The following is a 72,089-nucleotide window of genomic DNA, read 5'->3' on the forward strand; positions in this document are numbered from 1 at the left end:
CAGGCAGCCTGACCACAAGATGATTTTGTCCCTTCTGCTTCTCAGGATAAGGTCCCATGGCCCTCTTATCAAGAAGACCAGGCACAGTTCCCATTTGTCACCAAGGAGAGGCTTTTGGAAGGCAGTAGCATGCAAAATCATTGAAGCAGGCTAAGCTCTCTCACTTGCCAGGCTGGGTACACCACTCTTGGTCTGAGCTGATCTTACCTGCCTTGGAAACTAGGGATAGCAAGCACTCTTGGTGTGACAAAGCCTGCCTCTGCAGCCTGTGAAGCGTGCTGTGGAGTATGCAATCCTCCCAGTACCTTGCATACCAGGTATGCATTTTTCATTAAATCAAATGGAAGGAAAGAATAATGAAATGTCATATGCATTTCAATAATGAAAAGCCAATAGAGGAAACAATGTAGCTTGCATCTATCCACTGTTGGCTTTTAAGTGTCTATCCATGGGGCTCCTCTCCTACTAATAGGCCGAGAACAGGTTCTTAGAACTTCACATGGGGGATAGAAAGAGGTCTGAGTGCTTAAGAACACTTGTTGCTCTTTCAGAGTACCTGATTTCTGTTCCCACTGCACAGGGTGTGGTTCACAACCATCTGTATCTTCAATTCCAGATCTGATGACTCCCTCTGCCCTCTGCAGGTGTCAGATGTTCATATGGCATACAGGCAGACAAGGCATTCATACACAACAAATAAAAACATTGAAAATGGGGCTGGAGAGATGGCTTAGAGGTTGACAGCACTGACTGTGCTTCCAAAGGTCCTGAGTTCAATTCCTAGCAACCACATGGCACCTCACAACCATCTGTAATGGGATCGGATGTCCTTTTCTGGTATGTCTGAAAAAAGTGACACTGTACTCATGTAAAAAAATAAATAAAATCTTTTTTTAAAACATTAAGAACATACAAAATAAATAAATAACACTTTAGGTGGGAAATTTTATTTCTCAGCATGAAATCAGTCTGCTAAGTTTTCTGATCTTAGTGACTCACATTTAGGTATCTCTATGCTGGCACATGTTGTTGCCTTGTATGATGGTTCTCATTATTGGTCAACATAGAATCACCTGAAAAAGGAGTGTAAATGAGAAACTGTCTACAAATGGTTTGACTTACAGATATGTCGAAGTTGAAAGGGATGCCCAGACCACTGTGATGGAACCACACTCTGGGCAGGGGAGAAATCAAGGTGAGCACAGAAAGAAAGCAATGCATGTAGTCACTGTCTCTGCTCCGCAGCTATGCCTTCCATCCAGTGATGGACAGGACCTGGACTGTAAGCCAATAAACCCTTTCTCTCCTACCTTCCTTTCTGTCAGGGTATTTATTGCCACAACTGAAACCTGAAACTGACCTGAAACCAGAACATCTTTTCTCTACCCTTTGGGAGACTCATTTATACAAAGTGAGTTCCTGCGGGCTGGGCATACCTGACTGGTAACTTCAGTTCCATTCTTTTCATCAGACTTTGGGGACTGTGACAGTCAACTTAATAAATCCCCTTATTCTTTCTTCCCTTCCCTATACTCCTTCCCATCCCTTCTCCTCTCCTCCTGTCCCCTTCCCTTTCCTTCCCCTCTCCTCCCTTTCCCTTTCCTTCCCTTCCACTTCTCTCCCTTTCCCTCCCCTCCCTTCCCTTCCCTTCCCCTCCCTTCTGCTCCCTTCCTTCCCCCTCCCTTCCCTACCTTTGCCTTAGACTGTGCTTGAACTGGCAAGCCTTCTGCATGCATTACTTCACATGGCCAATAGTGTCTTCCAGATGGTGACATCCCTTGCTTTCCCTGACACTACAACTCAGGATAACAAGGCTTGTAAGGTTACATGTTACTTTCTTGTCAGCTTTTGCTAACATGGGTATGTTTCAGTCTATGTTGTTTGCTATGAGTAGAGTCATCTGATTTTGTGCGTTCGTTTGATTTCTGTTTAGAATTTCCCTCCTACTTTTCAAAGCTTTTTTAAAAATTCCCCTATGTTTTCACTTCTCTGCCTGCTGCAATCATGTGCATGTGTGTAATAGGTATGTAAAGTATATATGTTTAATGCATGTTCTGTGTGTATGTGTATGTACATACGTGTGCGATATATGAATAGGTATGTGTGGTGGTATGTGAATGTAAGGGGTTTGTGGAGAGGGATGTGGGCATATATGTGATGTGTGGGGGCTGTGTGTGCTTGTGTATGAGTGTCAATATGTGTGATGTACGCACATTTCTGCATGTATGTGATATTTATATGTGTTTTATATGTGATGTGGGTATGAGGTATGTGTGTTTCAATACATATGAGGTGTGTGCTGTATATGCATGTTTGGTTTTATGTGTATATTTTTAGGGTGTGTGTTTGTGTGTGTGTGTGTGTGTATGTATGAGAGAGATGTGGGGAGTATGGAAGGGGAGGGCTATGAATAAGGCTATGTGTGTATGTCATGTTGTGAACATGTAGACAAGAAGTCAACCTTGGCATGAGTCCCTACCAACCAAACACCCTGTTGAGACAAGACCTTTGCTTTGTGTTCCCACTGCATATGCCAGGCTGAATGGCCTATGAGCTTCTGGGAATTTTTTCAACTCACCACAAAGCACTGGAATTACAAACATGTACTATCATTTCATGTTCTGGAGATGTGGACTCAAGTCCTCACACTTGCAAACAGTGGTCTGCCATAGCAGGCTTAATGCTTATCACTACTTATGTTCCTAGCTTGTGTATTCTCCAGTATTTGCTAACTGTTCCAGCTAGGAAGCTGTAAAGCAGAGACACCAGAGGCCAGCATGCTGTGCTGCCTCAGGCTGAGCTGTCACTCTGTTTTCTTGACCCATTTCAATCTTATTGTGTGTGTTTTATAGGTAAGATCTGAAAATTTGAGAAGTAATTGGAAGGTGGAACATGTTACTTTAACATTTCTAGAAGAAATCACTAATGTTATAATTTTATCACAGAGGTAAATTTTCTTTTCTTTTTTTTCATTTTCAAGAAACAAAATCCTAGGCTTGCCAGTGGTAGTGCATGCCTTTAATCCCAGCACTTGGGAGGCAGAAACAGGCAGATTTCTGAGTTCAAGGTTAGCCTGGTCTACAGAGAGAAATCCTGTCTCAAAATAAATAAATAAATATACAAAAATTTTAAAAAGTCCTCTTCTTTCTAAGACCATCAAAATCAATAAATCTTAAAGACTTTGAAATTAACTCTTTCAGTCTGCTGTTCTATTTACATGACAAAGAATTAGAAATAGTTTTAGAGACTATCTGTTTAGATGTTGTACTAAGTGTATGTAGTTAACATTGTCTAGTTTCTTGGCTTCTACAAGTATTCAAACAAACAAATCCAGTTGTATAGGAAGCCCATTATGAATTGATTACAAAGGCCACAGAGACCCTCAAAACAACACAGGTTCTAATTTATTTATTTACTTATTTATTTATTTATTTATTTATTTATTTATTCGATTGGGGGGTAGGCTGCATGTAAGTCTGTGCACCACAAGCATATCATGCCCAAAGAGGCCATAAGAGGACATCAGGCTTCCCCTAGAACTGGAGCTGCAGATAGTTGTGAGTCTCCCGGTGAGTGCTGGAAATTAAACCCTGATCCTCTGGAACAGTAGCCAGTGTTCTTAGCTGCTGAGGCTCCAGCCTTCGGTGCAGGTTCTTTATTGCCCACCAGAACTAGATTGGCTTCTATTTCTAAAGACATGGCCTATGTTATTTGCAGGACATAGAGAAACCAAACTGAAACCTAACTAAGAATTTATTCCCTTCTATCTAGCTTTCAGAATGCTGGAAGGTGCTATTCAGGCTACAGAGGAAGAAGTCATTAACAGCTTTGATCAACTGTGATCCATGTGAACTCCAAAACCAACCAAGATGATTCAATAGTAGCGTGGCTCTTATGGAGAAACCAGTGGATTTCTAATGGGATTTTGGAGCCATTCCTCAGAAGTGAATCAAATAGTTAGAAACAGGCCAGAACAGTGTTAAGGCGGTCTTCTAAATATTTATAATTATAGTAATAGATTAGTGATACTGTCAGTCTTGGTCAGAAAAACTTCTGTTGGCAGTGGGTGATAGCTAATACAAACACTCATAATTAGGCAATTAGTACACCACCCTCGCTCAGGTAAATGACTCCAATCTATACTCACACCAGCAACCCTAAGAAAACATAGTGGATCTCTCTCTCTCTCTCTCTCTCTCTCTCTCTCTCTCTCTCTCTCTCTCTCTCTCTCATGCACACACATGCACATGTGCACATACACACACATGTGAATAATATATGAAACAGGGTCAGGGAGAAGGAAAAGGGCAGGAGGGAACTGTGGGAGATTTAGTGAAAGAACATCATATATGGAAATGAAATTGTGAAAAAATAAGTAAATTTTTAAAATTAGATTAAAATCAGAAAGCATATGAAAAAGAAACTGAGGGTATTTTAATGGGTTTTAATATTTTCAACTAATGAAAAATTGTAGAAAGCAGAGAACTCTGGAATCTGCCATGATTCTTTACAACTTATAGAGGAAGAGTAGAATAAATTTTATTTAAAGTGTTTTATTTAAGAAACATACAGGGGAAATCTGGTTGGAGTCTGTCACGACTTCCAAGCAGTACTCCTGGATAAGCACCATCTGCTCGTTTAGATCAACAGTCCAGTTCCCTTTGTGGATCTGAGTGGATACAGCTTGGCCCATTCCTAGCTGCCATATGGTAACATGAATGAAGGAACACAGTTATAACTTCTGCTGAGAAGATGATACCGGGAAACACGTGAGATGCTTAGGATGATTGTCCTCTGGGGCCTCAGAATCTCTATCCTAATAAAGAAAGGGACAGATGGTGTTTGCAGTGGCTGTGGAAATATCAGCTCTTACCGTTTTGTATAGGACATAAAAAGCCACCAGATCAAAGAAATAAAACATGATTAGACTAACAGCAAACTTACAAAATATAAAAACCATACTATTCCATAAATGTGAATAGAAATCAGCAGATTGAAATCAATAGAAATCAGTTGGTATTTTTGGTGTGAGAATAAAAGCTATAAATGAAGAAATGAAAAGCAACTGAGAAGGTAAATTAAGGCAATTTGAGTTACTTTCTCCAATTTTCTCTAAAATTTAAATATTTATTGAAGATGTCTATTAAATAGTTGTTTAATTTATTTTTGTGTAGTAAATCTCCTCATGCCTTTACTGTGTAACTCCCTTTATCTATATGAAATTTTAATGGGCTTTAATATTTTCGACTAATGAAAAATTGTAGAAAGCAGAGAACTCTGGAATCTGCCATGATTCTTTACAATCTATAGAGGAAGAGTAGAATAATTTTTTCTTCAAAGTGTTTTAAACTATTTTAAGACAATGAATTCCACAAAGGGCAGGAAATTTGCTGAACCCTGTTAACTTGCTGGGTTTTATTTCTTATAAAATATCAAAATGGATAAGTTGGTAGGATGGTATAACAACATAAATATCAGAGCAGGAAATGGGGTATAGCAGAACTTTGGGGTCCCAATAATGGGGTTATTTGGGGTATATAAACATTTGTTTTCTTTTCTTGATTGTATACAAAATAAGAGTCTTCATATCCCTCAGCCCAGTCCACCTTTCTTTCCCATTCTCATTGCTACCTGGCTGTTGGTACCTTTTCTTCTCCCAAATAGTTTCTCCTTTCTGCTTCTCTCTCTCTCTCTCTCTCTCTCTCTCTCTCTCTCTCTCTCTCTCTCTCTCTCTCTCTCTCTCTCTCTCTCTCTCTCCTCCTCTCCCTCTCTCTCTCTCCCTCCCTCCCTCTCCTTCCCTCTCCCTCTTCTCTCTGTCTCTCTCTTTCTCTTTCCCTATCTCCTCTCTGCCTCCTTCCTCTTTTCCATGTCCCCTTCTCCTTACCTTCCTTCTCTCTTTCCTCTCCCTTCCCTTTTCCCTCTATTCCTCCCTATCCCTCCTTCCCTCTCTGCTTCCTTCTCCGTTTGCCCCTTGCTTCTATCCTATCCTCCTTCCCTCCCTCCTTTTCTCCCTTTTTCTCTTTACCTCCCTCTCTATCCCTCCCTCATTTGGATTTCTTTTTTATGGTATCCCCAAGAAATAATATAATGAATTTTCTTCAGCCCAGGAGGTTTATTTTTCTTAATTTTTTAATGCCTACTAATAAGTCTCAGAAAGTAGAACTTGAGGTTAGGCCTTTGATGGTTTCTGTAGTATTTAATGAATAAGGACTGATCCGTACACCAGCAAGGCACACTCAGGAGAGTGACCAAACATCAGGGCTTAGCGGATCAATAATTACATGCTAGACCTTTAGTCTATTGATCACAAAGTCATTTGTAAGCCTAAATGAAGACAAGCACAAATGTCATATGGGTCAATATCTCAGAAGAGTCTAAATGTTCACTGCTCATTACCACCCAATCTGATTACCATTTGTTAGCTAGTTGGTATCTTGTATAGATCCAGAGAAGGAGCTCTTTGCCACCAACACTCATTCACTGTGGCTAGGATCAGGTGGTCTTCTTAAATCACAGGAGCAAACAAATACAGAAAATGGAAGAAAACAGCAGGATGATACTCTGCGTTTCAAACATTTGGAAGTGTCTGTTCATCTGTTTCTGCAGATTCTTGGATCATGACATTAAATTGTGCTTTAACTAGAAATGCTTTCCTAGAGGTATTCTGAGTTACTGCCCTTCTACTAACTCAGTCTGCTTCTTCCTGTCCTAAGCAAGGTTCCTATCAAGTCTGATTATTATGACTGAAAACCAAGTTCATAGGGTAAACTTTTGCTGTTTGGGAGATCTTTTGCTTCTAGGGTCCACACTGGAAACAGTTTCTGGATTATTCTGTTTTGAAGTCCATGTCAGAGCCAGACCTGCTAGTTCTTGCATTTGATTGAAATCACACCCCCATCTTACACTTTTAAGGTAGTCAACAATGCCAACATATAAATCAATGGCAAAAATGGAGGCTGGAAAAATGTACTCAGACAGGTATTTGGTAAATGAGAGAAAATTATGCTTTCTTTCAAATGCTAGTGTCCAGTGCCCATATAAGAATAATAACAAGTAGGCAGCAGATTTCCAGTTTACCATTCTTAAACACACACACACACACACATATATATATATGTATAGATATCTATACATATATCTATATATATATATATTCTATGATCAACATCATAACAAACCACACATAAAGTGATACTGGATCTCATCTTCCTTTAGAATTTTAGTACCTAAGAGGAAGTCCCTCCAATGGAGTTGGAGTATCATATATGATTGAATGAATTAATGTGTGAGTGAGAAAGACTGTGACAATGTCAGTTTGTTTAGTATCTGTTAGGGTTTTCTCCCATATCCCTAACACCTAAGTTCTTTTGGAGACTTGTGGAAAAATGAATTCATATTTTATAAAGTGTGTCTCCTAGAAAACAACCTTAGAAAATATTTTCTGTTACCTACAACTCACCTGCTCTTGGTTTATAGCAACAGTGTAGCATTAACTATGATCCTATTTAAATGACTACCTTGTTTCTTCTTTGATTTCTCAATGGCAAAGTCCTGATTATACACTGTCATTCACATATCAGAGCTAAAAAGCACTGACAAACTGATAATAATATAAGTATATTATTATGTATAACTATATGTTATTATATATTATATAAATACCACTATTTGTGTCACTGATAAAAAACTTTTTAAGATCAAAACTTTAAATTAATTTTTGTATGGCTTTATGGTTTCAATTTTTAGACTTCTTGTTTTTAATTATTACTGACATTAACTTTAAGTAATAATCCAACCAAGACATATTTTTAAAATATATTCTTCCAGTGGTTTAGGAAGGACCACAACAGTCCTAATTGTGTGTGTGTCTGTGTGTGTGTGTGTATATGTGAGAGTGTGTGTGTGTGTGTGTGTACATGCAAGTGCGTATGCGCATTGAACAATGTGGCTTTCTGGGTGTGGCACAATGGGAAGAAAATCGTGACAAAAATCTTTTTTTGATTTCCTCATGCAGTAGAACAAAACACTAAACGCTAAAGAAATTCCACTCTGCACTGCCAATGGGAAGTTTCCTTCTAAGGGCGGAGACAGATGAGCACAGCTGGGAAAGGGAAAGTTGCTTCATGGTCTCTCCTGGCTTTTCCTGCTGATAATTGTCCATGTTTCCTCCTTTCCCCTCAGCTTCTCGGAGGTCCTTCACCACATCTATTGATCCATCCTAGGAGGGTCACAGATCGCAGAGCAACCACAGAAACAGGAAAACGAACTTCCTGAGTACACTGCAAACACAGAAACCTGTTTCCTCTGTACACATCAAATTGTCACAAACCAATTTTAAACCATTCAGTAAGAGAGTGGCCATCAGAAAGGCAGATAGAACTTCGTCTCTCGATTGCACATGAATTTTTATGCCTAAATTTACTGCCATGCAGGGACTGAAGTTTCTTGTCCTGCTTTCTGTTCTATGGGGCAGGGTCTTTGGCCTTACCAACACTCAGCATTCATGGACTGTACCTGAGGAAGAAGACTCCTCACTGACTCCGATCTCTGCTTCAGCTTCTGTAAGTGAAATATTGAGCCTCCAAGAACTCTCGGCCACTCAGAACCCCTCCACTAAGGACTCTGTCATTCCTGAGAGACCTTCTGAAGATACTCTCCTACAATCAACACCGCAGTCCGCTGAGACAAGCACCCTTTCTGAGGGGAGGAGAAGCCAAAGCCTCACACCCCTAGAGAAGACGGGTACAGCAGTGGTATCCCTGCCTCTCTCTCTCCAGGATAAACACAGCATCAAGCCCAGCCCAGGAGCAGGGACGCTCATGCTTGCTAATGCCACGTTGAAATTCCTTCAGAGTTTTTCCAGAAAGTCCAATCAACAAGCAGTCTCCCCTAAGTTGGCTGGAGACACGGGAAATAGGTCTGCAAGGGAAACACACCTCAGGAGAAGTGACAACAGTGGAAATCAAAGACCCAGCTATCAAAAACCCAGTTTTGAAACAACTAGAGGGAAGTAAGAAACATTCTGTTCATGTTCTGTCTCTGACTATGCTGTCTAAGTGAGTGAATGCTGCATGTCTCTCAAGCTCATAGAGTTGTTCAAGGTTCATAGATACAGCAGGTCTTAAAATCGCAGTCAGAACCTTAGGGAAGAGATGGGAAAAGGACAAAGGGGTGAAATCTCTTCACTTTTCCATTTGTTGTTGCTCAGGATGAGGAGCAAAGGGGCGCCAGCAAGGCACTGCGAACCACACCCACATGCCACTATGAAAGGCTGGCATGAAATTCTAAGAGAACTTAGATGCCCGTGGCTCATAGAACAGGTGATGAGGAAATCATATTGCAGTTATCCCAGAGAGTCACACTTGTCAGGAGCATGATGAATCATAAAACCTGCTTTTCAGCTTGATTTAAGGTGATAGCAGTTTGCATAGTTGTTTAAGTGAGATTTGTAAGAAAAGTCTCAAATGGATGTAAAAACAAAATGCAAAAAAAAATGCATACCTAAGCAAAGGAAGGTTTTACTGCCAAATGATTTACTCATCTGTGTATTTAGAGGTATAAGCCAACCTGTACATAATTTTACCAGTGGTGAAATAGCTTCAAGTTAGACATTATACCAATAATACAATAAAATTTAACTTACAAATTGTAGTTCACACCTAGCATGAGGAGCAGGAGGTGAGGAAGTTAGTCATCACAGCTGAGGGTCTGAGTTTCATTAAGTCACATCTGTTTATTGATAGAATTTCAAGTTCATAAGACATTAGTTATACAGATAAGTATGATTTTAGCTAGAGATTCACTTAGAATCTGGAATAATCCAGTTTAACTGAAACAAATGCTCCCTACCAGTCATGCTTGTCTTGGGTGAGTAGATGTTCTATATAGCAGCTAAATATAAGCATCCTACTTAGTAAGAAGTTCCCAATTAAATAAAAATGACAAATTGTATCTATTGAAAATCTTTCTAAATTGCTTTCATGCATCATTTCTACCCACCATGTTTTATTGGCGTCTGTAATTCAATTTACTTTAATTGCAAAAGAACTCCTGAGCATTTATAGGAAATGATCATGAGCTTTTCATATGCCTGCAATTAGGAGAGTTTTTTTAATAGGATAGGAAGCAAATAAAGCAAATAAAAAGACAATTTAACTAAAGAACCACTTAAATAAGTGAGTCTCATTGTATCATAATTAAAATTACTATTTAACCATTCTATGAATAAATATTGGACTTGACATTTAATTGGCATTAGACTTTGAACTAACACTTGTTATTTTGTCTAAGACTCTTGCACTCAACACTTGGGAATTTTTGTTATTTGAATGTTATTTATGAGTGACCAATCACATGCTTGGCACTCTGCCAAGACACACAAAGAATTTATTGTCCTACCTGTATGTATTTGCATTTAATATAAAAAGCAAGTGTCAATATACCTATTGAATTTCCCAAAATTCAGTATTTGTTTCAAGGAAACCATATATGAAATATAAACAGTTGAACAGCAGTTTACCCTCTGGATTCCCCAATGAGAATAATTAAAATGTTTCTATAGTAAAGTAACAATTGATTTAGAGATCCTCTTGTTTGCTGTCCTAGAGAGCCTGTATTTCTCTTTTAGTAATCGTCTCTACTAAGTGTAAGTGACTCTACTCACTTGGTCATCCAAATGACAGTTCTCTCTCTCTCTCTCTCTCTCTCTCTCTCTCTCTCTCTCTCTCTCTCTCTCTCTCTCTCTCTCTGTAAGAAAATCCAAAAAAGACTTGGGTTGAAAAAACCTTTTTTTTCATTTGATTAATAGTGATAACAGCAAACACTTATATGACACGTGTGTGTGTGTGTGTGTGTGTGTGTGTGTGTGCTTGACCCAGTTAGTCATCACATGTAATAGTACATAACAAGGGAACATTCTTTCATGGTATCTTTTTGGAGAAGTTAAATAATCAACAATTTAGTTACTATATCTCAGAGCATGAGCTGGCTTCAGAGGCTTGGCAGCCACTGTACTAGGGCTCTCCCTGAGCAGGAGAAAAGCCACCATCTTAACTGGGAGCACAGAGCAAGTGTATCATTCTTTGTGAATCTCCAAGGGCTCTTGGCTGCCTCCAGGATGTATTTCAGATTCCTTACCCAGTTACTCACTCAACCTTGCAGTGTCCCCATACTCATCTTCTACTACTTTCAGCCTGTCCAAATGTTGGTTCTTTGCTGTATCTTCCTTTCCTCTCTTTGTTCAAATATCTTTGTCTTTTCTGGATATCTATTTTTTCTACACCCAGTGGTAGCCTTCTGGGCTATTAGGCAGCCCCTCTAATGGCCACTGTGGTTCTCAGTCTTCTATCACTGTACTTACAACAGAGAATTTATTTATTTATTTATTTATTTATTTATTTATGTTTGTTTGTTTGTTTGTTTGCTGGTTTGAGTCAGGGTCTCTCTGTGTAGTCCTAGCTGTCCTCGAAGTCAATATGTAGATCAGGCTGGCCTTGAACTCACAGAAATCCATCTACCTCTGACTCTGAGTGCTAGGATTAAAGGCATGCATCACTACTATCCAGCTCAAAGAAAGATTCTCACAAAGAACTCATGATCTCTTTGCATGTGGGAGCCACTTTGAGTGTTATTTAAATCTGTTATGTGATATCCATGATAAAAACCACACTGTGCTTTGCTCTGGGTGATCTGGGCTATGTAGGAAAGTGGAAAAGAGAACACAAAATATGAAGGCTCATGTGTGAGTAGAACGATTTCCAAAAGTATTTCTCAGTGAGAATGAACACTGAGAACACGATACCTTTATCACTCTGTCGTGTTTGCAATTGAATCGTAATTCTTAGTGAAAAGGAATACTTGCATCTATGATAGGTTCATTTCTCCAAGGTGGATTATTTGCATCTTACTTGGTTCTCTGTTAGCACTCTGGGGGCTGTCAGCTACATCAGATCTGTGGTTTCCTGTCTGGCAGAAGGGGTGTTTGCAAATGACCGAGCACATTAAAATAGGCACCACAAGATGAAATTAGAACTGGGGCATTTCTATGTAGGACACACATTTGCTGGACACCAACATGTCCTCAACATTGTGATTGTGCTAAAACTTAATGACCAAAAATTCCTCCATGTTGCACCCAGGGCACATGGTGACAGGCGGGAGGAGGAGATCTATTCCATTGAGATGCCCCTTGTCTAATGGAACATATGTGTTGTTAACATGTGAAGCAAAAGAGAGGAAATTGGAGTAAATGAGCTAACCATCCTGAATGGGGTCAGGAATCCTTGACTGTTGATAAGAGATGGAATGAGATGTACAGGCAGTTTAACTTCACCTCCACTCCCACCCACTGCACGCTAGAATCCCAATTGCAGCCATCTTAGTAAATGCATTTCACTCCCTCAAGTTTATTTAACTTTGATAATGGACTTTTTTCCTTCAATCTTATCAAATTAAATCCTTGTAAAATACTGTATAAGATGTAAAGAATACTTGTCTTCCTAATTTCTCATGACTGTAAAGATATTTTGAATATTAGCCTTGTCCTGAGAGCTACCCTCTGTCATTTGAATGAAGCCCAAGTGGCGGTGGCAGCCTTCTGTATTTGTTTTCTAGAAATTATTGATTCAGAACACAGAATCAATTATAGGTTCATGATCAATTCAGACATGCAAAGGAGATTATTCCGCTTTGCAAAATTCCAGAGACATCATTACACTAAAGAAAGTGTTCATCTTGTACACATACAGATGTTCCCATTATGTTACTGTCAGTGAAAACAAAGACTGGAGTGTTTTCTGCATTTTAATATCTCCATTAGTTATGGACTTTTATTACTTTTCTATTTCTTTCCACGGTTAGTATAAATGTACACATTTAAAGTTCTAGAATTAGACAAGGGCACCCTCAGACTGGATAATTAAATAGGAACCTTCTGTATCCCACACCTTTTGCTTTTCTAATTATAAAGCTATAAGTTAAAAAATATGTTATTTAGGAAGACATACTGAAAGAGCCAGGAAGGACTAGTCAGTTAAGCAGAAAACCAGACCTCACATGTCAGCCCTGCACTGTCTGCTGCCTTGGAAAGCCTGACCCCTGCTGGACCAGAAAATATCTGCGCCATTCTGTTGAGGTGGCAATCTAAAGAAACAGAATAAAAGAAAATTAAAGTTTGGTAAATTTTAAAATGTCACATCACAGTATGACCACAAGTGTGTGTGTGTGTGTGTGTGTGTGTGTCCCTTGTATTATTAACTGTAAACCCATGCTTTTCCCATGCCTTTTGTTCATACTATGTGAATTTCTTTGAATCTTCTCATTAATGAGTAGTAAACAAAATGGCATTTCACTCCCTCAAGTTTATTTAACTTTGATAATGGACTTTTTTCCTTCAATCTTATCAAATTAAATCCTTCTAAAATACTGTATAAGATGTAAAGAATACTTGTCTTCCTAATTTCTCATGACTGTAAAGATATTTTGAATATTAGCCTTGTCCTGAGAGCTACCCTCTGTCATTTGAATGAAGCCCAAGTGGTGGTGGCAGCCTTCTGTATTTGTTTTCTAGAAATTATTGATTCAGAACACAGAATCGATTATAGCTAAGAAGGATTTATCAGGTCATTATAAGGGAGTCATGGCTATTTACATATAATATATGCAGTATATATATATATATATAAAACCACAAAGCCATTTCCTTATAGTCCTCAGCAATGTGTCCCAAATATGTTAGTGTCATAATCCTGTGACACACATCACAATGTTAAGCTTTCTGTGCAGAAAGCAGCTACATCAAACAGATACATTAGTACACAACAGGCTTTAGAATTAAACATTTTTAAAAAATATTCTTCTGTGTTTGTTAAGACTTCTTTTATGGAATAAAATATGATATATTTTAGAGTGAGTTTTCTGGGTGCTGGGAACATGTGCAACCTATAGCCTTGGGTGCCACTAATATCCATTTGGTCTATTTTCTCACTCTCACTTTGAATTTTCTTTTCTGGTTTTCAGTCAGGATGACTTACCTAAGAATGAAAAATGTCTTGCCCTATATTATAGAAATTTCCCAATATGGTTATGTTCTTTTCTTGAGGATTCCCAGTTTCAGTCTCTTGGAAGTTTTCTAGAACTCTTGGTTTATTTCATTGGTTCACTCACTCTTTGCTGACATGTAAACAGCATTTTCTCCATGTTGTCTCCTGCCTGTGATGCACCATCTTCTTCATCTCATTGACTGTGATGCTTTCTGTGGTGTTTAGGTCTTTTTTATCTTGTTTTCCTCCTTTGTTCTCTTTTTTATTGCAAAAGAAAGTAAAAGCATTTATGATAAAATTAAAGATTTACATGGAAAATATTTCAGATAAACACGTTAAAATTGACAATTTTCATGGAAAAATAAAGAGTAAAGTAGTTGACATGTAAAACATTGCTAAATTAATTGAAATATGGAATAGAAACATTTTATGATAGAAATGAATATTTACGTAGAAAATATTTCTGATAAAATTGTAGAAAAATGTGTTAGAATTGAAGATTATCATGGAAAATTTTATAGAGATATAATAATGGTAGGCATAAAAGTATTTCTGCATTGATTGAAAGTAGAATTATAAACACTTTCAGGTAAAATTGAAGATTTACAAGGAAAATATTTCTGACAAAATTCAAGAAATTTGTAGAAAAACACATTAAATTGACTATATCATGGAAAATATACAGATAAAATGGTAGGCATAGAGATAATTCTAAGCTGATTGAAGGTGGAATTATAAACATTTTCAGATAAAATTGAAGATTTACATGGAAAATATTTCTGATATAATTCAAGAAATATATAGAAAAACACATCAAAACTGACTATTTTGTGGAAAACTTTACGTATAAAATGGTAGCTATTGAAGGTGGAATTAGAACCGTTTGTGATAAAATCAAACATTTACATTGAAGACATTTCCAATAAAAATAGAGGAAATATAAAGACATTAAAATTGAAGATTATCATGAAAAATAATGCAGATAAAATGGTAGACATAAAAAACATTACTAAATTAATTAAAGAGGGAATTACAAACATTTTCTGATAAAATTGAAGATTTACATGAGAAATATTTCATTAGTCTATGTCTTTTTATTGGGGAGTTAAGTCCATTTTTGTTAAGAGATATTAAGGAATAGTGATTGTTGCTTCCTGTTATTTTTGATGTTATTTTTATGTTTGTGTGGGTATCTTCTTTTGGGTTTGTTGGAAGATTACTTTCTTGCTTTTTCTAGGGTTTAGTTTTCCACCTTGTGTTGGTATTTTCCATCAATTATCCTTTGTAGGGCTGGATTTGTGGACAGACACTATGTAAATTTGGTTTTATCATGGAATATCTTGCTTTCTCCATCTATGATGCTTGAGAGTTTTGCTGGGTATAGTAGCTGGGCTGGCATTTGTGTTCTCTTAGGGTCTGTATGAGGTCTGCCCAGGATCTTCTAGCTTTCATTGTCTCTAGTGAGAAGTCTGGTATAATTCTCACAGGTCTGCCTTTCTAAATTACTTGCTCTTTTTCCCTTACTGCTTTTAATATTCTTTCTTTGTTTAGTGAATTTGGTGTTTTGATTATTATATACTGGGAGGACTTTCTGTTCTGGTCCAGTCTGTTTGGAGTTCTGAAGGCTTCTTGTATGTTCATGGGCATCTCTTTCTCTAGGTTAGGGAAGTTTTCTTCTACAATTTTGTTGAAGATATTTACTGGGCCTTTAAGACATAAATCCTCACTCTTGTCTATAACTATAATCCTTAGGTTTGGTCTTCTCATTGTGTCCTGGGGTTCCTGGATATTTTGGTTTACTAGCTTTATGCATTTTGCACAAAGCCCTCATTTTCTTTGACTGTAGAGTCAATGTTTTCTATGGTATCTTCAGCACCTGAAGTTCTTTCTTCTATCTCTTGTATTCTGTTGTTTATGCTTGCATCTATAAGTCCTGAATTCTTTCCAAGGTTTTCTATCTCCAGAGATGTCTCACTTTGTGATTTCTTGATTGTTTCTACTTCCTCATTTAGATCCTGGATGGTTTTGTTCAGTTCCTTCACTTGATTGTTTGCGTTTTCCTTTATTTCTTTAAGGGATTTTTGTGCTTCCTCTTTAATGGCTTTTACCTCTTGACTGATGTTCTCCTGTATTTGCTTTTCTTTTTCTTTTTTCTTTTCTTTATTTTTGGATTTGGTTTTTTCAAGACAGGGTTTCTCTCTATAGCCCTGGCTGTCCTAGAACTCACTCTGTAGACCAGGCTGGCCTTGAACTCAGAAATCTGTCTACCTCTGCCTCACAGAGTGCTGGGATTACAGGTGTGCACCACCACTGACTGGCATCCTGTATTTCTTTAAGGGAGTTATTTAAGTCTTTCTTGAAGCCCTCTATCAGCATCACAAGATACGATTTTAAATCCAACTCTTGCTTTTCCAGGTGTGTTGTAGTATCTGGGACTTGCTGTGGTGGGAGAACTGGGGTCTGATGTTGTCATGTGGCCTTGGTTTCTGTTGGTTCTTGTGCTTGCCTTTCACCATCTGGTTATCTCTGGTGCTAGTTGGTATTATTGTCTCTGGCTGGAGTTTGTTTCTCCTGTGGGCCTATAAGCCTGTGTCATTACTCTTCTGATCTCAAAAGTGAAAGCACTGCTGGGAGCTCTCTCTCTCCTGGTGTTATGCCCTGTGTGCTCCTAGTTGGTCCCCTCCAGAGAGAAGGTGGAGATCTCACCTCTATGCTCAGAAGTAAAAGCACTGCTGGGAGATCACTCTCTTCTGGTGTGCTGTGCACAGAAGGCTGTGGAGTCTCCTGACTCCCTCTTGCAAATGGTGGCAGGAAGACTTCCATCCCAGCTGCTTCACTGATCTTATACCCTGTGCGCTCCTAGCTGGTCCCCTCCAGAGAGAAGGTGGAGATCTCATGTCTATGCTCAAAAGTGAAAGCGCTGCTAGGAGATCACTCTTTCCTGGCCGGCTGTGCACAGAAGGCTCTGGAGTCTCCCAACTCTCTGGTGCCAATGGCAGCAGGAAGACTTCCATCCCAGCTGATCCATTGATCTTATGCCCTGTGTGCTGTGTTTAGGTCTTATAAGTTTATTTTATTTTTATAATTAAAATGTAACTATTATATTATTCTCTTTTCATTTCTTCCTCCAACATCTCCCATATTATATCCTACAATTTGCTCTCAAATTATTGGGCTTTTTTTTTCTTTATTTTTGTTGCATATATATGTATATGTATATATATTTATGTTTCTAAATGTACACTGTAAGTTCATTTAGTGTTTCTTATATGTATACATTTTTAGAGCTGACTACTTGGCATTTAAACAATTAAGATCCTCCCTAGAGAAGAAAATTCCTCCGTCCCAGAAGTTGTTAATTGCCCATAACTCTTCATCCCCATGATATTCCCCATTCATGTTGCCATGTCAACTGGTCTTGTCATGTTTGTGTCTTTAGATTTTTTTCAACATAGCTTCCAAGTCATAGCTAGAAGACACATGGATTTCCAAATGCATCTCAATATGGAATGTCAGGAAAGAAAGGTTATTCAATCAATGAAGTCCCCTGATCCTGAGTACCATTGTCAGGGAGAGCATTGTCTTGATTTACTGTAGGGGTTCTCTGGTTTACATGACTACAAGTAGTCATCTCTAGGGCTAGGAGCTTCCCTACCACACTTTCAATTCAAGCCAAATGACTGAACAAGGAAGCTGGGGATGTAAAAACAGCATAATCAGCATGACATTCATCTAAATTCCAAGATCTTGCATACCTGAACTTGGTACTTCTGAGACTGTTGTCCTTATTTCTTATAGACATGTTACTGTGTGGTCATAATCAGGGGTACCCTAACTGCTCTGTCCATTCTGACACACAAGATGAATGGGCATGGCTTGGACATGATGTCATTACTTAGTGGAAAGTTTTCTAAAGGTAGCCTTTTTGCTTCCTCCTTGAATGACTGAGTTTTCAAAATATATTGTAGAAAGCATTGTAGACTATTTTGACTATATTTTATTACACACTAGGTGGTTAGTTTTTAAGTTGAAGTAGAATCCCTGTCTCACTCCATTTTCTTGGATTCAGAAAACTAACATTTTTCTCATGACCAAATATGTCTGCTTTTCCCTTGAGGAAATCTTTTACCTACTCACTTGTAAAGTATAAAGAATCAACACTAGCCTTTCTCATGACCCATTGCTGGCCAGCAGCAGTGTCACTGCTCTTAGAAAGAAATCAGGTGCTGTGCCAGAGTGAAAGATTCTGCATGAAAACTTCAAAGTGATCACTCTCCAAAACTACAGTCAGTCGTCAGTCAGGGAAGGCCCAAAGGGAGTCTAGTTCATCTAATGAGCTCTTGCTCACCATTTAGCCATACTTAGTTTTGCATTTTAAGCCTCTATTTTTGAATAATTTGGTTTAAAATTTATTCTTAATGTGAAATGAAATTTAAAGAGTTTATTTCTCCAGTAGCAAAAACCTGATTGTAAGTCAGGTAAGGAGAACTTTTTCGGTGAATCTTTCTGGATCTCCATTGCATCAGAGATGTCTGCTGCTAACTGTCTATTTCTCATCCTTCACCGTTTTGGGCATGCGACTGTCTCCCTGTTTAGAATTTTAAAAGCACTGTGAAAGCCATGCTTTGGTTTCAAATCAAAGAAACTCTCAAGCATGTAGAGGTGGTGGCACTATTTTGATGAGACCAGTCTATTACTCTGTCATACAAACACTCACATAAAAATTGTATTGCTTTTCTTTCAAATTGGCCATCTGAAGTTTTCAGATCATCATGGGATTTTTCAAAAGTATAGTTATTTCTTTTTAAAATCCCTTTACTGTGTTCTTCTTAACTTTAACTAAATCCTTACTTTTTTGTTGTTTGCTTTTTATTGTCCTTTTTAAATCTAAGTATCTTATGGAACTTCACATATTAGCTTCTATATTTATATTTTTTCTACTTTTATGGGAACTTTACATGGACCACTGCTGAAATGAAGAGTAAGTGAACTAATGTTATTACTTTTCTTTCTATCCGTCAATTTCTGGAATTTGATGAGAAGTACTTAAGTCAGGCTTGACTGTGGATTTACCCTCTAGGAATTCACTCAGCATCTTAGACATTCTTTGAAAAAAATTAAATTTCGAAACTATCTTTCTTTTCATTAAATGTTTATTCTATCCTCATCTTTCTCCCTCTCAACTTCTTCAGGAACTCAGGTTATGTAATCATATAAAGTGTTCACATCTGCATTCCTGGTCTTTAAATCTGCTCTGTGCCGAAGTTCTTATGGCTCATCCAGTTCATTGGACTTATGTTGTTAATGTCCAGCATGCTGGTATGCACTCTGTTTGGGGTTGACTGCACAGGCTGTGTTGATATTTAATTAAATATTAATCGATTTTAATTACTGCTTCTAATTCCAGCCATGGAATATCTGATTTAACTTTTTCAACTTACTGGAGTTTTGCCTCATGTATCATCCCTGATTTTTAAGTGTTATTCTGGTTTTACTGACTTGACGTTGTGTTCAATACTCAATACTGTTATTCTCTCATCCAGGCTCTGTTGTCAGACTCTGGAGAGCCTTCTGTTGACTTTCATTTTTCCATTTCTGCCATGTCTCTCATCGTATGAATTATCCACACATAAACTATTTCTATCAAGAATGTAATTTTTATTCATTCTGAAGGTGGTCTCCCTTTGCAGACATACCTCCTGAGCTGCAATTTGAAAACTCCCCCCAGAAAAATATTAGGCCTTACACTGGGTTCATGTCACATACAAAGAAGGACAGCTGTATAGTCCACTATACAATATCCAGAAACACATTTTTATAGATACACATATACCATATAATACATATTTTATAAATACAAATATATCATCTGAGACTCTGTTGTCTCAGAGACAAAATTATGCAATTACCTTATAGAAAAATCTGGTTTAAGACTTCATAGAAAGCTTATGTTTTACTTTTTAAGTGTCTGCTACTATACAGAATTATGACGTGCTTACATTGGGCTTTGTCATGGATTCGTACGACCAATTGATTTTCCTTTGCATAGAATCTTAGACTTCTTCTGTTTGTTTATTTTGAGGCACAATTTTCTTATTGTTTGCTACTTCAAATAGGATCAATTTAAATTTGCTGATGGTACATAGAAGTGTAAGTGTTTTCTACTTAGTGGAATATTAAACCTTTGCCACATATTGTGAAAATATATAATGAGCTTAATTATATTGCTCAATTCTTAATTTTTATCTAGAATAGTTTTCATATTTGTAACCATTATTTTCTATCATTAGAAAATAATATACTTTTATCTTATCTATGTATATTTCCATCATTTGTTACATATTTCTGTCTTCCTATGCATGATTCAATTTTTGACTTATATTTTATTACATATTACCCAAGGTAATAGACATAGAAACTGAGTCTTTGTTCTCAGTATGAACACTTAAATTGGATATAAGAGCAGTCTTTGATTTTTGTCTTAAAATATTAAAATGCAGGCTCTAATTTAGTTCTGATTATTTTCATCATGTATTTCTTAAAGTCTTTTTGGGTAAGTCAATGAATGTGCATTTTCTTTTCTGCATGGATAGCAAATATTTATGTATCAGTCAAAGTAGTAAAAGTCTAAGAAAATAATTTTTTAGAAAAATAGTACTAACAATGAGTTTTTTCTACCACTAATGATTGCTCCCTCAGGAACTGGTGTGCTCATGTACATACCAGGTTATCTCCAACAGTGATTCTGGACACGCATGGCTCTTATGTACCAAATGGGAGAGGATCCTGTGGCTGGTCCAGTGGACTCTGTTCCCGAAGGTATACAATGTTTGCTGAAAATATACACTGTGCATTTAAACTGGAAATACATAGGTATAGTAATCCCAGACACTGCATAGATTAGATACATGACCTTTTGTAAATTAAGGTGTGGCTATTACTAATAATAAGATTTATGTTGTTTGTATTTGCTTTAAGACTCATATGAGGTAACACATTCATATTCTTACCTGGCTGCCTAGTACTCCAGTATTTAGGGCATGTTGACTCTCTGCTATGAACCTTCCATTCTATAGTCACTCTATCAACAGTTGTGTAACCTATTCAACAACCCTGAGCTTAGATTCTCATGAAATACATAAATAATTTAAAATATTTAGTAATGATTTTTTGTTCAAGATAAGAAATCCATATAGAACTTGGATTGTATTTTAAATATAGAAGGCCCTTACCTGTGATTGTGCATGAAAAAGCAGCTTAGTGAGCATGTTGATCATCACATATATGAACACACTATATATTATTTTATATTTACATTATATATACATTTACAATTTTCATAAATTGTATGGCTGAGCTCGTGATAAATTCTCTGAATCCATATAGTGATTGTAGCCTGACGAGAGATGTTCATAAAGAGCATGCAATAAAAACTAGCACTGCTATTCAAGCCCTGAGACTGATGATGCACAAATTATCATACAAATAACTCAGGAAATGAGTCTGATGCAGCAGCAATCCGGAACAATGCACAGTAAGGATACATAAAATCCAGGTGTTTCTGAGTCTCTTGAGGACTGGGATTCATGGTCCAGAGAACTAAATAGCATCTTAGGGATTTGTGAGAGCTAAGCTGTGGCCCTGCTTTCAGCTGTTTTTCCCTTTGTGACAATATTCCTGACAAAGAAGTCACAAAGAACATATTGTTAAATCTTTGGTAAATGAAAATATTACCACAGTAACTGTTGCAGTATTGTTCTCCAAGAGAGGTGAGTTCCTCTCTTGCTCATTACTCTTTTCTAAATCCAACCACTTTATCTTTGTTCCTTTCTGGTCTCTGACCATCTCAGTGGGTCTTTCCATTCATTCATGATTTCAGTATTTATGTAATAGTTGTCTGTTTTTCCTTTGTTATATAAACATTACATGCAACAGACATTCAATTTGGCAGAGTGGGAGCACTGACCTTCAAGCATGATTCAGCCAAGTTATAAGTACTAGAGTCAACCCCACAAACTAAATAAACTCTATCGCCCTTTCTTACTCAGCTTTAGCAGTTGGGCTAGAGATGATGTTTCTTCCAACAGAATTATTTATTTGCTATGACTTATTGAAGTAGATGAAAGTGACTGATTTAGCATGTATTTAGGGCTGGAAAGAATCTTGTAACTTATTCTGCTATTGAAGAACAATCTCCAACATGTTGACATATGTGTCATGCTACAGAAAAAAGTGAAGACTAAGTGAAGTAGTTCCTTTCCGCACAACTCTTGACCAGGTCACAAGAGTTGGCTGTGACAAATTTCAGGAGTATATCCCTCACATATATAAGCCAGCTTAAAAGTCTAGTTCCAGCAATTTTAGATATGGACATTTGAACAAGTTATTTTATCTGTTATTTGTGTTCCTCAATAGACCACAATAATACTAGCTTTATTGTAGAACTAATGTGGTGATTAAGCAGGATTATGTCTATCTGTATCATACACCTATTTAGCAAATACCACCTGTACAGTGGAGTGTTGTGGTTAAGAATAATATGTTATACTTATATCTTAGATTCACATACATACAATGCCTGTAATTGAGTGCCATTCATGAATTATATCCATTGTTTTATTCAAATGTTGTAATTTATTCATTTTTATTTTGTGATTTCATTTTACAAATAATATTTTCTTACATTCAAGGCCTCCATTCTCTTTCTCTCCCTCTTTTCTTCTCTCTCTTTCTCTCTCTCTCTCTCTCTCTCTCTCTCTCTCTCTCTCTCTCAAATATTAAATGAGAGGAAAAGTAGATTAATATAATTTTGAATCTTGGAAAACTAAAAAGTAAAACTCAAAAATATTAGCAGTTATTCTAATTTCAATTTACACCAGTATAATTTATTTTATATGACTTGATTTATCTTCTGGAACTAAAGATGTAACTATAATCATTTTGGAAGTAATAGGAATGAAAATAGATTAAAATATTCTACTATTGTGCTTTAAAGCTTGAATTAAAGTAAGTTCTAACATTGATCTAGCTAGAAAACATTATGCATGAAAAACTATCATATCTTTAGAAATATAATGACAAATCTTAACTTAAAATGCCAGCAGTGAAACCACTCATGCTTTCAATGTATATTCAAAAAATTCTTTTAACTATACTGAATATAATACTGATGATAGATTATGGGTTTATATTAGTACCAAGATTAAATGGTTACTACATTTTGGAAATTATTCTAAGTACCTTATATTTATAAGTCCTAGTTCTGTTTAATATGAAGCAAATAATATTTTACCAATTGCTTTCTTCTCTAGATCTCAGACGTCCTCCAATGCTGTCTATAGAATGCAGCATAAGATTGTCACCTCATTAGAATGGAGATGCTGTCCTGGATACATAGGGCCAAACTGTCAGCTCAAAGGTATATGCCAATAATAACATCATAATAACAGATTCTGAGAAATTAAATATTTTGAACTGAGGAAAATTAGTGAGAAGCCAGACTTTTTAGGCCTATTGCTGTTCTAGAGCTTCCTGAGTATCAATCACCCACAGGCTCATAAGGTGCTCATCCTTGTTCTTCGGGTTGGTCTTAGGAAATGAGTAGGAAAATCTCTCTTTGTTATTTATTCTTAACAAAGGCGTGCTTTCTAGACACTATTGCAAATTCTAATTTCATATTTTAAATAAATATGACTAGAAGTAACCCATATAAAATAATTATACAAGCCTCTGATTCTATTCCAGTTCAACGGCTTGAGGTAATGGACTGTGAATGGAAAGGAGCCATTTTTTAAACCTGAGTCTTTTAGAGTTTTCTGGTGGAAGGCTGATCAAACACACAGTAACCTGCTGTGACCTAACATCTATGTGACTATTATTTTGCTTTGGCTTTAAACAGGTTTTCTTTGAAAAATAAGATGTGGCATCTGCATTCATATTTTAAGTGAATGAATATTACACGAAAGGGCATTAGCAGTGCTGGGAAATTCAATCAGTAGTGTAGGAGGTTGTGATTAAAAATTAATGTAACTGTGGAGAAACCATTATGAGTCACATTAAGAAACAGAAAATCCTATAAGGGAGCTCGAAGAATCATGCAGTTCAGTCTGGGGTATTATTCATGGCTGGCCAACCCGTGCAGTGAGGATCCGTGGGCAAATCTGCCACACTACTGTCTTCTCAGGGTTTGGTTTAATTTTCACAGATAATGTAAAATCCAATGCATTTTCCGATGGTACCATGAGTGCTTTACCTTTTACAGAAGACATAACCCATACTAAAAATACTTGGAAATGAGGTGACACAAAATACTAGAAAAGGTCCAAATATGGTATTGCTTTCAAAGATTTCATTTTTACAAATGTGAAAATATATTCAAGTGTTACAGTGCATTTGGTCCTCACCTACTTTTTTTTTTAAATGCCATTTAAAAATCTTGACAATAGTAGTAAGAATTATGTTTAAGGTCTTTTTTTCTTCTTACATGAAAGATACTTTGATACTATTTATCTTATGATTATTTCTTAAAGATTAAAATATTGGTTTGCAAAGTGTCTTTTCATAAATGTAGGCAAGCCATGACACAGGCCACTGCACAGAATGGCTGAGTGCAGGTGGCAGAGAGTAAAGCAATTTATCAAAGCACATCGTAGGCTCAACTGCTGAGAGCTCTGCATGCCCCACATTCAGCCTCACATAGCTGCTAATCGATTCTTAATCATTATGGCAGGCTGCATACATGTAGATGGAAAAGAAGTCACAGAATTCCAGGACAGTAAATATTAAAACAAACAAACAAAAAGAAAAAAGAAAAACCCAAGAAGGGAAACAAAGTGATAATTTAAATATATGCTGTATTCTGCCATTCCCTTCTTATGGGGATAACCAAGTGCTTAAATGTAAATTATTTATATTCTCTACCTCAAATTCTTCCTAGAAGCCACCTATGGATGGCTTTAATATTAGATTTGCAGTTTGCAATTCCAATACATTTTAGAAAACAAAGTCTCAAAAGAGCTTCAAGGAGGACCTCCTGTTGTAGTTACCTAATTAAAGCTACTGAGAAGGCCAGTGTCTGCTGATTATGCTGTTTTGAGAAGCACTTTTCCTATAGAAATATATGTGAAAAGAAGGCCAGGATGGCAGGTTTGGCCAATTATTTCAAATTGACATACAGTGAATTCTAATATAGATTTGATTCCAAAAGAATGTCATGTTGCTCAGACAAAACCCTGGCCATTTGTCTCTTACTTTTATTGTGGTCCACCAAGAACCTGAATATTTTATCGATGTAATTGATACTGGTAGCATTAAGAGCCACAGCCGCATGCTGGACATGGACCATGGTTCACTAATTATTTCCTGGTTTACTTTTCCTATGTCATAACACTTGGAGCTGTCTCCCTGCCCATTGCACTTAATAAATGTTCCACCAGCCTTTCATTTGCATACTGTGTGTTGGCCATAAGAATAGAGGTTTTTTTGGGTTTTTTGTTTTGTTGTTGTTGTTGTTGTTGTTGTTGTTTTTATTAAGGTTGTGTGCCATTGCACCTTTTTTTGTTGTTTTTGTTTTTATTCGATATATTTTTTATTTACATTTCAAATGATTTCCCCGTTTCTAGTCCCCCACTCCCCGAAAGTCCCGTAAGCCCCCTTCTCTCCCCCTGTCCTCCCACCCACCCCTTCCCACTTCCCCGTTCTGGTTTTGCCGAATACTGCTTCACTGAGTCTTTCCAGAACAAGGGGCCACTCCTCCTTTCTTCTTGTATCTCATTTGATGTGTGGATTATGTTTTGGGTATTCCAGTTTTCTAGGTTAATATCCACTTATTAGTGAGTGCATACCATGATTCACCTTTTGAGTCTGGGTTACCTCACTTAGTATGATGTTCTCTAGCTCCATCCATTTGCCTAAGAATTTCATGAATTCATTGTTTCTAATGGCTGAATAGTACTCCATTGTGTAGATATACCACATTTTTTGCATCCACTCTTCAGTTGAGGGATACCTGGGTTCTTTCCAGCATCTGGCAATTATAAATAGGGCTGCTATGAACATAGTAGAGCATGTATCCTTATTACATGGTGGGGAATCCTCTGGGTATATGCCCAGGAGTGGTATAGCAGGATCTTCTGGAAGTGAGGTGCCCAGTTTTCGGAGGAACCACCAGACTGATTTCCAGAGTCGTTCCAGAGAAGTTAGATTCCAGAAAACCAAACAACTCTATTAAAAAATGGGGTACAGAGTTAAACAAAGAATTCTCACCTGAAGAACTTCGGATGGCGGAGAAGCATCTTAAAAAATGCTCAACTACATTAGTTATTAGGGAAATGCAAATCAAAACAACCCTGAGATTTCACCTTACACCAGTCAGAATGGCTAAGATTAAAAATTCAGGAGACAGCAGGTGTTGGAGAGGGTGTGGAGAAAGAGGAACACTCCTCCACTGCTGGTGGGGTTGCAAATTGGTACAAGAATAGAGTTTTTGACAGTGCTGCCTTTGCTATGTCATGTGGCAGGCTGCCTCAAACAGGACATGAGCAAACAATCTAACTGATCCATTCCTTAAACCTCTGCTAGGTCATCTAGAGTTTGGTTACATAGATACCTAATTGTGTAGGTACAGTAGAAATCATTCCAGAGCTTGTCCCTCACAGTATCACAACATAATTTGTTCATAGAAAAGTACCACGCACACTTAATCTCTGCTACCTGAATTAGTTTCAACTTCAGAAACAAGCTTAATTTCATAATGTAATCATGATAATTACCTTGCAACTTGATTGCAGTAAAAATGTTAAGGAAAACATATTATGAATATCAATAGTTTGTTGTCAGCTAGACTGTCCTCCTTTTCCTTCTCCAAATGCATCTACCTCTTTCCAGCTCTTCCTCCTCTGCTTTCTGAAATCCATCCTCTGAGTGTTAGCAAGAGATGCTGTTCATCAGTCTTCTGGGGGATTTGTTTCTGACTCCTGTTCTCATGTGATCATCCGCTATGCATGTGTTGAGCACAAATAATCAGCACACTTGGGTTCTAGTCACAGCTTACCTACTAAATAATATAATATCAAGAGGAATTCTTTGGTGATGGTGCTGGTGTTTTGTGGGTTTGGGAGTTTGTTTGTTGGTGGCTTGGTTGTTGTTGGGGTTATTTTTAGGTATGTGATTGGAAGTTTTGGAGAAATAAAAACAACACAAAGACAGAGAAAGAGAGAAACAGAAAGACAGAGAGGCGGGGACAGAAAGAATAGATCACACATCAAAGCATTAGTTTTCACTTGGGTATTGCTTCTGGTCATGGTCAAAAATCTTTCATCTTTACCTTTAGTAAGAATATTTTATTTTGGATAAATAATATTAAGAGAATTTTTTAAATGTCTGTAATAACATACCACTTAAGCCTCTGAGACAAAATTTGCAATTATGTACGTCTCCAGTAGATGTCTCTAAAATATTCTGAAGTTGAACTCGAAAATTATGATATAACAAAAAAATGTAGTTTATGTTCAGTTGGCACTGGATTAGAGAGAGTCCATTTGCAAATCTGCTAAACATTAGAGTTTATGCAGGGTTTCTGGAAATAGAAACAAATTCTCTAGAGTTACATTTAAAAATATCTATAACAAATACTATGAGTACTGAAAAGGTATGTGCAGATATGTAATCAACTAACCTATTGTTCATTATAAATATATAACAAATATTTATTTTTCAAATGTGAGAATATTCAACCAGTTATAAAACAACTGCTTGGACTTACATTTTAAATACAGTTTCTGTAGTGAAATTATTTTAAAATAAATTCTAAATTCATCATGCTGAAGTTTATCCTATGTAAAAGAGGAAAATTTTGTTTTTCCTATATTTTTACAAAACTGGTTCTTTTCAGTATTGTTTGATGAGCATCTTGCCTCACAACGTTATGCAGTTTTTGGCTAAGGGATATGTTCTCTCATAGTCTCAAATGCTGCACTGCCTGTGTCAGCTTACCTAGCATATCTTCATGAGCACACTGGATATCCACACTGTTTTTTTTTTTATTCGATATATTTTTATTTACATTTCAAATGATTTCCTCTTTTCTATACACCCACTCCCCGAAAGTTCCATCAGCCCCCTTCCCCCCCCCTTGTTTTCCCACACAACCCTTCCCACTTCCCTGTTCTGGTTTTGCCCTATACTGTTTCACTGAGTCTTTCAAGAACAAGGGGCCACTCCTCCATTATTCTTGTACCTCATTTGACGTGTGGATTATGTTTTCGGTATTCCAGTTTTTTAGGTTAATATCTACTTATTAGTGAGTGCATACCATGATTCATCTTTTGAGTCTGGGTTACCTCACTTAGTATGATGTTCTCCAGCTCCATCCATTTGCCTAAGAATTTCATGAATTCATTGTTTCTAATGGCTGAATAGTACTCCATTGTGTAGATATACCACATTTTTTGCATCCACTCTTCTGTTGAGGGATACCTGGGTTATTTCCAACTTCTGGCAATTATAAATAGGGCTGCTATGAACATAGTAGAACAAGTATCCTTACTACATGCTGGGGAATCTTTTGGGAATATACCCAGGAGTGGTATAGCAGGATCTTCTGGCAGTGAGGTGCCCAGTTTTCAGAGGAACTGCCAGACTGATATCCAGAGTGGTTGTACCAATTTGCAACCCCACCAGCAGTGGAGGAGTGTTCCTCTTTCTCCACATCCTCGCCAACACGTGCTGTCTCCTGAATTTTTAATCTTAGCCATTCTGACTGGTGTAAGGTGAAATCTCAGGGTTGTTTTGATTTGCATTTCCCTAATGACTAATGAAGTTGAGCATTTATTAAGATGCTTCTCCGCCATCAGAAGTTCTTCAGGTGAAAATTCTTTGTTTAACTCTGTACTCAATTTTTTAATAGGGTTATTTGGTTTTCTGGAGTCTTGATTCTTGAGTTCTTTATATATATTGAATATTAGCCCTCTATCTGATGTAGGGTTGGTGAAGATCTTTTCCCAATTTGTTGGTTGCTGATTTGCCCTTTTGATGGTGTCCTTTGCCTTACAGAAACTTTGTAATTTTCTGAGGTCCCATTTGTCAATTCTTGATCTTAGAGCATAAGCTATTGGTGTTCTGTTCAGGAACTTTCCCCCTGTACCGATGTCCTCAAGGGTCTTCCCCAGTTTCTTTTCTATTAGCTTCAGAGTGTCTGGCTTTATGTGGAGGTTCTTGATCCATTTTGAGTTGAGCTTAGTACAAGGAGACAAGGATGGTTCAATTCGCATTCTTCTGCATGCTGACCTCCAGTTGAACCAGCACAATTTGGTGAAAAGGCTATCTTATTTCCATTGGATGTTTTTGGCCCCTTTGTCGAGGATCAAGTGGCCATAGGTGTGTGGGTTCATTTCTGGATCTTCAATTCTGTTCCATTGATCCGCCTGCCTGTCACTATACCAATACCATGCAGTTTTTAACACTATTGCTCTGTAGTATTGCTTGAGGTCAGGGATACTGATATCCCCAGAATTTCTTTTATTGTTGAGAATAGTGTTAGCTATCCTGGGCTTTTTGTTATTCTGGATGAATTTGAGAATTGCTCTTTCTAACTCTATGAAGAATTGAGTTGGGATTTTGATGGGTATTTCGCTGAATCTGTATATTGCTTTTGGCAAAATGGCCATTTTAACTATATTAATCATGCCGATCCATGAGCATGTGAGGTTTTTCCTTTTTTTGAGGTCTTCTTCCATTTCCTTCTTCATAGACTTGAAGTTCTTGTCATACAGATCTTTCACATGTTTGGTAAGAGTCACCCCAAGGTACGTTATACTGTTAGTGGCTATTGTGAAGGGAGTCATTTTCCTAATTTCTTTCTCAGCCTGCTTATCCTTTGAGTATAGGAAGGCTACTGATTTGCTTGAGTTGATTTTATAACCTGCCCCTTTGCTGAAGTTGTTTATCAGCTGTGTAAGTTCTCTAGTGGAGTTTTTTGGGTCACTTAGGTAGAGTATCATATCTTCTTCAAATAATGATAGTTTGACTTCTTCCTTTCCAATTTGTATCCCTTTGACCTCCTTATGTTGTCGAATTGCCCGAGCTAGTACCTCAAGTACAATATTGAAAAGATAAGGAGAAAGGGGGCATCCCTGTCTAGTCCCTGATTTTAGTGGGATTCCTTCAAGTTTCTCTCCATTTAGTTTGATGCTGGCTACCAGTTTGCTGTATATTGCTTTTACTATATTTAGGTATGGGCCTTGAATTCCTGTTCTTTCCAAGACTTTAAGCATGAAAGGATGCTTAATTTTTTCAAATGCTTTTTCAGCATCCAATGAAATGACCATGTGGTTTGTTTATATAGCGGATTGCACTGATGGATTTCCGTATATTGAACCAACCCTGCATCCCTGGGATAAAGCCTACTTGATCATGGTGGATGATCGTTTTGATGTGTTCTTGGATTTGGTTGGCAAGAATTTTATTGAGTATTTTTGCATCAATGTTCATAAGGGAAATTGGTCTGAAGTTCTCTTTCTTTGTTGGATCTTTGTGTGGTTGTGGCTTCGTAGAAGGAATTGGGTAGTGTTCCTTCTGTTTCTATTTTGTGGAATAGTCTGAAGAGTATTGGTGTCAGGTCTTTTTTGAAGGTCTGATAGAATTCTGCACTGAAACCATCTGGTCCTGTGCTTTTTTTGGTTGGAAGACTTTCTATGACCCCCTTCTATTTCTTTAGGGGTTATAGGACTGTTTAGATGGTCTATTTGGTCCTGATTTAATTTAGGTATTTGATATCTGTCAAGGAAATTGTCCATTTCCTCCAGATTCTCCAGTTGTGTTGAGTATAGGCTTTTGTAGTAAGATCTGATGATTTTTTGGATTTCCTCAAGTTTCTGTTGTTATATCCCCCTTTTCATTTCTAATATTGTTAATTTGGATAATTTCTCTGTGCCCTTTGGTCAGTCTGGCTAAGGGTTTATCTATCTTGTTGATTTTCTCAAAGAACCAGCTCCTGGATTTGTTGTTTCTTTGTATGGTTCTCTTTGTTTCCACTTTATTGATTTCAGCCCTGAGTTTGATGATTTCCTGTCTTCTACTCCTCCCGGGGGAATTGGCTTCTTATTGTTCAAGGTCTTTTAGGTCTGTTATTAAGCTGCTAGTGTATGCTCTCTCCATTTTCTTTTTGGAGGCACTCAGGGTTATGAGTTTTCCTCTTAGCACTGCTTTCATTGTGTCCCAAAGATTTGGGTATGTTGTGCCTTCATTTTCATTAAATTCTAAAAAGTCTCTGATTTCTTTATTTCTTCTTTGGCCAAGGTGTTATTGAGTAGAGTATTGTTCAACCTCCATGTGTATTGGGCTTTCTGTTGTTTTTGTTGCTATTGAAGACCACTCTTACTCCATAGTAATCTGATAGGAGGCATGGGATTAGTTTGATCTTCTTGTACTTGTTGAGGTCTGTCTTGTGTTCAATTATATGGTCGATTTTGGAGAAGGTACCATGAGGTGCTGAGAAAAAGTTATATTCTTTTGCTTTAGGGTGAAATGTTCTATAAATATCAGTCAAATCCAATTGGTCCAAACCTTCAATTAGTTTTACTGTGTCCCTGTTTAGTTTCTGTTTTCCTGATCGGTCCATTGAGGAAAGTGGAGTGTTGAAGTCCCCCACAATTATTGTGTTAGGTAAAATGTGTGCTTTGAGCTTTAGTAAAGTTTCTTTTATGAATGAGGGTGCCCTTACATTTGGCGCATAGATGTTCAGGATTGAAAGTTCTTCTTGGTGGATTTTTCCTTTGACAAGTAAGAAGTGTCCCTCAGTGTCTCTTTTGATGACTTAAGTTGAAAGTCAATTTTATCTGATATTAGAATAGCTACTCCGGCTCGTTTCCCGAGACAATTGGCTTGTAAAATTGTCTTCCAGCCTTTTACTCTAAGGTAGTTTTTGTCTTTGAAATTTAAGTGTGTTTCCTGTATGCAACAAAATGTAGGGTCCTGTTTCCTTATCCAGTCTGTTAGTCTACGTCTTTTTTATTGGGGAATTGAGTCCACTGATGTTAAGAGATATTAAGGAATAGTGATTATTACTTCCTGTCATTTTTGACGTTATTTTTATATTTGAGTGGTTATCTTCTTTTGGGTTTGATGAAGGAAAGTTACTATCTTGCTTTTTCCAGGGTGTAGTTTCCCTCCTTGTATTGGAGTTTTCCTCCAATTATTCTTTGCAGAGCTGGGTTTGTGGAAAGATATTGTGTAAATTTGGTTTTGTCATGGAATGTCTTGGTTCTCCATCTATTGTGATCGAGAGTTTTGCTGGGTATAGTAGTCTTGGCTGACATTTGTTTTCTCTTAGAGTCTGCATGAGATCTGCCCAGGATCTTCTAGCTTTCATGGTCTCTGATGAGAAGTCTATTGTGATTCTGACAGGTCTTCCTTTATATGTTACTTGCCCTTTTTCTCTTACTGCCTTCAATATTCTTTCTTTGTTTAGTGCATTTGGGGTTTTAATTATTATGTGGCGAGAGGTATTTCTGCTCAGGTCCAGTCTGTTTGGAGTTCTGTAGGCTTCTTGTATATTCATAGGCATCTCTCTCTTTAAATTGGGAAAGTTTTCTTCCATAATTTTGTTGAAGATATTTGGCCTTTCAGTTGTAAATCTTTATGCTGGCCCTTTCAGTTGTAAATCGTTACTCTCATCTATACCTATAATCCTTAGGTTTGGTCTTCTCATTGTATCCTGGATTTCCTGAATGTTCTGGGATACAAGCTTTTTGCATTTTGCATTTTCTTTGACTGTTGAGTCAATGGTTTCTATGGTATCTTTGACATCTGAGTTTCTTTCTTACATCTCTTGTATTCTGTTGTTTATATTTGCATCTATGGCCCCTGATTTCTTCTCAAGGTTTTTTATCTCCAAAGTTGTCTCCCTTTGTGATTTCTTAGTTGTTTCTCCTTCTGTTTTTAGAACCAGGATGGTTTTGCTCAGTTCCATCATTTTGTGTGTGTGTGTTTTCCTGTAATTCTTTAAGAGATTTTTGTGTTTCCTCTTTCATGACTTCTGCCTCTTGACTCAAGTTCTCCTGCATTTCTTTAATTTTTTTTTGTGTGTTTCTTCTTTATTGGCTTCTATCTCTTGAGCCTTATTCTCCTGCATTTCTTTAAGTTATTTTCTGTTTCCATTATATGCTTTCCATTCTAGCTTATTCATGTTCCCCTGTATTTCTTTAAGAGATTCATTTATGTCCTTTTTGTGTTCTTCTAGCAGCATCATGACCAGTGATTTTAAATCCAAATCTTGTTTCTCTGGTGTGTTGGCATAACCAGGACTTGCTGATGTTGGAGAGTTTGGTTCAGATGCTGCCATATTGCCTAGATTTCTGTTAGTAGCATTCCTGAGTTTGCCCTTTGCCATCTTATTCTCTGGAGTTAGTTGGTCTTGTCTCTGGCTGGTGTTTGAGCCTCCTGAGGGGCTTTGGGGCTATTTCTGCAACACTGGATGGCTGGGTTTCCCCTGTAGCAGATTGCTGATTTGCTGTCCTCCTCTTGGGTGCCCTTGCAGCCCTAGTGTGCTTTGCCCGAGATTGTGTCTGTGAACCAGATGGTGCCCGTTTGCTCCTTCCGGGAGTGCTGAAGGGTGTATGCTGTGGGGAACTTTTCCGTGTGCTGATCACTCTGCTAGGCAGCCGATTGGTGCACACAAGGCTAGCCTAGCTGCTCAGGCCCTGAGTCTAGGCAAAAGCCTGGGAGGCCAATGTCTGAGCAAAGTTCCCCTCAGGCTATGACTGTTAATTGGGTCTGTCAGGTGACCAGGATGGCTGGCATGAGCGTGTGCTCCCTGAAAGTGCCAGGAGAGTCTGCTAGGCTAACAACCTCCTGGCCGGGTTGACACACAGATGGCCCACCGAGCAGCCCAGTTCGTGGGGTCAGTCCAGGGCCTGTTGGGGCCTAGACCCCTGCTATGTTAGCCTCAGGCTATGCCTGTTAGCTGGCTTTGCCTGCTAGAGTTCTCTGGTGTCCTGTAGGCAAAATGGCGGCACGCACGCCCAGCCTGGGCCAAAATCCTCCTGACTGTGTAGGCACCCCGATGACCCCTGAACAGCCTAGGGCCTGGGTGCAGGCCAACGCCCGTCGGGCTTAGACCCCCGCAATGTTGGCCTTGGGTTATGTTTGCATACCTCAGTCTCTCTGATCTCGCTGGAGTCCGAGAACCAAGATGGAGGCGAGCCTTTGTGACTGGTGGGAGGCAGAGTTCTGAAGTGGCTTCTGTGTGGTGAAAGGCACCATAAATCCGCCGCTGCTTGCAGCCTGGCTGGCCAGCGAAGGTCAGTGGTCGTGGGCACAGGGCCTGCCTGGAGCCTGTCACCTTGGTTCCACTGCTGATGGCCCTTCAGCTGGACCAGCCACTGTTGCTGCCACCGCCTCCACCCTGCTTTTTTATCTGGTGCTGTCTGTCTTGTCAAGGAATAAGCAGGGAAGAGGGAATGTCCTTGTTACTGAATTACAACTAATTACTCCCTCCATATGGTTCAAAGGGCACAAAAAAATTTTTAAAAATACAAACAAAACCTGTCTAAGTGGAAAAAAAAAAACACCTAATAAGAAAGCTGTTACTCTGGACACCCACTGACCTTACCTCTGAGTCCTTGATCACTAATGTCAGAGTTTGCATCTCAGGGAGAAACATAAGACCAAAGAAGCACAATTAAAATGCTAGGTTGCCTTTTAAACATAAGTACACACTGTCTGTACAGTTTGTTGGCTTAAGTTAATTCTTTCCTGTAGCTGTGTCTGTCATGTAAAGAGGACAAGAGAAAGAGACCTAGACGTCTATACTCCATGAAACCAAACAATCTGTGTTTATGTGAAAGGTAAGACAGATTACCAGGAAACTCACAACAGTTTGTGAAAGAGAATACATCAGGGGAGACAGAAAGATTTCTAAATGAAAAAAATAAAAGAAGATTGATCAACCCGACTTCTCATCACAGGAGAGTAACAAACTGTCTGTTGCAGATGCTATCAGCTCTTTGCAGATGCTGGTCAAAATCCTAGACCATAAATTGGGATGAATGGAAGTATTGAATTTGAGTTGACAAATACAGCCAGGAAAAGATAACATAAACTCTTGAATTTGTAAAACAGGCATTTCAAGTTTTTAACAACCTTGGGAGGGAACAAATTCCAGAGCAGAGAGGTTCATGTAACAAGATCCTAAGGATCTTTGTGTGGTGTTCAGTAAGACTGAATTACTTACTTTCCTAAATTAGCACATATATTAGCCACAATAAATATAAGATGTTTTTCATGTTTATTGTCAAGCCACAGGATTCATAAATATAAGCCACTCACACTCTAACAATTCCTAATGACTTTTGGATGCCTCCTAGTTACTGAATTCTTAGTCTTTGGCCATGGATAACACCAGGAAAATGTCCCATTCAGAGAAATGAATTAAATATAAGAAACTGCTGTTACTTTCTCTGAAGAGCTTTCTCCCACGCTGATCCAGTGCCTTTTTGTGGCACAAGATCTGTGTACATTTGTGATGTCTGTTAATAACAATGTTCTCGATGTCCTGCTTTGCTGAGCTATACTGAAAAAAAAAGTGGTAACATTCATGTTTTGCAATCTATAAAAGCTGTATGCTTTTAAATGCTGCCCCTCCTCTTCCTCGACAGCTAAATCCTGGAAATTCCTAGAGCAACATCAATGAAGAAACATTGTTAATTTTATAGTTTTGTCACATGCATTTAATTTATTAGAAAAGATCTACTTATTTTCTCAGCAAACTGAGTGTATTATATTTGGTCTCAAATAATACAAGTGTAAACATTTCAAAATGTGTTTCAAATATCATCTGTTTCAAATATAGATGTTTTCATATCACATATATGTGAAATTATTTACATGAAAATAATTTATAAAATGCCCCCTTAACCTTGATCCCAGTAGTTACTACTGAAGCTCAAATATTCTAGCAGTTACTTTGTATTTGAATCTACAGCATGAGCTCTCTCTGTCTTTCCGCCCCTTTCAGTATTTAGAATGTCCTGTATGTGCTACACATTAGGAGATGTCATGTTTATATCTGAATTCAGGCACAACCAGCTGCTTGCTGACACTCTATTCATCCTGTCTCCATCTGAAATGTCTGAATGTGGTGACTGATAGCAACAGGATTATATCTGAAGCTGTGTCCAAGTTTCCAGACTGATTTTCTTACTCTTACTCTATTGCTGTAATTGTTGGGAAATTTCAGTTTATTATTTTTTATTTGTTTTCCAACAGTGGTGCGGGTTTTTGGCTTGTTGAGTTGGTTGGTTTTTTGGTTGTTTTCGTTTGTTTTTTGCTAGTGACATAGTTTCTCTTTAGCCCAGACAGGCATGCAACTCTTAGCAATCCTCCTGCCTTAGCAATCCTCCAAGCATTGGAACTACAGCTATACACTACCTGGCTTGGCACATTTTCACAAGCACAATTCATAGAATATATTTTTCTTGATTGCTCATATATATGACTATATTGCTAATAATATTAAAGATGTTTTAATATTTAATCCTTCTTGCTTCCTGAGATAAAACTATTAAATTCAGTCAAATTCATGCCTTTTGCATTTTAGTTAACATTAAAAATGTGATATATAAAAATATTTATTTCAGTAATAATATTTAAATAAGTTTATTTAATTGACCTTTAGTTTCCTTAACATTTTCTTCATTTCATTGTTTATTACACAAAGGGTAGTAGTACCATAGAACTGATTTGCCATTATTTTTTTTTATCATGTGACATAGGAAATAGTTTTCAGATGGTTCTGAGATACGGATTCCATTCATCATATATGCTGATGAATATATCCTTTATCGTTTACCACATATACACAACTAACTTGAAATAGTATCACAGTTTTAAGATGAATTCTTTCTTACTATATAGTACTTCCAAATATCTGCTGAAAGATATGGCTCATATTTCAGTATTAGACAACTGATCAACTGCGCTGGTTGATTCTGACCGGAACCTGGAGGGCGGAGCGTGTGTGCAGCTAGGTAGGAATACAGACTGGCAGCCTAGCTTCCTAGGGGAAGGGAACTGTCTTCTGAGGAACGCTGAGCAGTCAGCAGCTCAGAGTCATACTGGCAGTGACTGATGGGAAGACCACAAAAGCATCTTTCATGTTCGCAGCCCATTTGTTCGGCCCTGCCTTCTGAGCCTCAGAGAGAATGATAATGTGTTCATGAAGGAGAGGAGAGGTCACGAGCAGCTCCTGCGGATGCCACTTTCCATAATGGCGCACATCTTTACGGAATGATGGACACATGGTTTTCACTCCTGAGACTCATAATAAATCATACTTTTTAAAATATGTTCTGGTTGTAACTGGGATCATATTTAAAAATTTGTGTCAACTGACTTTTGTATTTCATCTTTACTGTGGGAATAGAAATTTTTCTGCCTTTTATCAATAAATTTTATTTGATTTAGAAAAAATTTTCAATTCATTTCTAAATTAGTATGTCATAACCAGAGCCATGAATCAAAATCATCTAAACACTTAAAAGCTTTCAAATATACATGTGCCCGGCCGTTGCCCAATTGTCCAATGAACCAGGGTCATTGGGGGAGCAGAAAAGCAGAAATATTTTAGTGTTTCTAAGTCAGTATGGACTTCTGGTTTCTAACTATAATCCAGTTAAAAAACAAACAAACAAACGTTACTCTTAAGGAAAGGATGGATGGTATGTATAAAACACTGAGAATGAGAGAGTTAGCACCCAGTACCGTGGGTCACTCTGAAGCTGGCATTTTGGCCGGGCTTTATCTCCGAATACACTGCCTCGCTCCCTTTTAAATGCCCTACTGCTTTTTCTTGCTACAGAAAGAAACTAGTCTAGCTGCAGAAAGTAACCAGTAAGGAAATGGAAAGGCCATTGTTACGCCATTGCTTAGTCCTGCTATCAGTATTCACTGTTTATGATCTGCAGCCTCACTGTTCAGAGAAACGGGTGGTGGTGGTAAGGTGTACTTGCAGAGAATGTAGCTCCTCCTTAGCCTGCATTACAATCATGTGACCAGCTTGCTCAAAGAGAGATTGGTGGTATCCCATGACAGAGTTCTTTAAATTGGGATAGGGTTCTGAAGCTGCAGGCTCAAAATTTCCCAGGGAATGTCTTCATGGTTACCACAGAGACTTAAAATTCGCCAAGGATTATTTTTTCTCTTTAACTATGCTCTTGAGTAGACTGAGATGGAAATGGTCAGAAACATGCTTTATTATCTCACACACAGTAGCCACAGCAGGAGAGTTACAGTTATTTCAGATACTTTTGCATAAATCAATTTGAATTTAGACCATAAGAACCTTATTGCTGGGGCATAACAGTAGATTAATCTTTTCCCTCCTTACTCTAATTCCCAAATCATTGTATTTCTCTCTAATCCCTACATCACTTTCTTCCGCTAAATATCCCATCAGTTATGGTGGGAGGAGGCATCAAAACAAACTGTACAAAGTGGAAATTCATCTGTTTAGCCCAAGCCCTTGAAGAATAGCACTGCACAATTCAACACAATGGAGACAAAGTCAAATTAATGGCCGAGGATGTGTTTTAGGAAATAGGAAAACTTAAGGATTGTCAGCAGAGCCATGTGGGTATCTGGAGCGGGGTAATTAATATGCACCACAAATACAGCTTCATTGTCACAGAATTTCATAGAGAAAGAAATCCAGCTAGACAGCAAATGGGTATTTGCTCATGTCTGAGTGCAAGCATCATTGAATAAATTTGCTCATTCAAAGCCTATAAATTAAAGATGTAATATTTCAGACACTCAATATTTTAAATGAGTCTCTCAAAAATGTTTTCCCAGAGAAATATTATATAAATATTTATAATGTTAGATTTGTAAGAAATTTGGCTTCTTAAATATAGATACAAAGATTTCTGTTTTTATGGAATATCACTGTCTTTACAGGTTGATTGCTTTGGAGACATACCTGTAATTGTTTAATCTGACCATTAGTCTATCAGAAACCATGTATTATTTTTAAATCTTGGAACAACCTATTTAAATTACACTGTTAATTAACTTGCCGGTTTGGGGTTAGGAAGGCATATACAGCTTTCCCTCCTTCCAGCAGTCACCAGTTAGGAAATACATTACTGAAAAATCAGTCCACTTACAAAGCTGCTGTCACATTTGCCACACTAAATAGTAAAGTCCACTCAGTATCACAGGCTGTATCTACAGAGGCTTCCATCCATTTTTGACCTACATGAATTTTGAATAATTTTTTTTCCAAGACTGAATTAGAGCTTTAACTTCTGAGTGCATGTGGCATTACTCTGCCCCACAGATGGGGCAGAACAGTCTGCTCTTCATCACGCCTCAGTAAACAGGAAAATGAATGCCAGCCCCATTATAACTCAGGACTGGAAAACAGGAAGCCCTTCCAATGCTAACACTTGATACTCTCTCTGCTTCTGTCTAGCGGAAGAACAGCAGCAACTAGTCCACAGTAACCAGGCTGAAAGCCACACAGCTGTTGACCAAGGAGCAGCCCAGCAGCAGAAGCAACACTACGGTGACCCAGGTTGTAGACTGTAATTACTATCACCTTCAACCCTGTGACTGTCAACACAATTTCAGTGGAGGCAGATTAACATGCTTCTCAGTTCTGTTCTGTTTTTGCTAACATGTGGGAGAAACTGCACTAGGTTTCATGTTCCAGGTGAAAAACTTCAATCCTACAACCAGGGGTACAGATCAGTGTTCCGAAAACAAACTCAGCTTTTGTTTTCCAAACAGTGAGATCATGGAAGAGTTTTGTTGTCGAAGGAACAACTTGACTGCATTTAAGGAGCTGGGAAGGTTGCTTGGGCTAATAAGAGATCACAATGGAGTGTAGATAACTTGTGGAAAGAGCTATTTATGCCCAAGATTTTGTACTGATCAAATGTCAGCCTAAGACAAGAGTCAAGTGTTCTGTCCAAATACAACACTTCACCATCTTAGGCTTAACTTTAACTCCAAAACAAGGTCAGATAGTGCCAATAGCACCTCTTCAACAATATGTTTGCACAGATTGATGAACAAAGCAAGGCCTTCAGTTGAAAAATGAGATTTAAAGTGCTCTCTTTTTAAAAAGTAAATGCAATAGGTCATCATGTTAAAAGCAATAAGCCAGACTCAGAAAAACAAACATCAAGTTTTCTATCATGTGGAAAATCTAGATTTACATATAGTCACATATAGGATATGTATATATACATATATATGTATGTATATATACATATATAATGATAGAAAGATAGATCATATATATATATGAAACAGAACAGTTTTCCTATTCTCATTCCTTCTGATGTATACATGTATATACATATTTATATATCAGATACCTACATACATATATACATACATACATACATACATACATACATGCATGCATATATCTCAGAAAAAGTGATGGATGATGATAAGGGAGCTCCTTTGGGAGGAACAAGGGGAAAACTCCAAGAAGGATTATGGTGACAAAGAGGAGGGTAAGGAAACTTGAATATGAATGAAGTATGATGATAAATATGTAGGAAATGCCATAATGAAATCTGTTGTTTTAGACAATAACTCAAAGAATTAATCTTAAAAAGTGAACGTGGGTAATGTACCTAGAAATTGTTCTTTAATTATGTGACTCTCTATGTATAAAATGCTGTCAAGTCTTTGAATCAGTACAATGTGCATGTAAAGGATCAGGGAATATTGTTGCAGTACAGAGTGATTTGCTCTAAATTGGGATCTGCCTGTCATGGAGGACTACTTCAGTAAGCAATGAAACATTTGGACTGCTATAACACATGTATATAGAGTTAGTGTTGGGACATGGTTTAAAAGAGGCAATGAACCACTAGCTGGGTGATGGCAAGCTCATTACTTTGAACCTTAATACTTTTATTAATTCTGAATGTGTTGACAGGCCTAAGATTTTTTTAACAGTCAAACAACACAAATTAAAGACATTATAACATTATAATACTTTTGTAAATGTATTCCCTGAAGTTGTTTCATCATTCATGTTGCCACACACCTGTAATCTGTATGTTTTAAATCTTTAAGCACATGTATGGTCTACCTAAGTTTCCTTTGTGCAACATAATTTTTCATAGGTTTTAAGTCTACACATTGAATGGTTCCAACACTGTCTCTTCTACATGCAGCCATGATTCAAAAAATGGCAGAGCAACTGAGCCAGCAGGAGAGGAAGCTGACGCTTCTGCAGAAGAAGGTTGACAATGTTTCTCTGGCAGCAGACAGCATGAGGAATGCATACCTCTCCCTAGAAGGGAAAGTTGGTGAAGACAACAGCAGAGAACATCAATCTTTTCTAAAAGGTAGAAGTAAACAAGACTAAATAATGCATTCACTTAAGACACAAAACAAATCTCTCACTGACATTATTTCCTGTCATTTGAGATCTTTGCTGTAGATGAGATAGTAAAGAAACAGGTATTTTTAATCAGATAATTGAAAACTATGTAACTTCAAAATAATTGAAAATTGTATATTGAACTATATCTTTTAATGCTCACTTGTTGGGTATTTTGTATCTAGTTGTTTCATAACATAGTTAGAATGAGTCCACAGGTCTATCAAGGTTATTAGAAAGGGTGATTGCTCCTTGTGTTGCACAAAGGAACATACCAAGGTGTATGTAGCAATTATAATCCAAAACCTTTAAAGGACTAAGTATCAATAACAACAACAAACAGAATAATATTTGCCCTACAGAGGGATTAATATGAAACATGGTGACATGGTTTTTGAAAATTCAGAAACAGCTGTTTCTTTACTAATGAGTTGTAGAAATGCAGATGAAAAAATGTTATCAGCAGACACATTTTCAAGTTAATGCTCTGCTTGTCTTTTCAAATACTCCTATGATTTTGAGATTTCCTCTGTAATTTTCCCAATGATATCCTAAAGAACAGTAGCTGAAAAGGCAAATATATTTTCATCTTGTCCTCATAACCTTAAATTTTAATGAATAATTCTTCTACTTATAATTCTTTGTAGCTAGACTTTATATTTTATTTTTCTGTTGTTTCTGTATGAGATAGTGTTTTTATAATTATATTTTTTCTGCTGTTTTTTCATGAGATAGTATTTTTTGTTTGTTCAGTTGGTTTGGTTTGGTTTTATTTTAAGCTTTTCAAATATTCTCTTTCTAGTTACATCATTTGGAATAATTAAAGCCATTTTCCTTGTCTCCATCTCTTTCCTTTCCTCAGTCCCCTTTCTCTCTCTCTCTCTCTCTCTCTCTCTCTCTCTCTCTCTCTCTCTCTCTTTCTCTAATATTTCACACATTTTCAATGTGTGCTCAGATATATTTTCAGGTGTTGGAAGTACTATCATCTGTCAATTACTGGCATTTTTTCCTTTCTTTGTATGCCAAAAATTAATGTCATGTTATAAGCATATCTTAAATTCCTGTTGTAATGTGATTGTCACTCATTGTTTATAAACAACTAATTTCACTACCTGTTATTGTAAGCCATTTTGAAGTTGTCTCGATATCTATATTTCCTTCTACTTTTTAAAGTTTTTCTCTCTGATTTATGAACACTCGTGAATCTATGATGTTTGCCTTGCACCTAAGTACTAGACACTAGACAATACAGTCATATAGTGACACCAGGTATTTACTCAGACAAAAAGCCCAGCCCCTCCTGTTTTCATCACAACTAGACCTGTGGTTGCTGCAGAGCAGCCTCTGTCACTGCAGTGAATTGCAGTTTCCTTTTGCCTTTTGTCTTTAGAATCATTGGTATGTACTATTAATGTTCTCTACATGGTAATTGACCTTTTATGTCAGATTTCTGTCAAGAATGTGATTATCTCTTACCAATTCTAGTCTTTTTTTCAAATGTCATAAATGGATGTAGGGAGAAATTATTTTCATTAGTACATATAGTTAGTGTTTGATTTTAAAACTTTAATCTCTCTGCAGATGCATCTTTCTGATTAAAACTTATGTATGTTTACTATTTACTGTCTTGTTCTCTGTAGCTCTAAAATCAAAAAGTTTTGACGATCTGTTAAAGAATATAGTAAAAGAACAATTTAAAGTCTTCCAAGATGACATGCAGGAGACTATTGCCCAGCTCTTCAAGACTGTGTCAAGTCTATCAGAGGACTTGGAAAGTACTAGGCAGGCAGTTCTACAAGTGAACCAGTCTTTTGTTTCAGCGACAGCCCAGAAAGACTCTGCTTTAATGCAAGAAAATCAGCCCATGTGGAAGGACATCACAGACTTAAAAGACAGCATCATGACCATCAGGCAGGAAATGACCTTGACCTGTGAGAAGCCTGTCAAGGAACTGGAAGCAAAGCAAGCTCATTTGGGAGAAGCACTAAGACAGGAGCACTCACAGATTGTTCTGTACCACCAATCCCTCAATGAAACTCTCTCTAAAATGCAGGAAGCACACACACAACTATTATCAGTTCTACAAGTATCAGGAACAGAGAATGGTGCCACTGAGGAATCAGTCAACAGTAATGTCACTAAGTATATATCTGTGCTACAGGAGACAGCAAGCAAGCAAGGTCTAATGCTGCTGCAAATGCTCAGTGATTTGCATGTCCAAGAGAGCAAGATCAGCAACCTCACCATCCTTTTGGAGATGGAGAAAGAAACAGCCAGGGGAGAATGTGAAGAAATGCTATCTAAATGCAGGCATGACTTTAAATTTCAACTCAAGGACACAGAGGAAAATCTGCACTTGTTAAATCAAACATTGTCTGAGGTTATCTTTCCCATGGACATCAAGATGGATAAAATGAGTGAGCAGCTGAATGATTTGACATATGACATGGAGATCCTCCAGCCTTTGCTGGAGCAGAGGTCGTCACTTCAACAGCAGGTTACACGTGAGCCAAAGGAAGCCCCAGTTACGCGCAGAGAGCTACAAAAGCTGATCGGTGCCATCAACCAACTGAATGTTCTCACCAAAGAACTTACAAAGAGACACAACTTACTTAGAAATGAGGTGCAGAGCCGTGGTGAAGCCTTTGAAAGACGCATCAGTGACCATGCTTTAGAAACAGAAGATGGCCTAAATAAGACAATGACTGTCATAAACAACGCCATTGATTTTGTTCAAGATAACTATGTGTTAAAGGAGACTTTAAGTGCTATGTCATATAATCCCAAGGTTTGTCAGTGTAACCAAAATACAGATGCTATTTTGACGTTTATTTCTGAATTCCAGCATTTGAATGATTCTATTCAAACTTTGGTCAATGACAATCAGAAGTACAATTTTATTTTGCAAATTGCTAAAGCCCTTACAGCTATTCCTAAAGATGAGAAACTAAGCCAGTTAAACTTTCAAAAGATTTATCAAATGTTCAATGAAACAACTTTCCAGGTGAACAAATGTCAACAAAACATAAGTTATTTAGAAGAAAATATGCTCTCCATAACAAAGATTAACAAAGAGTTTGAAACTCGTTTGCAAGGCGTTGAATCTAAAGTGACGAAGACACTTATACCTTACTATATTTCATTTAAGAAAGGTGGCATACTATCAAACGAGAGAGATGCTGATCTTCAGTTGAAGGTTTTAAATACCAGATTTAAGGCACTGGAAGCAAAATCCATCCATCTTTCAGTGAGTTTCTCTTTGCTTAATAAAACTGTCTATGAGCTTTCAATGGTGTGCCATAATTCTTCTACAAGTACATGTGAACAGAATGCACCCATAGCCATGCAGACCAAAGGCTCTCTGCCAGACAGTCAATGTTCTCAGAAAAGTCTGACAGAACTTGTGGAATCAATAGTTGAAATAAAAACTCAAGCTGCCCTATCTAATTTAACTCGGAATGTTGATCGATTGTTATCTGATAGTCTGGCAAATATCATCAAGCCTCAAAAGCAGATAAAACTGCAGAAGAAACCCAACACCCTTAAGAAAACAGTGAACATGACTACCAGCCTCATAGGCCGAACGCAAAGGAACACAGACACCATTATACATCCAGGTAAGCTGTAATTGTAAAACAACTTTGAACCTCTTTCATGCTATAGGTTACATGCTATCGAGCAGTTCCTAATGTATGGCCAGACCGAGGCATGGAAGGCACTTACTCATATTTGAGCAGAGTAGGCTACAAGGTAACTGGTAGACTCTATTGTATCTAATTGAATGGAAGTTAGATGTCAATCAATGCACAGCTGAACTCTAATAGATGTTCTATTTAGATGTTTCAACTCTTTCTTACCAGAACACTATAAAATAATTAAACTTGCTCTTAGAAAAAGCTTCTCTATATAGCTTGCTAAAGAAATTTATTCTACAATTAATTTCTTGGGCTTTAGTGGTTACAATTTGAAATAAGTTCTCAATAAATAGCTCAAAAAATGACTGTCTTAAGGGACTACTTAGGAAATGACTTTAAGTAGACCCCAGAAAGCAGTGAATGTAAAAAACAAACAAAAATGCTGCCCTTATATACAATTTTGTAAAGAGTGAGATACCTTTGAACTTCAGAGCAATGGTTTACATGCAGTGACATTATGATTCGGAAGTATGGAGCTGCTGCAGTGCCAAGCATTGTCTCACAGAACACTAGGACACAAGTTAGGACCATATTAATTAAATGTGGGCCAACACAGTGAGTGTAAGAAGAGGTAATTGGAAGGGGACTTGAAAACTGCTGTGACAATGTAATCAATAGAACACAGGGACAGTTGGAAAGAGTAGGGACCCAAGAGTCAGGTCTTGATTCTGGTCCTCAGTGTAACACTGCTTCTATTTTAGTTAGTAGCCTTTAAACAGAACACATCAAACAAGGAAAACAAAAAACATTCTCCTTCTCAATCTATTTCTTCTGCTGAAATGAAGGGATTGCAGTCGATAATCTATTGTGATCCCTGGGAGACATGTACTGCAAATTATTACTGGTGAGAACGACCACTGTTCACAGTCTGGATGCAGGGCATTTGCAGAGGAGAGAAGCGCATTCTGAAGTTCAGAAACTGTAATGAGAAAATGGCAGTGCCATCAACAGATGTTGCTGACTTATCTCACTTGAATGGCTGACTTGGTACTTGAACTTAGCAGCTGATAGGAAATAACACAACTCTGATTTTTATTTTACTGATTGGGGCCCTGATAAAACTCCTTGCAATTTAGTTACTTATTTATTTTTGGTCAAATTTTATAGTCCTATTTATTGAGGTTAATAATTAAAATTTCTTTGTTACATCCCAATTAAGATACCAATAATGCTGCCAAGACAATAAAGAAGCCTCGGCCCAGTTCCAAGTATGCTGTAGCAATCACTTTCAGTGAATTCACTTTCTTAGGAACCCTTTCAAGTAGATGTGCATTTGCTCACACATTAACCTGGCCCTACTGCTGTGGACTATAAATTGGAGTAACTCATAAAAACTAGATAAGTTGTGAAACCAGGGATGGTGGCTAAAGCACCTGAGGGGCTGGAGGATGACTCACAGGGTAAGGTGCTTGCTGTGAAAGCCTGTGGGCCTTAGTGAACCCCAGAACCCATGAAAACAGCCAGGCATGGCTGTGAACATCTGTAACCCTAGCACAGTAGACCAGAGACAGACAGGTCCCTGGAGCACATTGGCCAACCTGTTTAGCAGAAATGCTGAGATCCAGGCTCAGTGAAGAGACCCTGTCTCAAAGAGGACGACTGTGAGCCATTGAGGAAGACATCTGACATCACCCCCCCCACACACACACACGTACTGTATCATTTGCAGTAACATACTCAGATACACACAAATACATACACACAAGCATGTATACTACACAATATACATAGAAACACATAGATCCAACACACATAAAAGGAAAGAAAGAAAGAAAGAAAGAAAGAAAGAAAGAAAGAAAGAAAGAAAGAAAGAAAGAAAGAAAGAAAGAAAGAAAGAAAGAAAGAAAGAAAGAAAGAAAAGGGAGGGAGGAAGATCATTATAAAATACTTCATCTGATATACCTTTATATCAATTGTGCTACACATCAGCCTGCACATTGGCTAAGTTTGGCTCTGTCCTTTACACTTAACAAAAGTACAAGATGTAACAAATTCCCTATACCCTTCAACTTTTGATATTATAGGATAGAACCTGTACTACAATTTTCTTCCACATAAATAAAACCTGGGGATAACACCATCATTTCTGGAACCTCTTTGTCATAGTATTCATATCAGCAATATTTACAAAATGTGATTTTTTTATAGATAATCTGTATATCAGTTTTAATTTTGGTAAATGATAACTTACTTTGAGGCCTGGCACTAACAATACACTATTTTGCATGTTTTTGTTAACATTCATTTACTTCAGGCTTTGTGGATGTACTAGATAACATTGCTTTTGCCAACAATACCTACAAGGCAGGAATTATCACTTTACTTTAATGAACCAGGAGGAAACAAAAAAATAAACCACAGCATCCTCCAGCTGTCAGGTGCCCTGATCTATCGCCTCAGGGTCCATCCTCAGGTCTCCCACACAGGGATGGGAGACTGTATTCATCTCCTGCTTTTCTTTCCTGAGTCCCGCACTCTTCAGAGTATGGCTATGACATTTTATGTGATCAAAGTTCATATGCCAGGGAGTTTCCTTTATCAAGGATTTAAAGACCAGCAACCAAGTCCTGCAATGATGCTGCTGAAACCAAGGTACTGTTTTCCATTTGTCTTTACTTAAAACAGGCAGTTATCAAAGTCTCATGAGTTATTCATGAAATCTGTAGTAAAGGGTAGGGCCTACGTTCAGTTATGGTAAAATGATATCTACCAAGTGAGTGATGAGAGGTTATTCTAGCTTCATTACCAAGTACTTGATTTGTTTCTATTCAAATAGATATTCAAATAAATTTCAAAGATTTTTGGTTTTATTTTAGTGTCATGTTTGAAGGTTTGTCTGTATAGCAATTGGCTGGCTATGTTCTCAACCCTCCCCAAAGTCTTTGTAGAATAGTTTCCTTCTAGATTATTTTCTATTTAGATGACTTTCTATATTACTTAAAGTAAGACTTTTAAGTACACATTAAGATAAGGTATTTTGATAAAGATGACCTTTGTGGAAAATGACTAAATGTAAGGCACTTCAGTTATGAAGGTTGATTAAATTTAGAATGCATCATCTATTTTAGAAAATCTGAGAACCACACACATTTGGTGATCTTCCACTATAACTACAGTTCCTGGACATAGTTGGGCTCACAGATAAAATTATACTTAACACACACACACACACACACACACACACACACACACAGAGAGAGAGAGAGAGAGAGAGAGAGAGAGAGAGAGAGAGAGAGAGAGAGAGAGAGAGAGAGAGGAGTTATGGAAAAAAAAAAGACTCAGAAAATCCACCAATAGGCTTCTTTTTGTTCCCTATATGAAGGAGACAATGTATTTATTCTCATCAATAAAGTAAGAAAAAATGTAGTAGAATGTGCACCACTTGGCTTTCAACAGCTGTCAGTTAGCATGCTATGCTTAGTAGGCATAGAAACCCATCCTCTACTAATACCAAATTCTTAAGTAGGAGAAAGACCAAATTCTAAGTACAAAACAATTATTTAAGGATGATACAATTTTTTTTCAGTTTAACTTTTTTCCTTCACACCAAATTTCTTTTTGTGTTTTAGTCAGTATATATGATTTATACAGAATAACAGCTTTCCTCACGACATTTTTATGATGCTTATAATGTATTTTATAATATGTTTTACTCATTTAACCTCTCCATAATCCCTTTCTGTTCTTCAGTTAGCCCATCTTTCAAGATTCATTAACTCTTTTATGTGAATGGAAGTCTTAAAGATATTCTTTGTGCCACAATTGATTATAGGCCTACCTACTAGGAATGGTTTCCCTTGTTCCTATGGATAAAATATATTTGAGTTGAAGAGAATATTAAATGAACAATGTTGTGTTTTATCAGGAAAAAAAGACCAGGATATATTTTATAGAACCAAATATGGTGAGGTGGGAGAGGTACCTCGGTGGGCCCATGCAAAGGCATCCCTTGCCCATGAGGTGCCAGCCACAAGTAAAGTTTGTAACATTTTCCCTGATGGTGATGGTGGGGGTGTATCCAGCAGTCTTTGTCTGTGTTTACCTTCCCACCGCCTAGGCTTGCATGCTTGTACATGCTTGAATCACAGGAGCTTCCTCAGCAGTACATGTCCACTGGCACCAAAATTGGAGAGATTACTAACTGCTCTCCACATTAAATACAATGAATATATTTTCCTGCTGCTCATTAGTTACAGTTTTCATTTGAAACACTGCAAAGTGGCATTATATTTTATGTATTGATTATCAAATAATTTTTTAATATTAGTCAATACCTCTATGAAAATTCTTTTGACACTGCATAATTTAAAGTACTAATTTGAACTCCTAAAACTGGGGGTGGGGGAGGATGTCTCAATGGGTAAGGTTATTTGTTCTGCAAACATAATGACCTAAATTTGATTCTACAACATCCAAGCAAAACCACAAGGCATGATGCACATGACAGTGATCTCCACATTGGGGGAGGTAGAGATAAATGAACCCTAGAAGCTTTCTTATAAGCCCTAGCTGAAATCGTGGTCTTACTGTTCTTTGTTTCAAGGGAATAAGGCCAAAAGCGGCTGAAGACACCCAATGTCCTATACACACACACACACACACACACACACAATCATTAATTGATAGATAAAATTTGGACTTCTTTGATTCTGACTTAAGAGAAATCAGCAGGCCAATTTTATTTGGAAATTTTCAATGTGGTAAAAATTAATCAGGTGAAAAATACCAGTAACCACAGGTCCCAGAAGAGGATCAAGAAGCACAAGCTTAGTTGATGTTGACATCCAGGTACATTTCCTGACCCACTAAAGCAAATTAGAACTGAGGAAAAGTGTTCAGCAACCCAGAGTTGAGGAACAATTTCATAATGTGGGGGTGGGGTGAAGGGTGGTGCAGCCGCTAGGCACAGCCATTTGGGGAGGCAGAAGATTCTGCTTACCCCATGTAGCTACCCTAAGGCAGGTGCTTGGCTGTAGGGTAGCACTAGAGAAGCACCTAGACGTGGCTCCTGGGGCGGGAAAGCACAGTCTGAGATGTTGGAAATTTGGATCTGGTTCCGGTCCCCGTGCGATGAGGCCAGAGTCTTGGGATTCTTAGACTCTTAGACATCCAGGTGCCATTAGGAGTCACAGAAGAGCAGAGAATGTAGTCATTGGTCTGAAGACTGGAGACAGTGTCTATGTGGGGAGGGGGAAAAGAGGAGTTCTGGTTTGTCCCATCTGGAGATTGTCCTTAGCTTGACAGAAGTTGTGGCTGGGAGTGCAGAAATTAAGGATATTAGATTGTGGCTCTATAAGCGAAGGCCTTCTTCATGCCTCCCCATGGCAGATTATGGTGAAAAGAGCCAGTCAATGGTTCCCAACAGTGATTTGTCATGGCACAAAATGGATTTGCAAAACCACACCCCACTTCTCAGGGTGGGTCTGAGATTAAATATCTTCTGCAGGGAGGAGTGTCTGGGAAGGGAACCATCTACATGTGGAAGGACTTGAGGCATTGCCCCTTCATATTTGATGGCCACAAATCTCTGTCTCTCTCTGGGGGGGGGGGTTGTGGCTACATGACAGGGGCCTGGTGCCAGGAGCAGGTGAAGCTCCTGTGGTCCCATCTGGGTTTCTGAGGTTTCTAACCTTTAGTTCAACCTTATCAGGCTTCTTCCCATGGTCCATTGCCCTCCAACTTCTATGTATAGACTATGAGCTTTAACAGTCATTTGACCTCCACCACCATTAAGATAGTAAGGTACCCATCACACTTTGCTCTAATTTTTTTCCTGTTCATGTAATGAATACCCCGACCAAAAGCATCTTAGGGAGGAAAGGTGGTTTTGTTGTTGTTGTTGTTGTTGTTGTTGTTGTTGTTTTTCATCTAACACTTCCAGGTAACACTCTATCACCAAGAGAAATCAGGGCAGGAACTCAAGGCAGAAGCCTAGAGACAGGAACTGAAGCATAAAGGAATGCTGCTTGTATTCCAGGAGTTGCCACTTTTGTTTCCTTTATTACTCGGGACCAACTGCCCAAGTATGGCAGTGCCCACACTGGGTTAAGGCCTCCCACAGAAATTATTAATCTAGAAAACACTCCACCTCTACTGCATGCCACTGGCAAATCTGGTATGGGTGATTTCTCTTTCCAATACTCCAGTTTGTGACAAGTTGACAAAAACTAAGTTTATGTTATGATGTAATTATTATTATAAAACCTGGAGCAGAGTTTCTATCCACCTTTAACTATTTATGTTCCTGGATGAAAGCCCACACAGCCTTTACATTTTTCAATATGCCTTAGGGAGCACAATAGTTAGGCAACTGTCCATGCTGCTACAATCTACCTTCTTAACGATAACTCCCAATTATCACTTACTCTGTTTTATTGTTCCATCTGGGCTGCTCTTAGCTACAATTGGCTAGCCCACATGGCCACATTCTCTTGGCCTTTACCCATGGAGGCTCAGGCCCTCCCTCCTGCATTATTCTTCTTTCATGGCTGCTTCTTTCTTTTTTTCTTCTTCTTCCCTCCTCATCATCTCCTCTCTCTAAGCCTTTGAAAACCTCACAGGTCCACATATGTCTCTTCTCCCAGCTATTGGCTGTTGGCATCTCTATTGACCAATCAGAATTAACTTGGGGACAGGGTCATACTGGCTACTACAGACTCTAGATTTTGGGACCCTCACTTAGCATTACAATAGACAGTAAAAGACAAAACCTTAACCAATGTTATACCTTTGTTTAAAAAAAAAAAATCCTAAACCATGCCAGTACCTAGAGTATCTGTATACATTTACATGTTAGTGAGCCCAATATGTATGAGTAGGATAAATTTGAATACTGAATATAAACATACATCTTGACACTTTCATGACTTGTCAAGAAAGGAATCTGGAATAATCCTAGAGTAATGGAAGTATAAGTCTTATGTCAACATGGAAGCAGTATAAGAGGGGAAGAATCTTGTCACTGCAATCAGGATGAAATATTAAGAAAAGTGAGCTTGTGAGAGCAGTCACCTAGGGGCAAAATTATACAGAGAGAGGCAGGCTGCTTTCACCTGTGTGCTGTGAAGCTGCCCAGAGGCAGCAGGGAAGGGCTCCTCACCAATCCCCTTGAAACTCAATTGTACCATGAGCAAGGATTACAGTTACGAGTCCTTTGCAATGTGATCATTTAAATCAGTGGTTCTCAACCTTCCTAATGCCATGACCCTTTAAAATAGTTTTCATGTTGTGCTGATCCCTTACCATAAAATTATTTCATTGCTACTTTATAACTCTAATTTTACTACTGTTATGTCTCATAATATAAATATCGAATATGCAGAATATCTGATATGAGACCTTTGTGAAAGGGTTGTTTTAACCCAAAGGAGTCACACTATACAAGTTGAGAACTGATGGTTTAAATGAAGAAATTTAAAGTAAGATATTGATGCTAAAATGGAGTAAATAATAAAATCATAAAGTAAAATAATATTAATAGTTTGTGTATATAACCGTGTTTTATAAATTATACAATCTATTTTATATGTAATAAATACAAATAAGAATAAAGTAGAAGGTTGGGCGGTGGTGATGCACGCCTGTAATCTGAGCACTTGGGAGGCAGAGGCAGGCAGATTTCTGAGGTAGAGGCCAGCCTGGTCTACAGAGTGAGTTCCAGGACAGCCAAGGCTACACAGAGTGTGAGTTTGGTCGTGAAACTCCTATTGAATAAGTTCTGATTGAATGCTGAAAAAGACTATGTAGATGGATTGTATATTCCAGTCAGAGTCCATCTTCATGCACCTGACCCAAGGAGCTGGAAATTGTTCATAAAGGGGCAAGGGGTAAGTGTTCATAAAGGTAAGGTGCTCTGAAATGGAAGGACCTCTATAATGGGTTCAAAATTAGTACAAACCTTTTTGAAATATAGTAATAGGATGAAGAAGACACTATATAGAGAGTACATATTAGATACCAAAATGCAAAGGCCAGAACAAATTGAAATTCCCAAACTATCTGAAGACAATAGAAAATTAATTTTAGTCATGTTCCACATAGGGAAATTAGCATTGAAAGATTAGCCACGCTACTTGCCCAGGATAGCAGAATGTTGAGTTGGTAAAACTGCTCAACTAATTATAATGATCCCCATCACACCCATGTCATCTTTGTGAAACTGTGAAGGCAGAATTTGGATAAGGAACTAACCACCAATTCAAACTTTCATTAACTTGTTCATTCATCCTTCAAAGCTTTGCCATTTTGCATATGCCCCCCACTGTGTGAATTCATAGTGGTAAGGAGTAAACTGTGAGCCCTGATGTCATATGTGTGACATTCTGTTGGAAGTAAAGACACATGAACATTTATAATCAAGTGTGATAAGTTCAATGCAAGACCAGAAACAGCATCAGAATATAATTGAGAGAGTGAAGGTAATTCTAGCATCAGGGATGAGGGAAGATAACAAATGTTTTTTTACCAGAGCTCATTTTTTAAGAATGAATTGCATATTGAACACCTAACCATTTTAAAATACTGTAGAAATAAAGGAGAACAATATGAGTCATAGGATGTATAAAAGTTGAATTGTAATCCACACATTAAATGAGGAACAAGAAGAAAGGAGGAGTGGCCCCTTGTTCTGGAAAGACTCAGTGAAGCAGTATTCGGCAAAACCAGAATGGGGAAGTGGGAAGGAGTGGGTGGGAGGACAGGGGGAGAGAAGAGGGCTTATGGGACTTTCGGGGAGTGGGGGCTAGAAAAGGGGAAATCATTTGAAATGTAAATAAAAAATATATCAAATTAAAAAAAAGAAAAAAGAGAGAGACAGACAGGGAGAGAGAAAGAGAAAGAGAGAGAGGGAGAGACTGTGATAGGAAATTATTAGGAAAAGAGAAGACTACGAAGCATATTTGTCCATGAATTATTACTACTGTTAAGGTGAGAGAATTTTTGTATTAGCTTTGATAAATTTTGGATTTCCTTGTTAAACTTTTCATGTATCTCTTCATGTCAGAAGCTTGTAACTTTTGAGAAAAAAATATTTTCGGTAAATATAATAGTTTTCTTTCATCTTTTCAAAGGACCTGGGAGGGAGAGAAGAGTGAGAGAATGCAAAGGGAGCAGTATAAAAAAAAAAAAAGTCGAATTGTAGCAACCTATATGTAACCCCAACTGACATACTGTCATCAACCATGCTTGTCTGTGTGTAAGGCCATATACCTGAAATGGAGTCATGATGTGTTTCAGCACTGATTAGATGATAAAACACACAATATAAATGTGGAACTGATATATAAGCTGGAATGGGTTGCTGACTCATTTACACAAAATAAAATGGCATAGTTTCTATAGACAGGAAAGGCAAGTCAGTACTACTCATAAACTCACGTTCAAATGAATTAATGTAGACTTTAAGAGCCCTTCAATAACATCAGATCATAGTGCAGATGACCTGTTGTGACAAAGTTTGAGAGAGATATGAGGTCTATGAACTTAGTTTCCATTGGAAGTACCGTGAAAACTTTTCAGAAGTGGCAGCTAGCAATTATCACTATAGTCTCTCCTACCAAGACTCAATTGGCATTATGTGTTCAGCACTAGGTATCATGGATATTACATGTTAAAATGTGAGTTGCTGTCTCTATAACTTGAAAGCCAAAAATACATACCTTAAGTATCAAGTGAGGCAAAGAATGTAACATAAAAGAGAAACCGTGGAGACAGTTGCAGAAGTCAGGAGGCATCTTGGTAGATGAACAGGAGGCACAGGACAAAATCCTCGTAGGCAATTGTATGGTTACAAGAAGTTTGGACTAGTGCAGTAACAGCATAAAGTTCAGTTCCTCAATGAGACAGAACTGGAATCTTCTTGCAGATTAGTGACTCCACAGGACAATTGGGATGAAGAGTATGCAGCATGCTCTGTAATGCTAAAGGACAAGAGCAAAGTAAAACTCCCATCCTGAGTGTGCACACTAGACACTGAAGAGCAAGCAGAAGCCTTGTCCTTGAAGAAGAGACTGGAATAAGTAGGAATGGAGAGAAAGCCATCATTTCACAGAGCCTTGACTTTTTCTCCCTGGAGTAGGTTTGATGTTTTCACAGGCCTAGTCTATAAGTGAGATTGATTGACTTCCTCATCTAGAAAAGTAAGGACTGTAAGTGGCAGAAATAATTCATTATCCTGCAACTCTGTTGTACAATCAGCCATTGCTAGTGAAGCTCATTAATGGAGCAGTCTCCCAGGAGTTGACCATGCTGCTAGGTCAGAGGATGGGATGACCGATGGAACTAGTGCTTTGCAGAGAAGAATTCACATTTAACAAGCAAAGAAGACTTGCTGGTTGTTTACAAGCTAGTAAGTAACAAGCTAAGTTCTAGAATGAGTGCTAACTGCAAGTGCAAAGCTAGAAAACCTGATTCAAGGGGCGGAAGTATTCAGGAAATACAGACCAGTATAACTCGTTTTATCAACTATATTGCAAGCAATATATGTAAATAAATAAAATCTATTACCTAAGCTGTTCAAATGCTTTTCTAGATGAGAGAAACAGTTTATAGAGAATATGTCAAGAAAATTCAAATCATGTTAGAATTTTCAGGGAACATACTAATATATTCTCTTTAAAAAGCAATAATACAGGCATGAAGTTTGACCACATTTTGAATGAATCACTAATATACATTTAGAAACAGAGACTATACAGATATATAAAACAATTATTAAACAAAACAAATTACAATTTTAAATTGTATGCACACACACACACACACACACACACATACACACACACACACATACATACATATATATATATATATATATATATATATATATATATATATATATATGTTACAAGGCATGTGACTCAGTTAATAAAATATCTGACATACAAGCATGAGGACCTGTGTTCAGATCCTCAGCACCTGTAGACAGGCATAACTTGTGTTTGTAACCCCAGAACTAGGTTGAAGGTGGGAAGATTGTGGGACTTACTGGCCAGATGAAGTAGCTGAATCAATGAGATACGGGTTTAAAGAAAGGCCATGTCAAAAACTCAGGTGGTTAGTGATCAAAAAGATATCCCACACCAACCTCTGATCTCCACAGGCACACATATGCACCTAATAACACAGCTGAACACACACTCAGGAAAACTGTTTTATACACACACACTCACACCCACACACACACATGCAAACATGCACACACAAGTGAAGGCTTGTTCAACTGCATAATAATAATAATAATAATAATGCACGCGTAGAAAATTTAAATGGAACTAGATGTCATCAAAGTAAGCAAAATAAACCAGGCTCACATAAATGTCGTTTCCTTCACATGTAGAGTCCAGGCACTACATATGATGGCAGAGTAAGCTACACAGGATTCAAAATTTAGGTGATCTACAATCACAGATGGAAAGGAGTGAACTTCAAGTTTATGTTACTGCCACAAGGTGGTGCCCTAACAGTAACCGTAGCAAGCAAAGGACGGATTCTTCCAGCTCATTTCCCTGACAAATTCATATCATTTTGCTCTGTTTGTACCTGCCATTGTGACTTGGAATTCTAGCGAAATTAAGTATTTTGTGTGTACTATACAAACTGTAACCTCAGAAACATTCTTGTGTGTGATTATCAGAACTTTCGTGAGCTACAAATACAAGTCACTAAATTTGTGTGTTAAATGTTTTTTTCAAAATATGGTTTTAGTTTTAGTTTAGTTTGATTTGGTTTATTTCAGTTTGTTGTAGTGTTAAAAAGGTAGACCTGGAGGAATAGCTCATAGGACTAGAGCATTGACTGTTCCTACAGAGAACACTGGTTCTGTCCCCAGCACCCATGCCAAGCAGCTCAAAACTGTCTATAACCCTAATTCCAGGAAATCCAAATCTCTCTGCTGGGGTGAACAGGAATCTGCACACACATGGCACATACAAACTCACTCAGATGTGCACACAAACACCTAAATGTTTTACATAATGCCACATCCTTAAGAAAATAAAGGTGTATTTGTTCTCTAATGATTTAAAATGTTACCCTTGTTTTTTTAATTCAAATATACTTAGTCCTGTTTTTCCATAGTTATATCTGTTTCAGAGTTAATCAAAAGTATAATAAACTCACATACACTTGATCACAAAATTATCCTTGCATCACACAATGGGGTCAAATATGAAGGTTTTGCATGAAGTCCCATACCCTTCCTGACGAGTGTCAGAGATAAGAGATCTGTACTAGATTCCAGGCGCACACTGCTGAGTGGTTTCCGTCTAAGGATTTGTTTTCCTTTCTTCAAATTCAGCATTTCAACTATCCTGCTGCACAGCTTGGTTTGAGACAAAAATGCATTGTCCCTTTTTGTTGTGATTCCTTTTCAGTAGCACAGGAATATTCCAGCTGCAGCAGCTTCCCATGCCAGAATGGCGGCACGTGCATCAGCGGGAGATCCAGCTTCATCTGTGCTTGCCGGCACCCGTTCATGGGTGACACTTGCACCGTGAAGAGCATGGAAGAGAATGCAGTAGCACCAGGTACAAGCATCACCTTCTTATGCTTCTCAGTGTCACACGCCAACACAAGCCGGAAATACCGTGAAAGATCATTTGTGCCTTCTTAGTTTGTTTTTCGTGTTTTCTTCCCTTCTGTAGATTGCTGTTGTTGCACATTTGCTTTGAGGGTGTAGCTCCCTGACCCTGAGCCTATTCAACAGGAATGGCTCCTGGATAGCAGCTGACACCTGAGTTTGATGCTCATATCTCACAGGGAAAGGGGAGAATTAATTCCCAAAAGCTGTCCTATGGGACACACATACAAACACACACACACACACACACTATTCATACAATAATAACATGTTTTAATGTAGCACTCCAGAGTTTTAAACAAGAGCATATATTAGTTTAAAATATATTAAAATCATTTAAAATATATTAGTTTTAGTGCCTGTACTGACTGGTTTTGTGTGTCAACTTGACACAGGCTGGAGTTATCACAGAGAAAGGAGCTTCAGTTGGGGAAGTGCCTCCATGAGATCCAGCTGTGGGGCATTTTCTCAATTAGTGATCAAGGGGGGAGGGCCCCTTGTGGGTGGTACCATCTCTGGGCTGGTATTCTTGGGTTCTATAAGAGAGCACGCTGAGCAAGCCAGGGGAAGCAAGCCAGTAAGAAACATCCCTCCATGGCCTCTGCATCAGCTCCTGCTTCCTGACCTGCTTGAGTTCCAGTCCTGACTTCCTTTTGGGATGAACTGCAACATGGAAGTGTAAGCTCAATAAACCCTTTCCTCCCCAACTTGTTTCTTGGTCATAATGTTTGTGCAGGAACAGAAACCCTGACTAAGACAGTGCCCATGGAATATTTCATATCAGACCTTATTGATTATCTGTATCTAAGAGTACATTTCAGTCCATTTTAAATCTTTCCTAAGTGTTACTGACCTAAGTGTTTCCTAAGTGTTGTATGTTAATTACATACAAACTTACCTTTGCCTGCTTCTCCTTGAAGAGCTTGGCTGCATTTCACTTCATTCTCAGCCTCTAGAAATTATCATGGAACCTTGTCTCCCCATCCTGGAGGTTTCAGTTCCTGCAGGGAATTTCCACATTCCATAATTGCTCAGGTCTTTGAATTTCTTTATCTCTAGGCAGTGCAATACAGCATGACAATGACCTTGCAGGCATTTCTACACGATAGCTGCCAGATGTCACAGTCCACGCTTATCTAAACGGAGAAACTGAGGCTCCAGGAGACTTGGTGTTTCCACATTTTGCCTAAAGTCGAGGCAGACATCCAAACACATGGGCATCATTCAGTTTGATGGAGAGCTTTATGTTTTCGCTAAGTCTGTGAGACTGAGATAAAATGAGAGCTCTAGGAAGAAAAACAAGATAAAAGCCTGAAAAATAACCTGTGTCATGTTTTTCCCTGAACAGATTTTTCCAAAGGATCTTACAGATATGCTCCAATGGTGGCGTTTTTTGCATCTCACACTCACGGAATGATGGCCCCTGGTCCTATCCTGTTCAATGATCTAACCGTCAATTATGGGGCCTCATATAACCCAAGAACTGGCAAGTTCCGAATTCCATACCTTGGCGTGTACATATTCAAATACACTATTGAGTCATTCAGTGCGCATATCTCGGGGTTTTTTGTGGTGGATGGAGTAGACAAGCTTAGATTTGAGTCTGAAAATGCTGACAATGAGATACACTGTGACAGAGTTTTGACTGGGGATGCCTTATTTGAATTAAATTATGGACAGGAAGTGTGGTTGCGACTTGTAAAAGGAACAATTCCAATCAAATATCCCCCTGTGACCACATTCAGTGGTTACTTGTTATATCGCACCTAAGATTGTGGGAGGGGTAGACTTTCACCTCTACTCTGGAGTTCTCTTTTTTCATTTATCCTTGCACTCACATCAGCTCTGTTATAGTATTTCTACACTAAATGAGGTATTTCATTGAAGAACCTGAATGTTTATTTCACAAAATGACTTGGATGTCATGTGCAGAAAGGGGTCCCTTCTTCTAAGGAGACACAGAGGCATAGAAACCAAATGCAACAAGCATGTGTCTGCCACCCTAGGCATGCCTACCCGTGCTCCTTCCCTGTGAGTCTTTCCAATATAGAATGAAATGTGACACCATATTTCCCCAAAAAACTTAAATTTTGTTATATCCTGTGTTTATGACCCTAGAAAAGAATTTCCTAAAATAACAAGCTTAAATAAATAATTCAAAGGAAAAAATCCCATTTTTTTAACTTTTAATTTTGCTTTACTGTTGAGTTGATCAGTTTTATGAATTAAAATTTGCATTTTAACTAAGAAAAGTAGATTATAAATATAAAGCATGCTTAAATATTGTCTTTGCAAAAATCGAAAATGAAGATATAACAGATGCCTATTTGGACATTTTACACCTAATTTTATGTGTGCTTCTTCATTGCTTCCATTAGATAACATGTACATGATGACAAGTACAACACTTTTTTATTCATATTCTTCTATTATATTGCTGTGGGGAAACTTGGGTTTCCTTTCGTGTATTCTTGGTCTTAATAATAAAGGGATTTAAAGATGGACTCTGAGGGAAGCTCAAGTGTCATTTTTTTAAAGCTTGAGCAAAAAGTAACAACTACATTTGGACAGCTGCTGAGAAGAGAAAGAAAGAGAAGAAAGAAGGTTTATGGGACATATGGGGAGGGGGGATCCGGGAAAGGGAAAATCATTTGGAATGTAAACAAAGAATATAGAAAATAAAAATATTAAAAGAAAGAAAGAAAGAAAGAAATTCAGGAGAAAATGGATCAAAAGTAAAAAAAAGAAAAAAAGAAAAAAAAAGAAAAGAAATCATGTTCTCTCTCTCTCTCTCTCTGTGTGTATGTGTGTGTGTGTGTGTGTGTGTGTGTGTTTACACATGTGTAAGCATGCATGTAGAGGCCCCAAGTTGGTGTTGGAATTCACCCTTTATGACTCAACCAAACCAAGAACTCTAGGTTATGGCAGGTCTGCCCAGCTTGCTTTGGGGCTGCTGTTACTGGAATTACAGACAAGCAGCCATACCTGACCAACATCCTGTGGGTTTTGAGAAGCCAACTCAGATCGTCACTCTTTCCCATCAAACTCTAACTGTTGGGTGTTCTCCCCAGTCTTCCATGCACTTTTGATCTAAGATTCAAGAAAACCAGTATATTCAGAATTGTAGGTCCAGAAGTAGATGGGTAGGCATAAATTTTTGCAAACTACTCTCTATAAGGGTTCAACCTCTTCCCTAGCCCACCACCCAGCAATAGTTCTTTGGGGGAGAGCCTGGTCTTCTTAGGCAGAAGTTCAGTCCTGTAGCAAGGACCAAATATGACTCAACAGCTACAGGCCAGTCCTTTAGGCAGACAGACAGAACACCCAAACTGACAGCTGTAGTCCAGTCCTTTCAGCAGGCTGACACCAGGCATAAACCAGTGCTGTAGTTCAATCCTAAAGAAACTACCAGGATCTTCAACCTGCCTGAGTTGAGTTCTCAGAAGGCCCTAGCTACTGCAAGAACCTCACATATAGTTCTTGGGCAAACTTCTCTCAATAGCAGCATTACCCACGTTGAGCTCAACAACGCTGCTTAAGGTGAATCAATCCATGTGTGTCATTAGTGAAGAACAGTAAGGTGGAACAAACCAAACCATTGCTTAGTGCTGCTCATCTCCCACTGTCCATGGGGTCATATTTATACTCCTTCATTAAGCGCCTTTCATGTGCTTGCTATATCAAAACACCCTTTCATCAGTGTCTGCTTCAGAAAAATAGTCTTTCATGTGTCTGCTTTAGCAGAACATCCTTTCACCTGTGTGCCCCAGCAAAACATCAATTGACATTACTGACTTTCCAAAGATACTAGAAGTTTCCACTTCATAGCTGCATGGTGGAAAAAATAGAGGTTTTCAGAGAAAGAGTGACAAAGACCAAAATGAAAGTAAAACATTCCAGGATTTTAACCAGTGATCAAGAAAGAGAAGGTCAGCATTTAGGATAAAAGTAGAAGGAGCACAGTTCCCCCACCATCAACTGCAGAAGAATGTCCCTGAGAGGTTTAGGGACCTCCAGTTAGGCCAAACCACAATTCTCAGCTTTGACTCTGAAATTTTCAGAAGGATATCAGGCAGAGTTGGGAATTTTATTAAAGATCTTTTAGTATAGATTTAATGAAGAGGATTGGGAGAGGAAGGTGCTTCAGCAGGAAGTAAGGAGGGTAGATGAGGAGCATGGGTATGTGACACCCATCATAGGTGTGTGCTTCTTTTTTTTATATATATATCAATTTTTTTATTCGATATAATTTTTTATTTACATTTCAAATGATTTCCCCTTTTCTAGCCCCTCACTCCCCGAAAGTCCCGTAAGCCCCCTTCTCTTCCCCTGTCCTCCCACCTACCCCTTCCCACTTCCCCGTTCCGATTTTGCCGAATATTGCTTCACTGAGTCTTTCCAAAACAAGGGGCCACTCCTCCTTTCTTCTTGTACCTCATTTGATGTGTGGATTATGTTTCGGGTATTCCAGTTTTCTAGGTTAATATCCACTTATTAGTGAGTGCATACCATGATTCACCTTTTGAGTCTGGGTTACCTCACTTAGTATGACATGTTCTCTAGCTCCATCCATTTGCCTAAGAATTTCATGAATTCATTGTTTCTAATGGCTGAATTGTACTCCATTGTGTAGATATACCACATTTTTTGCATCCACTCTTCTGTTGAGGGATAACTGGGTTCTTTCCAGCCTCTGGCAATTATAAATAGGGCTGCTATGAACATAGTAGAGTATGTATCCTTATTACATGGTGGGGAATCCTCTGGGTGTATGCCCAGGAGTGGTATAGCAGGATCTTCTGGAAGTTGAGGTGCCCAGTTTTCGGAGGAACCGCCAGACTGATTTCCAGAGTGGTTGTACCAATTTGCAATCCCACCAGCAGTGGAGGAGTGTTCCTCTTTCTCCACATCCTCGCCAATACCTGCTGTCTCCTGAATTTTTAATCTTAGCCATTCTGACTGGTGTAAGATGAAATATCAGGGTTGTTTTGATTTGCATTTTCCTAATGACTAATGAAGTTGAGCATTTTTTAAGATGCTTCTCCGCCATCCGAAGTTCTTCAGGTGAGAATTCTTTGGTTAACTCTGTACCCCATTTTTTAATACGGTTGTTTGGTTTTCTGGAGTCTAACTTCTTGAGTTCTTTATATATATTGGATATTAGCCCTCTGTCTGATGTAGGATTGGTGAAGATCTTTTCCCAATTTGTTGGTTGCCGATTTGTCCTCTTGATGGTGTCCTTTGCCTTACAGAAACTTTGTAATTTTATGAGGTCCCATTTGTCAATTCTTGCTCTTAGAGCATACGCTATTGGTGTTCTGTTCATAAACTTTCTCCCTGTACTGATGTCCTCAAGGGTCTTCCCCAGTTTCTTTTCTATTAGCTTCAGAGTGTCTGGCTTTATGTGGAGGTCCTTGATCCATTTGGATTTGAGCTTAGTACAAGGAGACAAGGATGGATCAATTCACATTCTTCTGCATGCTGACCTCCAGTTGACCCAGCACCATTTGTTGAAAAGGCTATCTTTTTTCCATTGGATGTTTTCAGCCTCTTTGTTGAGGATCAAGTGGCTATAGGTGTGTGGGTTCATTTCTGGATCTTCAATCCTGTTCCATTGATCCTCCTGCCTGTCACTGTACCAATACCATGCAGTTTTTAACACTATTGCTCTGTAGTATTGCTTGAGGTCAGGGATACTGATTCCCCCAGAATTTCTTTTGTTGCTGAGAATAGTTTTAGCTATCCTGGGTTTTTTGTTGTTCCAGATAAATTTGATAATTGCTCTTTCTAACTCTGTGAAGAACTGAGTTGGGATTTTGATTGGTATTGCATTGAACCTGTATATTGCTTTTGGCAAAATGGCCATTTTAACTATATTGATTCTACCGATCCAAGAGCATGGAAGGTTTTCCCATTTTTTGAGGTCTTCTTCCATTTCCTTCTTCAGAGTCTTGAAGTTCTTGTCATACAGATCTTTCACATGTTTGGTAAGAGTCACACCAAGATACTTTATACTGTTTGAGGCTATTGTGAAGGGGGTCATTTCCCTAATTTCTTTCTCAGCCTGCTTATCCTTTGAGTATAGGAAGGCCACTGATTTGCTTGAGTTGATTTTATAACCTGCCACTTTGTTGAAGTTGTTTATCAGCTGTAGGAGCTCTCTAGTGGAGTTTTTTGGGTCACTTAGGTAGACTATCATGTCATCTGCGAATAAAGATAGTTTGACTTCTTCCTTTCCAATTTGTATCCCTTTGACCTCCTTATGTTGTCGAATTGCACGAGCTAGTACCTCAAGTACAATATTGAAAAGATAAGGAGAAAGGGGGCAGCCTTGTCTGGTCCCTGATTTCAGTGGGATTGCTTCAAGTTTCTCTCCATTTATTTTGATGCTGGCTACCGGTTTGCTGTATATTGCTTTTACTACGTTTAGGTATGGGCCTTGAATTCCTGTTCTCTCCAAGGCTTTAAGCATGAAAGGATGCTGAATTTTGTCAAATGCTTTTTCAGCATCCAATGAAATGACCATGTGGTTTTTTTCTTTGAGTTTGTTTATGTAGTGGATTGCATTGATGGATTTCCGTATATTGAACCAACCTTGCATTCCCGGGATAAAGCCTACTTGATCATGGTGGATGATCGTTTTGATGTGTTCTTGGATTCGGTTGGCAAGAATTTTATTGAGTATTTTTGCATCGATGTTCATAAGGGAAATTGGTCTGAAGTTCTCTTTCTTTGTTGGATCTTTGTGTGGTTTTGGTATCAGCATAATTGTGGCTTCCTAGAAGGAATTGGGTAGTGTTCCTTTTGTTTCTATTTTGTGGAGTAGTTTGAAGAATATTGGTGTTAACTCTTCTTTGAAGGTCTGATAGAATTCTGCACTGAAACCATCTGGTCCTGTGCTTTTTTGGTTGGAAGACTTTCTGTGACTCCTTCTATTTCTTTAGGCATTATGGGACTGTTTAGATGGTCTAGTTGGTCCTGATTTAATTTTGGTATTTGGTATCTGTCAAGGAAATTGTCCATTTCCTCCAGTTTCTCCAGTTGTGTTGAGTACAGGCTCTTGTAGTAGGATCTGATGATTTTTTGGATTTCCTCAGTTTCCGTTGTTATATCTCCCTTTTCATTTCTAAGTTTGTTAATTTGAATACTTTCTCTGTGCCCTTTGGTCAGTCTGGCTAAGGGTTTATCTATCTTGTTGATTTTCTCAAAGAACCAGCTCCTGGTTTTGTTGATTTTTTGTATGGTTCTCTTTGTTTCTACTTGATTGATTTTGGCCCTGAGTTTGATGATTTCCTGCGTTCTACTCCTCCTGGGTGAAATAGCTTCTTTTTGTTCCAGGGCTTTCAGGTGTGTCATTAAGCTGGTAATGTATGCTCTCTCCATTTTCTTTTTGGAGGCACTCAGGGCTATGAGTTTTCCTCTTAGCACTGCTTTCATTGTGTCCCATAGATTTGGGTATGTTGTGTCTTCATTTTCATTGTGTTCTAAAAAGTCTTTAATTTCTTTCTTTATTTCTTCCTTGACCAAGGTATCATTGAGTAGAATATTGTTCAGTTTCCACGTGTATGTGGGTTTTCTGTTGTTTTTGTTGCTATTGAAGACCACTTTTACTCCATAGTGATCTGATAGGAGGCATGAGATTAGTTTGATCTTATATTTGTTGAGGTCTGTCTCGTGACCAATTATATGGTCGACTTTGGAGAAGGTACCATGAGGTGCTGAGAAAAAGGTATATTCTTTTGCTTTAGGATAGAATGTTCTATAAATATCTATTAAATCTAATTGGTCCAAAGTTTCAATTAGTTTCATTGTGTCCCTGTTTAGTTTCTGTTTTCCTGCTCGGTCCATTGAGGAAAGTGCAGTGTTGAAGTCACCCACAATTATTGTGTTAGGTGCAATGTGTGCTTTGAGTTTTAAGAACGTTTCTTTTACGAAAGAGGGTGCCCTTCCATTTGGAGCATAGATGTTCAGGATTGAGAGTTCTTCTTGTTGTATTTTTCCTTTGACCAGCAAGAAGTGTCCCTCAGAGTCTCTTTTGATGACTTTGGGTTGAAAGTCAATTTTATCTGATATTAAAATGGCTACTCCAGCTTGTTTCCTGAGACCATTTGCTTGTAAAATTGTCTTCCAGCCTTTTACTCTAAGGTAGTGTTTGTCTTTGACCCTGAGGTGTGTTTCCTGTAAGCAGCAAAATGTAGGGTCCTGTTTACATATCCAGTCAGTTAGTCTGTGTCTTTTTATTGGGGCATTAAGTCCATTGATGTCAAGAGATATTAAGGAATAGTGATTGTTACTTCCTATCATTTTTGACGTTATTTTTTAAATTTGATTGCTTAACTTCTTTTGGGTTTGATGAAAGGTTATTATCTTGCTTTTTCCAGGGTGAAGTTTCCCTCCTTGTATTGGTGTTTTCCTCCTATTATCCTTTGTAGGGCTGGGTTTGTGGAAAGATATTGGGTAAACTTGGTTTTGTCATGAAATATCTTAGTTTCTCCATCTACGGTGATTGAGAGTGTTGCTAGATATAGTAGTTTTGGCTGGCATTTGTGTTCTCTTAGAGTCTGCATGAGATCTGCCCAGGACCTTCTAGCCTTCATAGTCTCAGCTTAAAAGTCTGCTGTCATTCTGATAGGTCTTCCTTTATGTGTTACTTGGCCTTTTTTCTCTTACTGCCTTTAATATTCTTTCTTTGTTTAGAACATTTGGTGTTTTTATTATTATGTGACGGGAAGTATTTCTGTTCTGGTCCAGTCTGTTTGGAGTTCTGTAGGCTTCTTGTATATATTCATGGGCATCTCTCTCTTTAGGTTAGGGAAGTTTTCTTCCATAATTTTATTGAAGATATTTGCTGGCCCTTTAAGTTGTAAATCTTCACTCTCATCTATGCCTATAATCCTTATTTTTGTTCTTCTCATTGTGTCCTGGATTTCCTGGATATTTTGGGTTACAAGCTTTTTGCATTTTGCATTTTCTTTAACTGTTGAATCCATGGTTTCTACAGAATCTTCAGCGTCTGAGATTCTTTCTTCTATCTATTGTATTCTGTTGTTGATATTTGCATCTCTGTCCCCTGATTTCTTCCCAAGGCTTTCTATCTCCAGAGTTGTCTCCCTTTGAGTTTTCTTAGTTGTTTCTACTTCTGATTTTAGATCCTGGATGGTTTTGCTTAGCTCCTTCACTTGCTTGTTTGTGCTTTCCTGTAATTCTTTAAGAGATTTTTGTGTTTCCTCTTTCATGACCTCAGCCTGTTGACCAAATTTCTCCTGTATTTCTTTAACTGTTTTTTGTGTTTCCTCATTATTGGCTTTTGTATTCTCCTGGATTTCTTTCAATGATTTTTGTGTTTCCCTTGCAAGAGCTTCTAACTTTTGATCCATTTTCTCCTGAATTTCTTTAAGTATGTCCTTCATGTGTTCCTGTACCAGCATCGTGACCAGTGATTTTAAATCCAAATCTTGTTTTACTGGTGTGATGGGGTATCCAGGACATGCTGGTAAAGGAGAATTGGGTTCAGATGTTGCCATATTGCCTTGATTTCTGTTAGTGACGTTCCTGCGTTTGCCTTTTGCCATCTAGTTCTTACTAGTGTTAGTTGGTCTTGTCAATGCTGGACTCACCAGTGCAAGCTGCCCCTTCCCAGGTGGCCTCTGGTGCACAGCTTACCTCCTGCACTGCCTGGAGACTGGGTGCTGTTGCCCAGGCTGTTCAGATCCCAAAGCAGACACCTGAAGGCTCCCGCTGGGGCCTGCTGGATTCACCGGAGCACACCAACTTCTCCCCGCTGGCTGCCGGGAAGCCCCTTTTGCCTCTTGCAGGACCTGGAGATGTGGTGTTGCCACCCAGGCTGACCTGGATCCTGCAGGGGAGAGAGTTGAGCTGAGGGCTCCAGCCAGAGGCCTCAGGACTGGGACCCAAGCTCTGGGCCGCAGGAGTAAGCCTGCTGCGAGCTCCCAAACTGCCTCTGGGTGCACACTGGGTCTCCCGCACTTCCTGGAGACTGAGCACTGTGGCCTTGGCCGTTCAGATCCCAAAGCAGGCACCCGAAGGCTCCCGCTGGGGCCCACTGGATTCACTGGAGCACACCGACTTCTCCCTGCTGGCCGCCCGGAAGCCCCTTTTGGGGTGTGTGCTTCTTAAAGAGAAGTAATACCCATGATTTCCACAATAAGCATCTGTGAGATTTTGGTGGAATTTGTGCGTATGATCTCATAACTGGTGGTTTTATCACAGTCCCGAGATTACAATTAATAAGGGTACAGTCTACTGCCCAGGGATGAAAATGGAGGGTAAAATTGCTATAAAGAAGCAATTTTTCTTTTGAAAGCCTCATCCAATGCCAGAGGAAAGGAGCGAGCACTACATTGGGGAAGGAACTTTAAAGAAATATAAGTACACTATCCCATTAAGGAGACAATTATCCTGCCAATTGTCTTCTCATGTCTTCCTGGAATCACTTTCCTATGGAATCTCCTAACAAGATGATTCACAAACAATGTTGAATAATTCTTAAAGAAGGAAACAATAAGATGTAGTGTTCTAATCTTTGTGACAGAACAGAATTTATCTAGGGCTAAAGGTAGAACTGAGATTTCATAGACCCCAACAAAGCCCGGATATCAACCACCCTTCTATATGATATGTTAAATCCTCAGGAGGGGAGGTTATGATGTTTCCTTCTTAGTGTTACTAGGGAAGTGGGAGATGAGAACTACAGCAGACTATAAGGGAGAGATTCATCCTCATAGACTTCAAGACTACTAATCCTTTTCCAGCTACCTAAAAGTAAGATATGGAGATCCACTTCTACTGCTAAAAGGGTAAGGACTAATCTATATGATGAAATGGATTCTAAGAAACTTGTCTTTGAAAGAATATTCATACACAGAGGGTCTCTGTTGCTGTATTTTTCCATCGCAATTACCTGGTAAAAGAAATATCAACTTAATCAGTAACAATACAAGCTATAAGCCTAGATTGGGCAGATCTCCCACTGTACTACCCTATTCCCATCTATATTATCCCATATAACTTGCGATTTCTCCGGTCCATGAGCTTCTCATTCTGCAGCCTCTCCATTGATCCTCTGTAGCTCCTCCCCTCTTCCCATAATCCTCCATAGCTCCTTCCCCTTTCCAGCTTTTCTCCTTTTCTCCTCCCCCTACCTCTCATCTCCTTTCTGCTCCCCAATCATTGTCTCAAGCCTTTATTTGAAAACTTAAGGTAGGGAGAAGGTTCACAAGGCAATTCCTCATCTGTAGCTCCTCCAAAGAGTAGAATTAGCATCAAAATACAAACCCAGGGCTATCCACAGGTCTCATAGACAACAGTAACATGTCATGTAGGAAGGTGGCATATTAATAGCAATGAAACTAACTATGAATATTTTTAGAATAGCATTTTGAGAATATTCCATTCATATTTGAAAACGAATTTTTGTTCTTATGTGTAGTGGTAAAAAACCATGAGAACATTTTTATGTTGCAATCATTTCTTATGAATTAATTTTGATGGTCACTATATCTCCATTAACTATGTATTAATCTGTCAAATACATATTATCTATTGCCTTCTTCATTCTGTCATGAGAAATAGGCACACTGAAGTTCAGAGATTTTTCCAGTCAGTATAGCAATGATGAATGTCTGAACAGAGGATAACATTTAATTTTTAATATTTAAAGACCAGTTGACCTTTATATATTTCTACCAACCATAGTTCATTGATATTACACAGATCCACATATCCTCATCAAAGCTTATGACTTTTCAAGTGAAAATAGCATTTTTATATAATAGGTAATAGGTTGTTTCTCCACCAGTGAACGAGCCAATTCAGACCAAATTAGATTATATTAAAGGCAGATGTATTGGTAAGTTGCTCTCAGGTGACTTCACTGGCCCCAAGGATTGAGGGAAGAGGAATCATTGTGGGGAGAGAGGGAAGAGAAGGGACATGCATGCATGCAGAGATAGAGAGAGACAGAGACAGAGGCAGAGAGAGACAGAGAGACAGACAGAGAGACAGAGACAGACAGAAAGACAGAGAGACAAGAGAGAAGGAATTCTATATAGGGCAGAGACTCTGGGAGAAAAGCAGCCCAGCCCTGGGAGAACCTGGAGGCCAGATCAGCTTAGATATGAAAAATATGCACCTCATTCCCTTGTCCCTGGGGTCTAAAACCAAATGTCCCAACATTTTCTTGATTATAAATGAATAAGGGATGCTGCAGTTGTTATGACTATTTCCTGCTGACATTGGCATGCCATTTGGGGGGGAGTGTGGTCAAAAAGCTGGAATGTTAGGAAGAGCTAGTTGTTTGACTGCCCTCCAGGACCTGTGGAAACATCTGGTGGTCAGGAAAGTGCAGGCCCAGTAGAATCCTTTGTGAGTGTAGACAAGAGTACCTGTAGGTAGTTGTTTTGGAGCTTTTCTGGACACAGGTTCAGAGGGAACACCTGGAGGTTAGGGGCAGAAGATAAAAGTTAAGGGGTTTATGGAGAAAAACTTTTTCTTGGATATACGTCTGAAACTCTTAGACCAAGGGTCTTGGGACTGGGAGGAGTAGTTCCAAGGATCAGGGAAATAGATCCCACCCTCAAGAGTAGGTAGGCAGGGAGAGAAACAGGCTGCTTGTTAATAAACAGTAATTATCTTGAGGCAATTTTGACCAATGAGAGATAGACTTGAGTAGATTCCCTGAAGCTTACATCTTCTTAGGTTTGCAAAAAGATAAGCCCTTCATAAGTTATATTTCCCAACTTCAAAACACCTTCCTAAACCCTCAAACACCTTCCCAGAAGCCTTCCTATCCTCAGACCTTACATAAACATTTCCTATCCTATTATTTACCATGAGATACAGGTAGTTGATCACTGGGTTCAAACCCCTCAGAGACCTGAGGATATATTGTAATTTAAATGGCCTAAGTGTCGATTAAAATGACAGACTTACCCATAACCCAGTTATCCACCCCACTAAGTTCCAGTGATTTTGATGGCTTCACTGGGTACACTGGTCCCAGGGCAGAATCAATGTTTAGCTATCTGGTCCAGCAAATCTGAGAGGACTTCCTGTGGAGGAGGAACTTGGGAGACTTGCTTTGTCTTAACATTAATTTTGTATACATATTTGTGGAATATAAAGTAAGATAATGTTACATAAATAGAGCTAAGAAGTAACATAACAACCTTAAGTTGCTTGAACTTGCTTGGTTGGATTTTGAAAGCTAACAAGTACAGTTTAAGTAACTTTCTGCTATAGTAAAAAGATTCCTATAGTAAAAAAAAGCCAGCACAAAGTGGAGGGGAGATGTTCTTTTGCAGGGATTTCGGGGATCTTGCTTGAAGTTTAATAGTAAAGATTTGGAGATATCTACATAGTTTAAGGCTGTTGGTCTTTTGCTGGGACAGTTTCTTAGCTGGCCTCTAACCCAACCTGACTTCTCTGCCATTGCTTCTCCCCACATGGTTCTCACTGTCTATTCCCCAGCTCAGTCCACCTTTTGTCTTTCTGCCTCTGCCTGATTCTCTCTCTCTCTCTCTCTCTCTCTCTCTCTCTCTCTCTCTCTCTCTCTCTCTCTCTCTGTATATATATATATATATATATATATATATATATATATATATATATGTCTCAGCAAGCCCCAGAGAATTTTCCAGATTGTAGTTTCTGACAACACTCTCTCATCCATGCTTAATAGATAATGTGGTAGAGATTAAAATCTATCTAACAATCTAAAATAAAATATCCTATGAGTCAGTACAAACATGTGCTGAGCTGGCACTCCCAGAGTCAGGAAGCTGTTTACCCCAGTCCACTTCATTCATGTTCCAGAAAGCAAAAGTAAATCTTCTGAGGGACTCCTCTTTCTTCTGTGCCTTTGACTAAACTTATAGTCCAGAGAGCTGAGATTTCACAGTTTAAAATCCTTTGTTAGGACTGGAGAGATGGCCCTTCAGTAAAGAACACTTTTTGCTCTTGAAGAGGATCTGGCTCAATTCACAGAACCCACACGGAAGCTTACAATTACTTATATAATCCCTGTCTTAGGTGATCTGATATCCTCTTCTGAGTGGTCCTGAATGCACTCTGGCACACACACATACACATGCATAATTAACTAAACAAGTGTTTGTAAAAACCATTTGTGCTTAAATATAATTGTTCTCACATTGTTCTACCAATCCAAAGGAGAAACATCTCATTTCAGAAGAATGGGATACTTTTATTTGGACATTAACAAGTGATTCAAATATGACATGCAGATTTTTTTTTGGCTGGCTATTTAATCTTCTTGGTATTGTGTTGATTATTTGTTCCAAAAATATATTATTCCCAAGAATTCTAATTTGTAAATGTAAATATTTATTTAAATT

General features: G+C 38.2%; 1 protein-coding gene across 2 annotated transcripts; it reads left to right on the top strand.

The window, feature by feature from the left end:
- The first annotated feature begins 8,198 nt into the window (after positions 1–8,198).
- On the top strand, positions 8,199–60,224 carry Mmrn1 (multimerin 1). 2 transcript variants are annotated; one of them, XM_052173838.1, is made up of 8 exons: positions 8,199–9,010; positions 20,739–20,858; positions 23,351–23,457; positions 39,508–39,609; positions 41,234–41,407; positions 43,083–45,059; positions 57,512–57,661; positions 59,063–60,224. In XM_052173838.1, the coding sequence occupies exons 1-8, from the start codon at positions 8,409–8,411 to the stop codon at positions 59,482–59,484; spliced, it is 3,654 nt and encodes a 1,217-aa protein (XP_052029798.1). In that variant the 5' UTR covers positions 8,199–8,408; the 3' UTR covers positions 59,485–60,224. The 2 variants fall into 2 exon arrangements, with proteins under 2 accessions (XP_052029798.1, XP_052029797.1); XM_052173837.1 differs by having other exon boundaries at positions 8,200–9,010; positions 57,509–57,661.
- The last annotated feature ends 11,865 nt before the right edge of the window (positions 60,225–72,089 follow it).

Source organism: Apodemus sylvaticus, chromosome 2 (genome assembly GCF_947179515.1).
Source record: "Apodemus sylvaticus chromosome 2, mApoSyl1.1, whole genome shotgun sequence".
Lineage (NCBI taxonomy): Eukaryota > Metazoa > Chordata > Mammalia > Rodentia > Muridae > Apodemus > Apodemus sylvaticus.

Coding starts and splice junctions, on each gene's coding strand:
- Mmrn1 (XM_052173837.1), top strand. CDS start 8,409: ATGCCTAAATTTACTGCCATGCAGGGACTGAAGTTTCTTGTCCTGCTT. Junction 20,859..23,350: donor AGTGGACTCTGTTCCCGAAG/GTATACAATGTT, acceptor TTTCTTCTCTAG/ATCTCAGACGTCCTCCAATG. Junction 23,458..39,507: donor GCCAAACTGTCAGCTCAAAG/GTATATGCCAAT, acceptor GCTTCTGTCTAG/CGGAAGAACAGCAGCAACTA.